The 72,089-nt window shown below is 33.4% G+C and overlaps 1 protein-coding gene across 1 annotated transcript; it reads right to left on the bottom strand.

Moving 5' to 3' along the window:
• Window positions 1-37,722: 37,722 nt before the first annotated feature.
• LOC149241051 (pathogenesis-related protein 1A-like) lies at window positions 37,723-38,205 on the bottom strand. The gene has a single exon (XM_089367436.1). The coding sequence runs from the start codon at window positions 38,203-38,205 to the stop codon at window positions 37,723-37,725; it is 483 nt and encodes a 160-aa protein (XP_089223562.1).
• Window positions 38,206-72,089: the final 33,884 nt, after the last annotated feature.

Here is a 72,089-nt window from a genome sequence, read left to right as displayed (position 1 = left end):
TGAAGATCAAGGCACAACCATATGTGATTGTGGAAGGTAGATTGTATTGAAAGGACCCTACTGGAATTTTATTGCTATGTTTAACAGAGATGAATCTACAGAAAAAATCAAAGATTATCATGAGGGGTTTTGTGGAGGACATTACATTTGGAAAGTAACTGCACATAAGACCCTCTAGGCGGGATTTTATTGGCCTAATTTATTTGGTGATACATATAAGTTTGTTAGGAGTTGTCAGAAGTGTCAGCTTTTTACTGAGGAAAAGAGATTAGATCCTTTACCTTTGATTCCAGTTTTAATAGAGGAGCCATTTAGGCAATGGGGATTGGACTTTTTTGGAGAGATCAATCCACCTTCAAGTAGACAAAATTGGTGGGTTCTCACAGCAACTGATTACTTCACCAAATGGGTAGAGGCAATTCCTACTAAGAGAGCAAATGATCAGATAGTAATGAAGTTCCTAGAAGAAAATATTTTCAGCAGATTTGGATGCCCCATTAAAATTATAACAGACAATGCTCAAGTCTTCAAATAAAGTAAGGTCATTGCTTTTTGTCATAGGTATAATGTTATTTTGTCCCATTCAAAAACTTACCATCCTTGGGGAGATGGAGTAGCTAAGTCTACTAACAAAACTTTGATGAAGATCCTTAAGAAAACCATTGCAGAAAATCAAAGAGATTGGGATTCTAAGTTAAAGTTTTCTTTCTGAGCTACTAGAGTAACTATAAGAATATCTATAGGGAAATCACCTTTTGAATTAGTATATGGAACTCAGGCTCTTTTTCCAAGTCAACTTGTAAAGCCAGTGATTGCAATGATTCAAGAGGCGAAAGAAGAACTAAATTCTTTGGTAAGAAGAATGAACAAAGTGATAGAGCTTAGTGAGAATAGGGACAAGGTAAGAGACAACTTGATTATCTATCAATCCAAGATGAAAAATATTTTTGACAGAAAAGCCAAGGAAATTGATTTTAAAGTTGCAGACTTAGTATTGAGATGGGATACCAGAAGAGAAGAAAAGGGTAAACATGAAAGGTTTGATCCTCTTTGGTATGGTCCTTTTAGAATTTCTAAAGTGAGATCCAATAATACCTTCATTCTTGATAATCTTGAAGGTGAAACTCTACAATTTCCTGTAAATGGGCAATACTTAAAGCACTACTTCCAGTTCTAAAGAATAAGCATCATTTCATTGTGAATATTGAAGTGAAATCATTGTACAAATTCCATAGTATTTCAGTTTATTCAAAGCAATATATGACTCCATGCCTGAAGTGGAGGCACTAATCTGTGGTTCTTAGCACTTCTATGGCAAAAGAAGTATCCCTAGGTGGAGCTAGATGTTGTAACATGTATTTTTTTGTTTGTTTCATTCATTGTTTCATTCAAAAATCACTTGAAAAGTATTTTGAAAAAAGATAAGGCAAGTATATCGGAAATCAAAATATTAAGGAAATGAAGAAATATATCGGATTTACAAATGAAACAAGGGTTAAAGCATTAGTACTAGACCCGAAATACAATAAGTCATGTTTCATAAAGTTCGGTGGGTCTGCTGTATCGAAAGCCCTTTATATACATGCATATGGGTTCCGCCGATCACGATTTACAATGGTGAACCTGAAAAAATATATATTATGTTTTATAATTGGGTTCCGGACCCAATAGTTTATATGTCATATTTTATATAGCTCAGTGCATCTGTCTTATTGCTGGTTATAAATGTTTAATTAATATATTAAAAGCCACACAGTTTTATATGCATTTCTATTATAAAGGATTATAATAGAAAGGGCGGACTTTAAGAATATATATATTATAATTAAAAGCGTCGACAGGCCTGCAAGGGGTATTAAAAGGTAGGGTTTCGGGCGGAATGAAATGATAAGTGGTTTTTAGTGGAAATCACCTGATCCCACTTATCATTCAACACGTAGCAGCTGGGTGGAGAGAGGAAACCACCCATTTTAGGCAGGTATTCTTTGGACTTATATCTCACCTGAAAACCTTTGTAGATCATCTGATCTGAAAAGCACAGATCTATGGTGGAGATGAATCGGTGGGAAGTATACCTTGAGAATTGTGTTGAGCCCGTATTGGAAGTGGAAAATAATGTTTTATCATATATTTTCATTATAAAAGTTTTACGCATAATTCCAATATTTTCATAATTATTGCAGCTTAAGGGTGCATAATTTAAGTTTTATTGGGATTTTTAGGTCGATTGCGATTTTTGATGGAAGTCAATGGAGCATTGAATAGGCGGATTTGATAGGTTTGTAAAGTAGGATTTATTCTTTTGAGTTCCAGATTAATCAGAAGTTCGTGTTAATTTTGTTGTGTAATGCGGAAAATCAGGGTTAGAGTCGAAGCTTAAGAGGAAGACAATCTGATATATTTCTTGGCATTTTGGCCAATCAGAATGCCCATGTAAGCCTAGGATTACACAAACTAAACGTATTTCATTATGGATTAGACAAATTAAGCGTCATTAGGGTATTAACAGAGGAATTCGGAAGCGGATCAATAGAGCAAGCCAACAGTTATCATCACCTTCTGAATCCAGTTATGTTCTTGTTATTTCATGTTCTTTGAGGTGTCTTTTACCCTCTGTAAAATTCTATAATAGTTTTAACTTCATATAGTTAGAAAAAAAGTTAGATAATTTGGGCAGTTTCAGAAATCAACAACTGTTCCACAATGTATAAAAAGAGGAAATTTTACTAAGAAAGGGTTGGAATTTTGGAGAATCCGGAGACTAAGCTATTGTATTCCTGATATCATCGTTGATTAATGAAAGAATCAAAAGTTTCCATAAGTTGTTGGATATAATTTTGTAAGCCTCCCTATCATGTGTCATGCTACGTTTTCTTCTTTTCAATTATAGTAATGAAGTTGTAGGTCTTTATTTTCTTATGTAGATAAATTTAAAATTTCTTAAAAGAGCGCCCCTATACTTGAATTCCTCACTTCCTTTCTAAATTATAGATAATAGTTTCTGTGAAAAATCATCACATTGTCTATGATTCAGTTCTTATCACCATAATTCCTCTAAGTTATAGATAGTAGTTTCTGTGAAAGATTAGCATAATATCTTTGACTTTCCCCTTCAAAACTTCTTCATTCATCATTTATATCTAGCAACAAATGGCATTCTGAGATGTTCTAGTCATACATGTATTAAGAGTTAAAGACTAAGTTTTCTAGGTCCTTCATTTGAGAACACAACAAAGAATAAGTGACAGTAAGTTATATTTATTAATGTCTTCAGTAAAATTTCCCACAGCTAGGAAATTGGTTTCGTAAGGAATAACATTTACAATGGTCAAACATGGTGCAACCATCTCCACAATGGTCAACCATGCTGAAACCATCTATACAATGGTCATCCATACTCATCCATGGTCAACATGATCAACCATTGTCTACGTGGTCAACCATATATATATGGTTACATGTTTACAACTAAGGTCAAACCATGAAGGCTTCACTAAGGGAGCAATACCATACCACGTGCATTTATATTGGGGGATATGTATTGAGGAAAAGTTGACATAATATATTGAGCATATAATAGGGGGTAAAGGATTTTTATATTGGCAAGTATAAAAAATAGAGCTCAAAGTTAATGAAAACATATAAAGGGGAATACAAAATGTTAATGAAAAAATGGATACCTACAATATTCAGTTAAAGTAGGGTTTTTTAAACTTGGAAGGTGTATTGGGTTCATATTGGTAGGGGGTTACATAATGTGATTTTTAGACATATTGTCCAATATGTATTCAAATTAAAAGTATTGTTTAGTATGCCATGAATGCATGTGATATGTAATAGGTTCATTGAGTGAAGCCCCAGTGGTTCAAACAAGCCCAACGATGTTCAAACCAACTCTACAATGGTAAACCATGGTTAAACCACCTCAATAAACATCAACAATGTTTAACCATGGTAAACTAGCTCAATAGTGGTGAGACATAGTCAACCATAGTCAATATGGTCAACCATATTCATCTATAGTTAAACATTGAAAGCCATGGTCAATCATATTAACTCATTGGTTACCATATATAACCATGGTCAAAACAACTTAATAATGGTTAATCATGGTCATCCATGATTAAAATGGTCAACCATAGTGAACATGGCCAACCATATTCATCTATAGTTAGGTGTTAACAATGATGGTCAACCAAGTTCACCTAACGTCAAACACAGTTGAGCATAGTCATCCATGTTCAAACAAGTTCAACCATGGTGAAGATCAACCACGTTAAAAAAAATCAAAATTGAATGCCATGGATAAAAAATTGGTCACAATGTGACAAAAAAAGCAATGTCACAATCTTGTAAATAAATATTAACATTGTAATGTGATGAACAAAAGTCCACATCATAATGTGATGGACAATGATTTATGTTGTAATTGATGAACAAAAGTTGATAATGAACAAATGTTGATGAAGCAATGTGATAAACAAAAGGCAACATTGCAAAATGACAAACAAATCTAAACATCACAATTTAATGAATATAAATCAACATCTTATTGTGATGAAAAAAAGTCAATGTCACATTGTGACAGACAAAAATTGATGTCCCATGTGTTGAACAAAAATCAATGTCACAATGTGATGAAAAAATGACCTCGCAATGTGACCAACAAAAAATAGTATCATAATGTGATAAACAAATGTTGACATTATATGTGACAAAAAAAATATTTGTCACAATGTGACAAACTAAAATTAACGTTGTAATGTTCAAAACAAAATTGATGTTGCAATGCAATGAACAAAAAATTATGTGACATGTAATGAAGAAAAATTAAAGTCACAATGTGACAAAGAAAATCTGGCATTGATATGTGATGAAAGAAAATCAATGTCGCAATTTGATGAGAAAAAATTGATGTCACATGTGATGAACTAAAATCCCTATTGTAATGTGATGAACAAAAGTTGATATTGTAATGTGAAAAACAAGAAAATGATGTGGAAATCTAATAATAAAAATGATGTTGCATTGTATGAACAATAAAAAAAATGTTGCATGTGATGAACAAAAATTATGATGTCACAATGTGACAAACAAGAAAACGATGTCACAATGTGATGAAAAAATAACAATTTTAGAACATGACTTACAAAATTTGACATCACAAGGTAGTGAAAAAATACCTCTATTACAAAGTGATGAAAATAAACCAACATGACAATGTTATGAATAAAAATTGATGCCACAATGCAACATCCACATCTTAGTCTCACATTGTGACAATGTCATAATGGTCACCCATAGTCAACATTGACCAAACATGGTGAAACATAATCTTTATTTTGAAACATGTTCAAACATGGTCACACTATCTTAGTGCCACTATGGTCAACCACAACCACATGATCACCATAGTCAACATCATCTCATAATTTAGTCAACCATAGTACACACATTCAATAGAGTCAACCATAGGAAACATAGCCATCATAGACAACATGGCCAATAATGGCCAACTATGGTCAAGCACATTGAACATTGTTAAACCTTACATAAGAATAGTCAACATAGTAAACCAAGTTTAAACATGGGAAATGAATTATCAACCATGGTCTACATTGTCACATATAGTCAACCATGGGCAACATGGTTAGCCATCATCAATCATACTAAATTTGGTCAAACATGGTTGACGTAATTTAATATGTTTACTAGGTTGACTTAGGTTTACTAAGTTGACATAGATTTACTAGGTTGACCTAAGTTTATTAGGTTGAAATAGGTTTATTAAGTTTACTGTGTTGAACGGGTTCTATTAGGTTAACCTAGGGTTATTAGATTTACTTAGGTCACTAGGTTAACCTAGGTTTACTAGTTTAACCTAGGTTGACTAGATTTATTAGGTTGAAAGCCACATTAATAAAGTGGTTTACTATGTTTACTAGCTTGACAACCAAATTAACTTCATCTATATTTAAATGTTGACAACCATGGTCAACCATGTTCACCCATAGTCAAGCATGGTTGTCCATAGTTAATCATGGTCAACCATGGTTAACATATATGTAAAGTGAATGTAACAATGTAAAAATCATTGAAATTCTTGTAACATTGTTAGCTTCATGTAACAATGTAACCATGGTCAAGCTCGGTTGACATAGACGATCCCTTTAGCCTGATGAGTGGGTCTAGCAACCAAAGCAACAATCTACTAGACACTTTCCTAAGTTTCAATTGAAAAGAGAGACGAAGAAGATGGCCTACCTCGTTCTGATGCTATCTTGATCTCCTTTGTTGAAGACCTTGAATCACTTGCATCATGAGCTCGTTCCTGCTACTCTCAGTGTTTATGCACATGGGCAAGAGATCAAGACACAATAAGGCATGCAAATACAAATGGCATATTCGAAAGACACCTACTTAATTTATCAAGGAATGTTAAGCTAAATGATACATGAGCATATACATTTAGGGAAAATGAACCAACAGTTGTATATTAATAGAAAATAAGGGGAAACATACAACAAAGCCTTGATATTGATAGGCTCTCCTTGAATGAATATCCAATTCCAAGCTAATCTCTCCAATCACTCCTTCTCCAAGCCAAATGAATAGCATATAGGCACAATCTTAGCATAAGGGTGCAAATAGACATAGACCAACCATTTAGGAATGGGAGAGGATGAATATATAGGCTGGGAAAGTGAGTTAGGACCTCTTCAAAGATATGATTAGGCCCTCATCTCAAGGAGGTAGCTCATAGGGATAAGACCAAGAGGCAGAGTTGGGAGAATTCAACCTCATCTATGCCAAACAACCTCCAACTCACCGCTCTGGAAGCTTCTAGATCATGAAGCTTCTCATCCTCTTTGGGAAAATTACCTTTTTGGGATAATCACGTGTATACGAGTGAATGGAGTAATGAAATCACGAGTCAAGTGCAGTGCAATAGGCGATCATCACTGTTTTTAGCCTCATAAGCATGATGATTCTCAAATTAGGGTTTTAGAGCTATTTCTTTTAGGGAACACTCAAGGAAGTTTCCAATAAATATCTTAGGAATGATCTGAGCTGCATATATGAATGAGTACAATGTATAATGGTCATGTTTCAGGAACTTCGAGGTATGTCATAGGGAAGTGCAGGAGGTGTGACAAAATTCTATGTAATAGATGCCCCTTAAATCATGAAGGCAAATGAGGAGTGATGTATGAGATGCTTTACAAGCTTTCACAAGGACAAGGACAAACACTATCAGGAGACCTACAAATCAAGGACACACATACATATACATATATGAGATCAAGACATGAATGTACGATATGGACATATCGATCCAGATGATAAGGAATATATGAAAGGATCCATGGTATAGGCACATCCATCCAAATGAGAAGGGCCATCTGTGAATCTAATATCCAAGGTATGGTCATAGGAATCTGATATAGAAGGACCATTATAAATGTGAATTCCCACGGTATAGTCACAACCATCTGTGTAGCAGAAACATGTGTACAATCATGACTAACATATAACTCTATGTGGCCTGAGTCATACCAGACAAGACTCAACATCTTGCGCTCTTTCCCGACCTGATCAAAGTACAAATTCTAACATGTGAATATATGTGTTGAAGTCAAACATGCTAGAAAACCACCTGATTACCGACCAATGATGTGGACAGTTAACAGGCATGAGAGAAACCACAAATAATGACAATGGCACTCAAGTTACAACAGTATAATCCATGAATGTGATAATGAAGCTGAAATCCAACACTCGTGGAATCACCCAATCGAAGGCCAATGATGAAAACCTGTCGTCAGATGTGAAGAACTTGCCATTAAGGCATGCAAGCTCTAAGGTACTGAAAGGGAGTTTCTAAGTTGTCTTCCTCGATAATGAGCTAAATTCGAGAGGAAGTGACTCATCAAAGGAGGTCCATAATGAATCCCCTATCATCGACATGAAAAAAGAATAAAGTGGAATGAACGAGTATGATCCAGGACTGTGACAAAAGGTCAGATAACGTATAGGTAATAGACTATAGATATGACTTATCTTGAACATATTGGTGACATGACTCCAGAGTGTGGCATCATTTGACTCAACATAGGACCAAGGGTCATAATGATGAATTGAAATAGTTAGATTAGAGGAAAAATGGATAACCCAAACCTGGAAGGACAAGTGACTGAGTGAGGATATCCCAAACCCGACATTAGAAAGAAATGAGTGTCATTTCAAGAGTGACATGCTACCTATACAAGAGATGTTTCAGTTTCACTTTTTCCCCACTATTTCAAGTGGGTACCTCTTTATTTTTACACAAGCTTGAAGAGGATACCATATGCTTGTCGTATAAGTTCACCCTTCACATGAATCCATCCTAGTAAGTTTTATGAGTCCTAGGAAGTAGAAACTCGGGATCGTCATAGTGACAAGTCTTTCGTCATAAAAAAAATTAGCGAGTTTGGTGGAAGAGTAACTTAGTATCTTTTTCATATTTAGAGAGTTTGAATAAGAGACAAAAAATAAAACTCCATCAAGTCCCTTTTCATAATTTTTCTCTCGAATCAGAAAAGGTAGAAAACAATATTTGAGAGAACCTCTTGACCATGTCGACCAAGGTGTACCTTTTTTGTAAATAGTTAATCTCAGCCTAAAAAAGGGGTAAAATTATACTGAGATGACATCAATTCATTTAATTTAATGATTTCAGAATGAAAAGTACTTGGCAATATTTTCATTTTTCAAGAGTCAGAAAAGAGCTGAAAGGTGACTCTACCTGGAGGAACGAGTGGTATAAAAGGATAGCAGCTGGTTCCGGTAATGATGGAATTGCTCAAAACATGTAATGGTCAAGAGGATGGCTAATAAGACTGATCATCGCATATGTTCCTCAGGCAAGGGTAAAACAACCAAGTGAAAGAAAATGATTGGCCAAAGAGATGGTGGTGATGGAATGGAACAACCAAGGCTCATCTAGAAAAAATCGGTTGAAAAAAATGACAGTCACGAGATGTAAAGTGGGAATTGTTTCATTTTTACACAATATTGAGACATGGGAAACTATTCTTGAGTATGCTTTGAGGATTGGTTTCAATTTTTTTCACAAGCTTGAAACATGGGAAAAAACTATGCTTGGTTTCTTTTTACACAAGCTTGAAATGGAAACAAACTATGCTTGGATTTGGTTTCATTTTTACACAAGCTTGAAACAAAGATAAACTATACTTGAGATAAGTTTACATGACCCTTGAATAATGAATCATTGTGAGGTACATGCCCCCAAAACTTCTTTTCGTTCACCTAAGTAGACTACATGTTACTAACAAGTGGATGGAAGGAAGGTTTATTTACGAGATCAAGTGAAAGACTCGACTAGGATTTTACGAGATCTAATCAAAGGCTCGAATAGGAAGGGAATTTGTTTCATTTTTTAATGAGCTTGACATAGGAAAAGAACCATGCTCATGAAGAAATATTTCATTTTTTAATGAGGTTGACATAGTAAAAGAACTATCCTCATATCCCTTGTTTCATTTTGTAAGGAGCTTGACAAAAGATAGGAAACTTTACTCCACATCCCTTTATGACAGGCCAAAAGAGGCCATGGCTTCCAAGAGGTCCTCATCAGATGGGAGAATAAAACTCTAGAAGGGATACATGTCCAGGGCTCCAAATGAAAAATCGAGCTCTAATGACCCAAGTACATAATGTACTACATCAACTACTAGATCATCAGTAGATGTGGGCATGGAACAGATGGCCACATAGTTAACCTGTGGTAGGGTGATATCGCTTGTACATAAGAACCATTTAGGGATGATGGCTGAGTGGGAGTTGATTCAAGACCAATGAATGTAAGCTGATTAATGATATTAGTGCTTCCTTGATGCGAGAAACACATCACTCAAAAGAGAGAAGTGACAAGAGCTCCCATGAGGTAAACATAGTCACGACCAAGGAGTAGGTTAAAATCTAATTTGCATTGGACAACGATCACATCTATATAGACAATCTTGCCTCCCAAAGTAGTAGGAAACTTAGGAAGGATCCCTAATGGTTGACTGATTCCTTTGCTAAAAGCTAACAGATTATGGGTGACGGGGACAAGTTGAGGAGAACCTAAAGCTTTTTAAGAAGGTGATGACAAGATGCTAATAGATGCACCCTTGTCTATGATTGTGCTAGGTATGGCCATATGGAATTCCTGCACTATAATCTAGAAAGGCACATAAGACAAAAGACGATATCCTACTAGTTTACTTTAATCAAAAGTAGTGACTAAACTACTCGGAGGGGATGTCGTAGGAATGTGAGAGCTACTCGAAACCATAGATTTCAGGTTCGATCCCCTGTGGGGTCACCATTTTTTTGTCTAGGTAAATCCTCTCTACAGACAAAGAGGATCCCTCTAGCCTAGTGAGTGTGTCTAGCAACCGAAGTGACAATCTACTAGACACTTTCCTAAGCTGCAGTTGAAAAGTGAGATGAAGAAGGTGGCCTACCTCATTCTGATGCTATCTCGATCTCCTTTGTTGAAGAAATTGAATCACTTGCATCATGGGCTCGTTCCTACTGCTCTCATTGTTTATGTACCTACATAAGAGATCAAGACAAAACAAGGCATTCAAATACAAATAGCACATTCAAAAGCAACCTACTTAATTGATCAAGGAATGTTAAGCTAAATGATACATGAGCATACACATTTATGGAAAATGAACTATCAGTTATATATTAATAGAAAATAAGGGGAATCATGCAACCAAGCCTTGATGTTGATAGGATCTCCTTGAATGAATATTCAAGTCCAAGCTAAGCTCTCCAGGCACTCCTTCTCCAAGCCAAATGAATAGCATACAGGCACAATCTTAGCATAAGGGTGCAAATAGACATAAACCTGGGAATGGGAGAGGATGAATATATAGGTTGGGAAAGGGAGTTAGGAGCTCTCCAAAGATAGGATTAGGCCCTCACCTTAAGGAGGTAGCACATAGGGATAAGACCAAGAGGCCAAGCTTGGATAATTCGACCTCATCTATGCCAAACAACCTCTAGCTCACTGCTCTGGAAGCTTCTCAATCACGAAGCTTCTCATCCTCTTTGGGAAAACTGCCTTTTTGGGATCATCATGGGTAGACAAGTGAATAGAGCGATGACATCGTGGGTCAAGTGCAGTGGAACATGGGATAATCATTGTTTTTAGCCTCATAAGCGCAATGATTCTCAAATTAGAGTTTTAGAGCTATTTATTTCAGGGAAAGCTCAAGGCATTTTCCAATCGATGTCTTAGGAAGGATCTAAGTTGCATATATGAATGAGTACAACGCATAATAGTCATGTTTCAGCAACTTCGAGGTATGTCACAAAGAAGTGCAGGAGCTATGACAAAATACTGTGTAACAATATATATATATATATATATATATATATATATATATATATATATATATATATATATATATATATATGTTATGAAAATAACGTAGGTGAAGATTTTAATTATAAAAATAAAATGATAATAAATATCACATATAATGAAAATAAGACAAATTAATATGTTATTAATATATTTATTGGATTAAATTATTACATAAATTTAAATAATTAATATTAACTCAAAATACATATAATAAATAATCCTTTAATTTAATAATCATTTTTTGTTGTAATAATATTCTTTTATATATAAACATTTTTTTGAGCATGTATAGATGTTAAATATCCACAATGTGCAATATGGTCATCTTTTATTGTGCATAAGTGATTTTTCCCAAGAAACCTTCACACAGTTGTTTTTTAGTAAAGGCTAATGGTCTTCCATTTTACATGAGTATTTTTTTGATGTATTTATTGGAGGCATAAGAAAATATTGGGGTTGTACACATAGATGATAACATTCTTTGAACACTAGAAGGCTTGCTCTATGGCTTTATTTCAATTGATTTTTTTTTTTAAGAAAGATTGTGAGGGAACATGTAATCTTACCATAGTACATGATGAATTTTTTTGTAGAAAATAGTGAGAGAAAGAAAACCTCTTAAAATTTTAAGAGTTTTGGGACATGGTCAAATGTTCACTAACTTAATTTTCTTCAACTATACATGCACACCATCATGGTTAATATTATGGCTCAAGTATTTCATTTCAAAGACACCAAAGGAACATTTGGATCCCTTGAGAAGGATTTGATGATTAACAAGCAAGTATAAGGCCTAATACACATTGGTGACATGGGCATGGCAAGACTTATTATATATAAATATTTCATCATGAAACAAAAGGAAAAAATGATGGAGAAATGGATGAAAGATGTTGTTTATGATATTTTGGAAGGTGGAAGGTGCATTGTAAAGGAAATGGCATCACCAAGAACCTATAATGGCTTCCATGAGTGCAAACAGTGTTTTGGGAATAACTACCTCCTACATGCTAATTTGGTGATAGACTAAATGAAGGTAAATTTTTGTGAATAACTGAGTGCATTTGAGTTAATCTAAAATGTCCTCAAATATGGTAAAAGGGAAACTTTCCCTTGGTTATTATTTTTTTGAGAGCTCTAAAGATGGGACACATGTGCCAAGTGGCTTATTCCTTGAGGACCATGATAATTGGTGGTGAACAAGGATTGGTACTAGGCGATATGACGTTAGTCACTAGAAACTCTTGAACTATATTGTTTATTTAATTTTCTTGGGAAAATACATGTTGATAGGAACATGTAATAACTGGGAGGATACCTAGGATGATATTAATAATATGATCATGCTAACATTACGAGGGTGCTAGGCCTTAGGAAGTTCTAAATATGGATTGGTTCTTGGATAATACTAATTGCATGTCTAGAGGGATGGGTTATGTAACATCTATTTTTCTAATCCCCAAATTTTCTAATGTAATTAAATGATGATAATGCTAGAGATATAAAATGACTATATTTCAAAGAGTATTTGATGTAAATATATATTTTTCTTTAATTATAAAATTACTAAAACCAAAGAATAAGTACATGCTTATACAAATCCTGATGCGTGGAATGGTAGCTTACTTTGGAAGCTCGTGAGGTAGATTGGGAAGTATCCTATCCTCCATAAATTTAACCCATGATTTTGTTGTTGAACTACTAATTGCCATAATCATTTATGAGGAATGGGTAAGGTTGTACGAGAGAAATAAAGCATGAGATATGTAGCTCATAGCAGCTCAGGATGACTTCACAACCCATGAAGGGGACCCTAGACCTCTCCTACATAAATAAACTCTAGTGGGGAGATTTAATAAAGTGGATGAGTATGTTTCGGAAGTCAAAGGAGGAGTATTGTAGTGATTAAAGATAGAGATCCAAACATTGTGTATGTGAACCCTGTTAGTGTCAGTCTTTCCAGCCTTCCTACAGTGATCAAATATGCTCTTACAAAGTGGTATCAGAGTGTCAAGGTCAAATTTTGTTATTTCAGTGAGTCTTCAAGCAAAATTTGGTCACTAGGCATTAGGTCTAGGGTTTGCCCAAATGTCAGTCCATGTCATCATTCAGCTGAGCCTATCATCATTCAGAGGGTTTTCATTATCATGTCAGTGTCTAATGAGTCATTTTACACCTTATTCATGCTTCAGTTGTGCCTAGGCAAGCTCATTTCCCTCTCCTAGGGTTTTGAAGGCAATTTCTCTTGGATGGTTAAATCACTGGCAAAACTTGTTTCCTGATGTTCATACACCTTCCCCTATCCTTAAAATACCTTATCAAACACTTCCCATCCCTTAGATCCACCAAATTCCTCATTTTTGCGCAAACCCTAGTTTCTAGCTACAACCTCGCAATTTTCTAGGTTTGGCCTGTGTTTTGCCCTTTTGGACCCCTTCCCCTTGCTCAATCTCTGAGATTCCACTTTCCTCTGCTCCCTAACATCCCTCCCTACTCCCAAAAATTTCCCCAAGAATTTAGAAGCCCCCTATCCCCTTCATTTCGCTCCATTTCGACAAAATTCCTTGTTTCACACATCGGGACAAGTTTCACTCAAATGATGTTTCAGAGCAATCAAAGATGAATTTTGGAAAACTGAGAGAGGTTTTTGTCCCAAACACGCCAAAGAAGAAAAACCTCCTTCACTTTTTTCACAGGTGTCATATTTTTAGAGAAATGTCAAAATTACAATCGCCGGATCCAAGGCGGTTGGCCAAGGCACAAAAAAGGAGAAAGAGGCCCAACCCGCTCTGTATCTTGGCTGAGGCCTCTCTCGCTCACCATGATACTCATTATCATCCTCATAGCAGCAAACCCAAGAAATTTTGAGAGTTTTGAAGCATTTTTGGCATTTTTGGGAATTTTACAGGTTTTGACCATTTGACGGGTCTCACCCCGCGCGCGACCCTACATGGGGGCAACTCAGAACGGGGAAAACTTTGCATTTTTGGAATTTTCATGCAAAAATACACTTGCCTATGGATGGGTTTTAGATTTTATGGAGATTTGGGCTTCCAAAAGCTCAAAATACATGCAAATTTTGACTTTCTGCCCCTATTTTGAGTTGCAGAAAGCTGTCTTAGGAGAAATGACGTTTGAGGGGTCAAATCAACTCCAAATTAAAAAATTATGGTGGGGTTGGAAAGTAGACTCGCAGACCTTTCCAACGAGCTATCTTGTACCTGATTTGGACACAGGGAAGGCCCTCAAACAGAGCTGTGAATGTGCGCGACCTATCAGAGTGATGTGCGCGACCTGTCAGGGAAATTTGCCTGTTTTGACCAGTTCGGCCAGCAAAACACTGTTTTCATCTTGGTTGACTTTTGAGGCATGTAAATGATGGATTTTTGTGTAATTTTCATGGCACTTAGATACTTTTACTCTCCTTCATCACTTCTAGAAGATTCTTTGATGTAAATGGTAAATATTTAATGCATGGATAGGTTTCCTAAGTTTTAGAGGCAAGTTGTTTTGACTGCCTATTATCTAGTTCTCAGTTTAGAATTAGTTGAAACAGCTCCTAGGAAGCTGAGCTCGACCCCTAGAGGTGGGGAAATGAGTTAGATCATCTATATTATGCCTTCTCTTGCTCATTTTCATGGTTGGACTCTTGAGGGAGAAGCTCCTATTGTATATTTTACTTGTATCTCTGCAATTTGAGGAAAAGGAAGACCAGGGTTTTGCAGACATCATTGGGATTCTTGTGGACTCTTGTGTTGATGGTGTGTTCTCTTATTGTACTTGTAAGTGTGTTTATGTGTTCCATCCCTTTCTTTACTGCTGCTAATTAAACAAATGAAGTGATAAAGTTTGAATTCATGCATGTCATGCTCAACTTTCAAATTTGTTTAATGTTTATGTTTTCCTCTGTCTAAAGAGGATTCAAAGTCATTGTTTGCCCTCTTTAGCTTCTCTTCTTTCCTCCTTGATCATCCATCTCAGCTAAAGGCATCAGTACAAACTCCTACCTTGCCCCAAAGACCCACCTGCAAAAACTGAGCTCAATCCCCACACCCTGAATTGCACTCCCTCCAATTGCCACCAAAAACCCCAAAAAACTTTAAATCAACCCTCCTTATCAGTTTACTAGCCTAATATCAGTGTTCCTAATTGGGTCAGCTCATCCTATTGAAAGATCTACCGAGTTTGACCGGAGAGAGCCTTCTCCTGCCTCGTAGGGCTAGCTACGAGGCTGAATGGTTTGATGTAGCCTTGAGATTTGTCTATCTCAGCCTAGGTGAAATTTCAATTGCTAACATATTGGCGACCATACTGGGGAGAAAAAATTAATCGTTTGCTCTTTGATGTGTTTGTTTCATAAGTCTTAAACGGAGCCTGAAGTTATGCCAGGTAGCCTTCGAAAACGCTCTTGTTTTACATCAGCGTTAGTAGATAAACACTGCTTCAGTCAATCTCCGTGAGCTTGTGAATATAGCACTTCATTTGCATTTTACCCCAGTACATATATCAAGTTCAGATCTGATTGTTGATAGTGGACAACGATCAGACACTGACAAGGCTGAAATCATTCACTTGGCGACTCCTTTCACTGAAGAATCCAACAACCTATACTTCATGGTGACTTCACTGCAGAGAGATCAGTAACTTTGAGATTTTCAAGATGGATCGGATTGCAAGAAGATACGCTCCCTTGAGCCGAGATCACATCCCTGGTTTTCCAAATAAAATTCCAAAGGTAGATTGGTCAAGGAATTTGCCTACATTTAATGATGATGGTAAGAAGGATGCTGCTCTACATCTGGTGAGATTTCACATGCATATTTGCAAGTTGAAGGTTGATTTTCCTGAAGATTGCTTGATGAAGATATTCTTGGCCACTCTGGAAGGTGCAGCTCAATCCTGGTATGAAAATTTGCCGCCGGCCTGTATTTACTGTTTAAAGGATTTTCATGCTATGTTCATTGAAAGATATCAAGCATCTTATCCATCATTAAATTTGGTTCATGACTGTTGCAAGCATGCTTATAGTTTTATTGAAGGCCTTGAGAAGTTTTATGAAGATGATAATTTTATGGACGTTGAGATTATGGAGGCTCTGTACGAGAATCCATTTCAGCAACATGAAGAGAACCTAGAAGATTCCCATAGAGATGATCATAAGAATTTGCAGCAGGACCAAGATCTTAGTACGATGGGAAATGAAACAATTTCGCATCTTGACAGTCAATGGGAATTGCATGAAATGGATCAGCAGTATGAGGAAAATCTGTATACTCCTTCACTTGAAATCAATGAAGACAATCACTGTTTGAACAAAAGAAAACAAAAGGTATTATCTCCTCTATCTGAAGATGAGATAGATCTACTTTTGAGAGGTCTTGTTCCGGCTCAAGTTAACGCAGATCAGCAGGTTGAAGATGGCCATATGGCTGAAATTGATGAAAGAGAAAATCTGCCCACAGAAGAAGACAACATGCAGATTGAAGAAGACACGACAGCTACTTCAGTTCTAGATTCATATTGTGGTGACCAAGAATACCTTGTGCTGAATCCGGAAAAGGAGGGTTTTGTTGTTGAGGCCATAGACAAAGTTTTTGATCCAAATGTTCTCATGCCATCAGAACAGAGCCTGCATGAGGAGGTAATTCAGTCAGTTCATGAAAAGCAAGATGACATCTTCATTCAAGTAAGTGAAACAGTTCCTTTGGATGAATTTATGGTAGATGATAGAAATGTCATTTTTGCACTTCAAGGACCATATGAAGTTTCTTCTCTTATGATTGATGAATGTAATGAGAATCTGGCTATCATATCATATGAGGAAGACTTACCATGTATTCAATCTACAAAAGATCAGATCATTCAGGATTCCATTTCAGATTCTTCCTCATATGTCTCATGTTTTGAAATGTTATTTCAAGAGGAGATCTTCTCATCTACTTGTTCAGAATTTTTTGAGGACCAAGAACATACTCTTTCCGAAGCACATGATGAAGGCATATCAGAATTTGAAGCAAAGGATACCTTGTTCTTTCAGCAGGAGGTGGCAATGTCAAGTCTTCATGTTTTCCAGGATCCAATAGCAAATTTTTTGCAGCCAGCAGTGATAGTGTTTATTGCAGTATTTAGTGATGAAGGAGAATATGGTCAACTATGTTTTTGGATGCCTAGTGATAGGTTTGTATTGTTGACCAGAAGATCTAATCAGGAGAATCAATCAAGAAGGCATCTGCTTGATTGGTTGCATTGGCATTTTGATATAGTTTGATGTATATAGTCTTGTAAGAAACACCGGTGGTTGTCATCATGATTTCACATCTTGATGGATTACTGCCCTTCTCTTGTTTTAGTTAAGTTAGTCATGATTCATTTGTGTTTGGTCTATTGAGTGAGTTTTTTCAAGTTATTTCAGTTTGCCATCGAGTCGGTTAAGTTTCAGTCAAGTTTTCATTCAATAAATTGTGTCAAAGTTTTGTGTCAAAGGTGTAAATAATGACTCCATCACCCAATGGTTGCAAGCACTGGTCTGCTCTCCCAGAGGTCTGAGGTTCTTGGCACCTCCAAGGAGCTACCATCCCCATTGGAGCCAATGTTAGTGTCAGTCTTCCCAGCCTTCTTACAGTGATCAAATATGCTCTTACAAAGTGGTCTCAGAGTGTCAAGGTCAAATTTTTTATTTCAGTGAGTCTTCAAGCAAAATTTGGTCACTAGGCATTAGGTCTAGGGTTTGCCAAAATGTCAGTCCATGTCATCATTCAGCTGAGCCTATCATCATTCAGAGGGTTTTCATTATCATGTCAGTGTCTAATGAGTCATTTTACACCTTATTCATGCTTCAGTTGTGCCTAGGCAAGCTCATTTCCCTCTCCTAGGGTTTTGAAGGCAATTTCTCTTGGATGGTTAAATCACCGGCAAAACTTGTTTCCTGATGTTCATACACCTTCCCCTATCCTTAAAATACCTTATCAAACACTTCCCATCCCTTAGATCCGCCAAATTCCTCATTTTTGCGCAAACCCTAGTTTCTAGCTACAACCTGGCAATTTTCTAGGTTTGGCCTGTGTTTTTCCCTTTTGGACCTCTTCCCCTTGCTCAATCTCTGAGATTCCACTTTCCTCTGCTCCCTAACATCCCTCCCTACTCCCAAAAATTTCCCCAAGAATTTATAAGCCCCCTATCCCCTTCATTTCGCTCCATTTCGACAAAATTCCTTGTTTCACACATCGGGACAAGTTTCACTCAAATGATGTTTCAGAGCAATCAAAGATGAATTTTGGAAAACTGAGAGAGGTGTTTGTCAAAAACATTCCAAAGAAGAAAAACCCCTTCACTTTTTTCACAGGTGTAATAGTTTTAGAGAAATGTCAAAATTACAATCGCCGGATCCAAGGCGGTTGGCCAAGGCACAAAAAAGGAGAAAGAGGCCCAACCCGCTCTGTATCTTGGCTGAGGCCTCTCTCACTCACCATGATACTCATTAGCATCCTCCTAGCAGCAAACCCAAGAAATTTTGAGAGTTTTGAAGCATTTTTGGCATTTTTGGGAATTTTACAGGTTTTGGCCATTTGACGGGTCTCACCCCGCGCGCGACCCTACATGGGGACAACTCAGAACGGGGAAAGCTTTGCATTTTTGGAATTTTCATGCAAAAATACACTTGCCTATGGATTAGTTTTAGATTTTATGGAGATTTGGGCTTCCAAAAGCTCAAAATACATGCAAATTTTGACTTTCTGCCCCTATTTTGAGTTGCAGAAAGCTGTCTTGGGAGAAATGACTTTTGAGGGGTCAAAGCAACTCCAAATTAAAAATTCTGGTGGGGTTGGAAATTAGACTCGCAGAACTTTCCAACGAGCTATCTTGCACCTGATTTGGACACCAGGAAGGCCCTCAAACAGAGCTGTGAATGTGCGCGACCTATCAGAGTGATGTGCGCGACCTGTGAGGGAAATTTGCCTGTTTTGACCAGTTCGGCCAGCAAAACACTGTTTTCATCTTGGTTGACTTTTGAGGCATGTAAATGATGGATTTTTGTGTAATTTTCATGGAACTTAGATACTTTTACTCTCCTTCATCACTTCTAGAAGATTCTTTGATGTAAATGGTAAATATTTAATGCATGGATAGGTTTCCTAAGTTTTAGAGGCAAGTTGTTTTGACTGCCTATTATCTAGTGCTCAGTTTAGAATTAGTTGAAACAGCTCCTAGGAAGCTGAGCTCGACCCCTAGAGGTGGGGAAAGGAGTTAGATCATCTATATTATGCCTTCTCTTGCTCATTTTCATGGTTGGACTCTTGAGGGAGAAGCTCCTATTGTATATTTTACTTGTATCTCTGCAATTTGAGGAAAAGGAAGACCAGGGTTTTGCAGACATCATTGGGATTCTTGTGGACTCTTGTGTTGAATCTTATTGTAATTGTAAGTGTGTTTATGTGTTCCATCCCTTTCTTTACTGCTGCTAATTAAACAAATGAAGTGATAAAGTTTGAATTCATGCATGTCATGCTCAGCTTTCAAATTTGCTTAATGTTTATGTTTTCCACTGTCTAAAGAGGATTCAAAGTCATTGTTTGCCCTCTTTAGCTTCTCTTCTTTCCTCCTTGATCATCCATCTCAGCTAAAGGCATCAGCACAAACTCCTACCTTCCCCAAAGACCCATCTGCAAAAACTGAGCTCAATCCCCGCACCCTGAATTGCACTCCCTCCAATTGCCACCAAAAACCCCAAAAAACTTTAAATCAACCCTCCTTATCAGTTTAATAGCCTAATATCAGTGTTCCTAATTGGGTCAGCTCATCCTATTGAAAGATCTACCGAGTTTGACCAGAGAGAGCCTTCTCCTGCCTCGTAGGGCTAGCTACGAGGCTGAATGGTTTGATGTAGCCTTGAGATTTGTCTATCTCAGCCTAGGTGAAATTTCAAGCGCTAACAAACCCTAGAACCCTTTTGAACTAATGAACCATATATTTTTAAGCCTATAAACCTATAAATTTGTGATTAGAAACTAGATAGCAGGCTCCAAACTTGAGTTGTGATAGTTAAGGAAACTAATGAAAGAACCTCCACCTAATTGTGATAGACCAAGAAGAACAAAACCCCTTTGACTTTGTTTATGCACATGAAGCACTAGAGAGAGAGAGAGAGAGAGAGATGATCTGTAAGGGAATCATAGGGAGTGGCAAAGGGGTTTCCCTGTGTGTTGTACAAACACTTAGTGGCCATATATTTCTAAATATTTAGTCCATACTCAATGATTTAGAAGTGAAATCCTTGTTTCCTAGCCATTGCAGGATATTGGATTTCATTCTCTATCCTTTAATTGACCTTTGGTGCATTACCTTGAGTGAAGCGTCCATTAAACATTGTATTTAGATTGGGGGTGGGAAACTGCAAGAAATTTGTAGTTTAGTTATGCCTATAATTGGGTGGAAAGTGGTATACCCATATTCAATTTCTAGTAGAATTAAATGGAATGGATAAATGTATTTTACTTCTTTGGATATGAAATTTTAATGTTGTTCAAGGCTTTATGTTTAAATACTATGTTGGATTTATCATGTATGTATGCATTTGTGGGTCGAAAGATGTTATTTATATTCATGTTGATTTAGCATAACTTTCTTAACTAATGATTTTAATTCATTTTATGAGTTAGAATGTTGTATGCAAATGGAATCCACTAACTTTGTTCTCTATGATTATGGTGTGGTATGTATTCTTGAATTAAGACTTTATCCCTGGGTTATACTGGTTTTATATTAATAAATATTTATTTAATTTTTATGAATGTTACCATGATGAAACACTATGCATATTAAAGCAGTGAAGTAAGTCTTGCATGAGGGATGGGAGCTTTAGTCTTTGACTTTCGTGGATATGTGTAATTTGAATTCAATGTGGTTAAAGGTAAAAAAAAATGTTCCATAACCAGATGAAAATGAGAGATCATAAAGGAACTAGGCAAGGTTTCCATGCTTCTTTAGAAATATGGATTTTGGAGACCCTAGACTTAGCCCCTAGCCACATCGATTAAGAGGATCTATGACCAAGAGATGGATGTAAAAAGGGTCTTATTGGGATATTGGGTCCTAGAGGTTTACTAAAGAATATTTTGTGGAAATTCCTTGATATGGGGTGGCCTAGGTGACAAAACATCAAATGACGCCCCTGTTCTCTTTTAACAAGGTCGTCAATTGATGCCCATGGATTTTAGATTAATTATTAATACAATAGGTAACAAACATGCCCATATATTTTTTCAGATGCAAGACAACGTTAATTTGTTTCCACATGTTTGTTAATGTTTCATGTAACATGTTTCTAGGCATGTTTATTAATGTTTGTTTCTGAACATACTTATTAATGCTTGTTAATAATATGCATTCTTATAATGTGTCAACAATTATAAAATCGTGGCATCAATTTTATAGATGAATAATAATAATCTTACTTATGCGTGATCCTTTGACATTGCTATTGGCAAAAAAATTATAATTTCATTGGTGAAATCATCGCATATACTCATTATGGGGTAGTTTAATTAATAAATATTTTGGTTTTTTAAGTTGGAACTGGACTATACAATACAATATTGACTGAGATTGTGTCATTTGATAAAATTAAAACAGAAGAAATCTAAAGACCTACGTTGATGCAGAGTGTGGAGCTTTGCACCATGGAAACATTCTACCATGTAGACGAAGAAATCTCTTTGAATAACATATTAGGTTATGCAGACGATGTGTGTGTTGAGTATGCAGGAGAAGATGTGCGTAGGGGGTGGAACGCAGAGGTTTGGAGGAGGAAACAAGGAGGTGGGGCCTGGATGTGCAGAGGTGCGGAGTGCAAAGGCATAAATGATAGGGTGGCACCTCTACACTCATTTTACATTGTGTGGGGTGCAAATATTGAGTTGTGTGGAAGTGCAGAGAATGGTGATTTCTCCACACTCCCACATAGATATTGGGAAAATAATTTACAAGTAAATGGACAAAATATTGAATGATGAAGTTCAATGCAACTTGGCTTCCTCATGGAGTGTAGTTCATGAGGCCACCAAGAATTCATTGGAAAAATGGAAAATATTTCAAAATATTTTCCATTCCCAAATACTCTATTTTCTATGTATTTTGATTTTTGGTTGCAATGTCATACATTAAATACTTGTTGCATATCACTCTCTAGTTCACATAAAGTGAGTATGTGTGGACGCACATAACACATTCCCTAGGTTGGAGGATGGATTGATCCTCGAATTGCATCATTTTAATGAGAGAATCCACATGATACCAATAATTCTCATCAAAAGAAGTGTGGTGACCTTCCATCACCAATCGATGAATGATTGCCAAAGTCTTCACAATGATCCTATAGTTATTGGCCTCAGTTAGCTGCATTTCAAAACTATTCATTACTAGGATGTACACTGCATCCTCTTCCACTGCAAAGGACAACACTACCACATGTTCTTCCTATGGAGGACTATTGTCATTAGAAGTCACTCTACTAATTTGTATGGAGATGGAAACAATGCATTGAACCTCCACTGAAGCCAATCTCTTTAGTATATCAACTAATTTACTTACCCAAGATTTAGTCTCTATTTTTTTCTGATTTCGATATCTAAGAACATAAGGCACAAAACAAAGATTAAAAGCATATGAGTGCAAAATCGTTGTTGAAATGATTCTTTGCACTTCCACACATGTGAAGTCAGAACCACAACTAACCAATTTGATTTCCAAGCAAAAGAAATTAAACAATTAAAAACCAATTAGCTTTTACTATTTACAAGGAGAAATGATTGTAATTTTTATCCTATCAATTGCACAAGAATGGGATTCACTATGTTTATGCTACTGCATATTGTCTATTAAGGGTAAGTGTTCAGATAATTGTGTTGGATAGATCATGGGAGCTTTTGGTTACTAGTGGAGGTGGTTTTGTTATGCATATTACCACTACATATCAAAATATAGTGGTAATATTTGATCAAATAGACTATAGGGCTTTGCATCTACCCTCACCAAGTGGTCATTGTAGAAATGAGCCAAATGATAAAGCACTCACCCATGACTGTTGGAATCACTCCATCAAATAAAATATCATTACTAACATGGTGAGGTTGTTGATGGTATGGACCAATTATTGGTGTTCCTCGAGTGCTTTTCTTGCCAACTCCATCTTCCTTTCATTTAAAATAAAATACTTTTCAAAGTATAATTCAATTATTTCATAAGCTATTTACTTAGAAAAATTATATTATTTTAAAACATTTAGACAAAAATTTATTTCAATGAACCTCAATGATCAACAATCTTGAAGATTTAAATCTCTTCAATAAATTAAAAGAATGAAGGTTGTATTTTCAAGCATAATATAATAAGATAATGCTCTCCGTAGAGATAAGTAATTAATTACTTTATATTAATTAGGTAATTTATTCAAATTTTAAATTAATTAGGAAATGAATTAATTACTCTTTTCTGAGAAACTCTAATCGTGCAGAATGCGGAGGAAGTTCATTGTGCAGAATGAGGAGGTCCCTTTGCACTCCACATAATGAACTTCCTCTACTCTCAACACAAAAGTAATATTTATCATACTATTTTACAGATATTCAATAAATTAATCACAAAATAAAACATTCAAATAAAATAACTTTAAATCAACCTTAAAAATTAGAGTCACGATATTTAAAAAAATAGAAACCAATTTTAAAAACACTATCAAAACACATGCCTCCTTATCTTAACAGTCTATTCCTCCTAGACTTGATATTCGTACTACTAGTCACAAAGTACTATGAATTGCTTCACACGACTTATTTACGTTAAACACTATAAAATTCATACCCAAAACAGTTACATGAATATAATGTATGACTACCACTAATTAATGTTTTAAAGTTGTTGAGCGATCATGCCTCATTGAAGTACGGAGATGTGGGAGTGTAGAGGTTTATGTTCCTTGTTTCAAACAATGTACCGAGTCAAAACAATTGCATTAAATAACATTGCACAAAAACCGAAATGCTTGCATCGCGAAATTAATTCCTTTCTTTTCTAGTTATTGTGACTAGTTATTTGCTTTCATTGTGTGAAGAGTTTTGTTTGGAAAAATTTCATTGTGCAGAGAGATTTATGCAGAGAGGTTTTGTGCAGAGACTTTTGTGTGGAGAGCTTTCATTATGTGGAGAGATTTCATTGTACGGAGATTTCCCCACACTCCGCACAATCCCTAATCAATTAATTAGTGGTAGAGGTAAGAACTATGTTGTATTGCAGCAATATGAGTAAATGCATATTATTATATCATTTATTTTTTATTTCTTAAAATAAAAAATAGTACATTGTACTATTAAAACTACAAGGAGAAGCAACCTTGTACATTCATATTTAGAAAACATTCTTTACATTTTCATCTTAACCTTATTTGAACCCTTTCTCATCTTTTTAAACGATATTTTTAATTCAAATGTTATATGAGGAAATCTAATTTCATATTTAAAACATGGAACAATAACTTTGTTTACACATCAATCTTTGAATCATGCACCAAACCAAAACGTTGAAATATAATTTTCATATTTGTTAAAAATTTCTGATAACCTTTACATTTCTAAATTTAGGGTTCTATGATCCACATTGAATAATTAAGAAAATATTTTTGGTAGTTTTGTCAAAAAAAAATTGTCGATGTGTTTCGAACCATTTAGTGTGGTTCATCGTTAGGACAAGATGAAGAGGTAGATCATGGCACTAGTTTAAATAAAGTGCAATGTAGAGACCCTCAGTCAAGCTAACAACTATGATAAATGTCTAGTAATTATTGAGATCAAATTATATTAAACAAAACCTTTACATTTTTCCAAAAGGTTTGAGGTTTAAAATGAAAAAAAAATCTAAGAGATTGTAAATTTGTTTATTTAGGTTAATCAATTCTCTTAAAATAAAACTCATTTGAAATCAATTTAAAAATATTTTTTTATCCTCTAATAAAAAATAGAATAAATAAAACTTCACAAAAATAAATATTACTTTAGATTATTTATTTAATCAAAGTATTTTTTTTTTTTTTTTAATTTAGTATTTATAAATTAAAATAGTAATAATATTATATATATAATAAATCATATATAAATGAAACATGATAATTATTAATATATAATATAGATATTATTAAGCTTCAAAGGTTAGCTCAATTAGTTGAGTCCCTGTCGTTAAAGAACCTTTCCTATTGAGAGGTCACATGTTCAATTTTTCCAACACGTCAACGGTTAGACTCTGTGCTTGAGTTGGTAGAAAGTGATCCCTTCTGTTGGATCTCCTTGGTAAAAATATTCCATAGATGATCACCGATCTTTAGATTCCGTGAACCACATAGAAAAATAATATATAGGTATTATTAAATAAAAAAATATATACAATTTCAGTAGATTTAATAGTTAAAAATAGGTTTTTTTGTTAAAATTAAAATAAATAGAAGATTATATAAATGAAAATTTTTACTTGAGTAATTCTCGGTTTCACTGATGAGGTGATTGTGTAATGATAGGAAATTTGTAATAGTCCCTATTGGTTAAATTGTTGTAGCTCGAGAGACAAAATGTATTAGAGAGTCATTGATTGACCTTGACTAATAATAGTATTCCAATCTGTTGTCTTGTAGAGGTTTCCTTAACACAATAGGGTTTTTCCATGTACACCTTCTGTTTATATTTTGTGAATTCAATTTCCTGTTTGATTGTGTATTTTTCCTTCTTATTAATTTAAAATTACAGGCTCAAAATACTAACATGTGGTATTAGAGCCAAGTAATTATGAGGGTTGTGAGATGAAAATAGAAAAATCCATGAGAAATATAATCTTACAAAGCAAGTTATGAGGTGGGAGCTACAGTAGAGACAACAAGCTGGAAAGTGGGGAATCACTACAAAGAGAAGAAAACTAGTAAGGGAAGTCAATCTTAGTCGTTGGATTATGGATGAGCTACTGCAGGGAGAAATATTTCATGCAGTGCATGAAATAAAATGCAAATTTAAACAAAAACACAGAGTTACAATGAAAACTAAAACTTCAATTCATTAATAACAAATACTAAAAAACTATTTACATGCATAATGAAAATAAACTAGCTCGAGCAATGGTAGCTATCACTGAGAAGAGATATGTCCGCTACGTGTATTCTAAATTGTGTTATAGTGAGGATCGAAGGCCTTTTTATTACTGAGGAACAATGGAAAACCATAAACATCTAAAAACCTAACCCTAGGAGATGAAGTGCCAAAAGTCCATGGGCCCCGTTGGGGTTAGTTGGTACATGAATTTCCGAGGGTCGTAACATTGGCATACGATCTTGGTTTGATTTCTACGATACCTCGTTAGAAATATCTATCTGGGGACTACAACTTTAGACAATAGACCTTTACCCATGGCTATGTGTCTTCCTGTTTTCAAAAAATACATTGTTTAAGGCCTCAAAATGACTCTAAAAGTTTAGGACCTAAAAAACTACCAAAAATAGTAAACTATGCTACAATTAAGGAAACTAATATAAAAAATGGTAGGTTCCAAGTGGAACATGTGGGTGGTCAATAATATCCACTTGGATCACCACAAATGGTCACCACGAGTGTCAACTGAGGAAACTGTAAAGGAGTAGAGTGGGGGTTGACTTATTTATTTATTTTTAAACAAATGGAGTCTCTACATAGACGTAAGAGAGGAAAGGTCATGTCTAGCTAGGGGATGATTTTTTGAAGATTCTGCCACAAAACTCTAGCATCCATTAAAGTGGGAGGCAGCGGTCTGCTTGCGCAAAGAAAAACATAGACTAGCAGAGCTTGCCCAGAAACCGTAGCCACTGTTGTGAAATATGTCGGGCCCAAGAAAAATAATTTAATGTTTTTTAAACAGTTTAAAATTTCGATGGGAAAGAAAACAAGAAAAATAAGTAAATACTTAAGAAATTACAATGGTGATGAACTTGCTTCCTTAGAATTTGAACAATATTACAAGGATAAATGGATTGTTAGACACAAAACCATTATCTATACTCAGGAAAAATGACATTTCTAAAATTATGAATATGACTCTTATTGAAAGATTCATAAGCATGATAAAAAATGATAATTTTCAAAAGGAGTTGTCGGCAGACAAAGTGTCCACTACTTGTTTTTTGGTAAACATATCACCTTTAGTTTGTATTAATTGTAAAATTCCCGAAGAATGTTGGTCACCTCAGTCTTGTGACTATTCATACTTATTTTTTTTTTCATTGTGATGCCTATGCTCTTGTTCTAAAGGATAAATTTTCTAAATTAGACCCAAAACAAAAGGTTATTTCTTTGTTTGGTATGATGATTCTGTTAAAGGATACATGTTGTGGGATCCTTTTGTGCATATTATCATCATCAATAGAGATGTAACATTTGATAAATCTTCTCTTCTAAAAGCAGATGTTGAAAAATTTACACACGAATAGTTATTACATAATCAACAAATTCAGTTGGAGACTCAACCATTTTCAGAAAATAGGAAGCAAGAAGGAGCTTCTGAATAAAAAGGTAAAGAAGAGATAAAGGAAAGTGTATAAGCTCGTTAAATAGTCACTCTTAGGAGGTCTACAAGGGAAAGAAAACCTCCCAAGAGGTATGAATATTCTATTTCATCTATTTCCTTAATTAGGAGGACGGGGAACCTTCTTATTATTTGGAAGTAATGAATGATGTGGATAGTGAAAAATGGAAGAAGGCTCGAGGAAATAGATTCCTTAACTAGGAAAAAGAATTGGGATCTTGTAGAGCTTCCTAAAATGAGAAATGTTATTGTATGTATATGGGTATTCAAATTGAAGAGAAATGTTGATGGAAATATTGAAATGGCTAGTAGCAAAAGGGTATTCTCAAACAGAAGGTTTCAACTTTCGAGAGATGTTTTCACCAATTGTAAAACTTGTTTCTATTCATACAATGTTGTCACTAACCGCATTACTTGACCTTGATTTAGAGAAGTTAGATGTTATAACAACTTTTATTCATGGAGATTTGGATGTGGAGATATATGTGGAACAACCAGAAGGTTTTTTATATGATCAAAGGCGGAGATTTTTTTTGAAATCTCAGGAAATGATCGTATTGTATGAGACGATTACCTAGAAAATGGTACAATAATTTTGATTCCTTCATGATGAGCCAAAAATTCACTAAAAGTGAATATGACAATTGTGTGTACTTAAAAAGTTTCAATGGTATATTCATTAACTTGGGTTTTGTACATTGACGATATACTTTTTGCAAGAAAAATCATGGAAGAGATTAAGATGTTAAAGACTCTGCTGGGTAGGACATTCGATATGAAGGATCTTGGAGTTGTAAAATAGATATTATGCATGGAGATACATAGAGACATGAAAAATGGAAAGATCTAGAGTTATCACAACAAAAGTATGTAAAGAAAATACTTGTAAAGTTTGGGGTGAACAATATGAAACCTATTAATGTTCCTTTGGCTTCCCATATTTTTATTTGGGTTTAAGTCCTAGTATTGGTGAATAAAAGGAATATATGTTGTGTTAGTAGTAGGTTCATGGAAAATCCAAGAAAAGAACCTTGATGAGTAATGTAATGGGTGATTTGGTATTTGAGAGGCACAAGTGACCATTTGTTACCAACTCACAAAATAGAAGAAAAGATAGATCAATGACTTGAGAAATAGCCTATTCGAGGGGGAAAGCTCCTTTAAATCACATAAATTAACAATTATTGGATGATACAAAAGAGAAGACCTCCTTTCCATATATAGGAGTCTAAGGGCATACAACATAATTATAGCCTACATAGCAATAATAATGTAAGGGCACAACAATAACAATAGTTGGCTTCTATGGGGAACAAAAATAAAAATATGGGGGATATATTAATAGTAACATTAAGGGGACTACACTATTATCATAGGAACCTAACATGCCTCTCTCTAAAAAAAGTGTTGTCATCAACGATTGAGTAGTTCTAGATGCTTTTGTATAAAATTATCATCCTCCCATGTGGAATATTCAATAGGTAAGTTCTTCCACTTAATGAGATACATTGAAAATTATTGATTCCATAGCTTTCAGGTTCTTGTTTTCGTGACTGCTCAGGCTCAAATATGATTTTTCCTTCTTTGTCAAGTTCCAGCAATATTGCTTGAACTAGGAGCTTGTCACTGATATCCTTCTTTAAGCATGAAACATGGAAAGCTGGGTGTACTCGAGAAGATGCATGAAACTCCAATTTGTATGCCATAGTACAAATATTTTGCAACACCTTGTAAGGACCATAGTACTTGGGTGATAATTTATTACCCTTCTTAGATTCCTTCATGGAAATTTGTTTTATGGTTGTATCCAGTTGCCTACATCAAAATTATTTCATTGGGATGTTGATTCATTTGTTGTTTCATTCGATTCTACACCAGAGTGAGGTTATCCTTTAAGATTTGGAGAACTTGTTGTTGATGCTTGATGTGATCTTCCACTACATGAACCTTAGAAATTTATCTTGAAGATAATGTGATGGACGATGGATGATATCCATAAAGTGCCATAAATGGGGTCATTTTTGATACAGTATGGAAGGAAGTGTTATACCACCATATAGCTAGAGGTAAGCACTTAACCCATTGTGGTTTTTTATTAAATACAAAGTAACGAAGACATCCTTCCAATCATTTGTTCACTATCTCAATTTTCCCGTTAGATTGGGGATGATAATATGAGCTATGAGCTAACTGAGTACCAAGACAAGAAAATAATTCCACCCAAAAATCTCCAGTGAAAATGGGATCTATGTCACTTACAATAATCTTTAGGTTTCCATGTAGCATTTGAATTATTTTCATAAATGCAGTAGCAACTATACTATCTTTAAAAGGATGAGATAATGCATAAAATCTGCATACTTTGTAAGTCTATCAATTACCACCATGATGACACTCTTTCTTTTAGACTTGGGTAAACCTCTGATAAAATCCATTAAGACCTCTTCCCAATGATAACTAGGAATGGCTAAAGGTTGTAATAGACTTGGGGTCTTAATTGGAAAACTAAACATTCTGCTACACACTTCTGAATATCATATTTAAGGCCCTCCCAAAAAATTTCTTCTTGATCCTGTAATAAGTTTTTAAACATCCTGAGTGCCCTCTTAAGGGGGAGGTGTGCAATTCTGAAAGAATATTTTGTTTGAGTTGGGAATTCTTACAAATATATACGTGATTTTTAAACCATAACGAATCATTTTTCCAGCTAAATGTATCAAATGTACTGGGGTCTTGCTGCAACTTTTGAATGAGTGTCCAAACCTCTTTGTCATTCTTCTATTCATTCCTTGCTTCGGTTATCCAATTAGGCTGGAAAATGGAAATGGCATAATGAAATGCTTCCAAATCCTCATCCTTTCTTGAGAGTGCATATGCAATAACATTTTGCTTCTTTTTTTTGTATATGATTTCAAAGTCATAATCCAACATCTTTGTGACCCATTTTTTCTGCTCTTCGGAAGATGATATTTGTTCTAAAAGGTATTTAAGACTATCATGAACTATTTTTACCTTGAAGTGTCTTCCATTTAGGTAAAGTCACTAATGCTTTAGTGCATGTAGTATTTCCAACATTTCCTTATCATAAATAGTTTTTTGTAAATACTTTCCTTTGATTGGACAACTTGTCTCCCTTCTTGGATTAAAACAACTCCAATTCCATTTCCTAAGGCATCACATTCCACAATAAAGGTTTTTGTGAAGTTTGGCATAGCTAAGACCGATGCTTGGCACATTGCCTCTTTAAGATGTTCAAAGGCGTTAGTTGCTTTTAGAGTCCAAGAAAAAGCATCTTTATTCAATAATGTTATTAGAGGTGATGCTATTCTCCCATAATTCTTAACAAAATTGCGATAATATCCTATCAACCTGAGAAATCTTTGAAGATACTTTATGGTTGTGGGGATTTTCTATTCCTTAATGGATTTAATTTTGTTAGGGTCTACCTTAACACCTTAATGAGATACAATATGACCCAAATATCCCACCTCCTATACTCCAATGGAACATTTGGAGTTTTCTTCATATAATTGTTTCTCCTCCAATAGTTTGAGCACCCTGTCAACATGTTGAACATGATCCTTCCAAGACTCACTATAGATTAGTATATCATCAAAAATTACTAACTCAAATTTTCTTAGGAAGGGTTTGAAAAGGGAATTCACCAAACCTTGAAATGTGGAAGGTGCATTAGTAAGTCCAAAGGGCATGACCAAAAATTCATAATGATCCTCATGAGTTTTGAATGTTGTTTTCAGAACATCTTTAGTGTTCATCCTAATTTGATGATATCTTGAACAAAGATCCATCATGGTGAATTAAATTGCACCATGTAATTCATCCAAAAATTCTTCAATGACAGGAATGGGAAATATATCTTTAATAATGAGCTTATTGAGCTCCCTATTATGCAAACACATATGCCACGATCCATCCATCTTTTGCACCAATGCTACTGGAGAAAAGAAAGAACTTTGACTAGATTGAATTATACTGATCTCTAGCATTTCTGCAATCATACATTCAATTTCACTCTTTTGGGCATAGGGATATATGTAAGGCCATGGAGGAACACTTCCTGGAATCAAATGAATAACATGATCATGATCATGGATAGGTGGGAGGCCTTTGGGAGTCTCAAATACCTTGGAATGATCGTCCAAGTCTTTTTGGAGATTTGGAGAAATAAATGATTTCGATGTTTGAATCTCTAGTGAGAATAATTATGAAATTACACCCCGTTGTTATTTATTTAGAATATTTGTCATGCCATTAGAGCTAATTATACATGATTTCCTTGCAATACCCATTAATTGAACTTCCTTTCCTTCCCAAAAAAATTTCAAGAAAAGTTCTTGAAAATTAAAAACTATCATCCCCAAAGATTGTAACCATTAGACTCCTAGTACAAAATCAACACCACCCATTGGAATGAGAAGCATCAGGCTATTCAATACATATTCTCCCATGGTTAGCTTGATATTGTGTTGCTTTCCAGAGAAATTTATAGTTCCTCGATTTTCAACCATCACTTGACACTCTGGTGCTGGATATAGGAATCAATTCAATTCCTTGGCTATTTTACGATGAATAAAATTATGGGTAATACCAGAATGAATCAACACTATTACCCTTTTCTTCTTGATATTTCCTTTTATATTAAGAGTTTGAGGAGTGGTAATTCATGCCAATGCATTACAAGCTATGGTCAAATTCATTTCTTCTCTCCTTGGGGTTGGTTCCTAGTGTATAACCTCCTCTTTTGATGTTTCTTGTTCCTCTTCTTCCTCCTCTTCACAATCTATGTAAAATAATTTCTTCTTAGTAGACTTATGACCATTAGTGAATTTTCTATCACAATTGTAACAAAGTTGTTTTGCTATTTTTTCCCCAATTGTTGTGGTGTCAACCTTAGGTTGTGGAGCACTAGGAGTAGAAACACTTCAATCTTTATAGCTATGAGTGGTAGAATTCTTTATTGCCATAATTTTTCTTTCAACTAAATTCATTCTCTAATGAATCAGGTTCCCAAAGGTAAACCTCATTTTGGAAGTTATCCTTTAAAGTCCATATGAATACATCAACCTTATGCTCCTCTGGAATATCAATTACCTTGATATTGAATTTTTGGAAGCACTCAATGTGCTTTTCGATTAAACCTTTTTGTTTGAGATTTATCAATTGGCTAAAGAAGGCATTGCTCATTGTATCCTCATAATGTGGTATTATTTCCTCTGTAAAAATTGACCAAGTGAAAAGTGGTTCACGAGAAAAAATACATCGATACCATACAAATTAATTGGATTCTAAATATAAAGATGCAATGAGAACATTTTTTGTGTGTTGCACATCATAGAGATCAAAATATTACTCCATCTATAGTATCCATGTTATTGGATCATTGTCATCAAAATTGCTCATATCAATCTTTGTAATGTGGTGGGTCTTAATCCCAACATTGGAGTCTCTAAAATCATAATTAATATTCCTTTTGTCCTCATCATGATTTTCATAGATTACCTTGTAACCGCTGAGAATATTTTCTTGCAACAAATTTGTCAAACCTTCATTCAAACCTTTCCTCTCTAATTTTAAAGCTTCCATACCCCCTTTTAAACTATCCATGTCTCCCTCTATTTTTTTCTCTAAACCATCCATGTATCCTTTTATTTTTTTCTCTAAAACATCCATCTTAACATTCATCACTCCCAATTCATTTTTGGTTGCTCTTCGGGAGAGTGAAATTTTTTGCACTTGATCCTATAACTTTGATATATCATGTTGCATTTCTTCCTCTTCTTCATGCATCATATTAGAGATTTATGGTTTCTTACTGGGTGTGTTCATTATTTATTATTTCAGGGCATATTGGAATAAAATAATTATATATAGGCTTCTCTATTCCCTTTGAATCACTTAAAACTTATTCTTTAAATAAAATTTATGTAAATTAAAAATATATATACACACCTTTTTCCTTATTTTTGGAGCTAGATATTGAAACTACTATATCTCTATAGTTTTAGTTCTCCAAGATCTGAAATCCAGTCTTGTGGTATCCCTTTGAGTCTTCTTTCCAACGCCACAAGTTATAACACAATTGGATTCTTCAATATAAAGTTACACCCAATTTCCCATGATGACCTAATTATGGATTGGTTCAATAGAGCGAACTTGTATGGAGTTCCACCTACCACTTGTTTGACCTTCGGCCCTAAAAATGATACAAAGAAAACTAAATTCTGTTTAATTTCAATCACTTTTTACGAAATTCAAATCGGATGCTCCGAGAGAAAGTTATGATGAATTTCCCTAGGACTCTTGTTTGAGATTGAGTTTTGAAGCTTGAAAAAACCATAACTTCTTTGGACCATATCTAAGAAAATATAGCAAAACAAGGTCTAAAATTCAGAAAAAAAAAAAAAAAAAAACAATATATATATTTCATCTCTATGTAGTCGGAATTTTAGTTTCTAAAGCCTCGTAAAAAAACGCTATAGAGAAAATACTAAGATGACCTGTTTGAAGTAGTGAAACCCTAGAATCCAAAGCTCTGATACCAAATGTTATGCAACCAGCTCACAAAATAAAAGAAAAGATAGATCAGCGACTTGAGAAATAGCCTCTTTGAGGGGGAAACCTACTTTATGTCACATTAATAAATAATTCTTGGATGTTACAAATGACAAAACCTTCTTTCTATATATAGGAGTCTAAGGGGTCATAATATAATTAGAGCCTACATAATAATAATAATGTAAGGCCACAACAATAACAATAGCCAACTTCTATGGGTGACAATAACAATATGGGGGCTACATTAACAATAACACTAAGGGGACTACACTATTATTATAGGGACCTAACACCATTGTATCATATTTAGTGGTTGTGATGATTCTGTTTATGGATATGATGATTCAAATTATGCTAGTTACTTGGACAAGAGGAGATCTACTTCAAGTTATGTATTTACTCTTGCATGTGGAGAGATGAGTTGGATTTCAAAGATTTAGGAAACAATTGCTTTGTATACTGCTAATGAAAAATATGTAGCTGCATCACATGCCTATAAAGAGGCAATCTGGTTAAAGGGTCTACTGGGTGAGCTTGGAAGGATACAAGAGAAAGTGAATATATTCTGTGATAATCAAAATGTTATTCATTTGGATAATAATCCATCATATCACAACAAGAATAAACATACTGATATGGAATACCATTTTGTAAGATAGGTAATTGATGGCAACAAGGTGGCTCTCAGAAAGGTCCACACCAAGGAGAATTGTGTAGACATGTTCATTAAATCAATTTTGATAGAGAAGCTACGATGATGTTTGGCTTCTCTTGGCTTGTAGGAAAGATGATGAATAGGCATGGACAAGGGATTAGGATTTTTTTTCAAGGTGGAGATTGTGAAAATGAAAACAATTAAAAGATTATGTAAATGTAATTTCTTACTTGAGTAAATCTTGGTTTAACGATTAGATAGTTGTATGATGATAGGCAGTTTGTAATGGTGCCTACTGATTAAAATGTTGTATCCTGAGAGAAAAAATATATCGGAAAGTCATTGATTAACCTTGATTAATAAAATAATTTCAATCCTTTGCTTCATAGAGGCTTTCTTGACACACTGTTAATGTTTTACAAAATACATTTTATGTTTCTATTTTGTGAATTCAGAATCCTATTCAACTTTGCATTTTTCCTTCTTATTTTAAGAACTCAAAATACTAATACTTTTATAAAAAAAAAAAAAAATATTGGAAAAAAGATAAAATAAGTAAACTTTAATAATCAAATAATTACATAAAACTCTCATACAGCAATTTAATATCTAACACTTATATATATAAAAGATAATTGACATAAATTAAATTAAATAAACTATTTTTATTATAATTTAGATTAAAAGATATATAAATATTAAAATATATATTTTTAAAAATTATAATTTTAAATAATTATTAATTAATATATTTACGTAATTTTTCCTATGTGAATAAGCGTTTTTATAAACATTAAAGTGAATCAAAATACTAATACTTTTATATAAAAAATCACAAAAAGAGTATTGGAAAAAAGATAAAATAGTTAAACTTTAATAATCAAATAATTACATAAAAATCTCAAAACATTACTAATTAACATAAATTAAATTAAATAAACTATTTTTATTATAATTTAGATTAAAAGATATCTAAATATTAAAATATATAATTTTAAAAATTATAATTTTAAAGAATTATTAATTAATATATTTACGTGATGTAATAAGTTTTTTTTTTAACATTAAAGTGAATTAAAAAAATAAGTAAAATTGTTTTTTCCGTGTTATTTTATGTATATAGAAATATAAAATTTTAATTTTAATTTTATATTTATATATGGAAAATATTTTTAAAATTATATATATTTGTGTGTTATGTGCTTGTTTCTACATAAAATTATGAAGAGTGGTTGTATTTAAAGGGTTTTTAAGTCAAGTATGGAAGAGATGAAGAGATGTTAGATCTAAGGTATCGTTAGGATTTGGTCCACCTTTCGAACCAACTAATGTGGTTCATCGAACTTTGCCCTCAACTAATGTGGTTCATCGAACCTTGTCCTCAACATGAACCACATTAGTTGGTTCGACACATCACCAAATCCTAATAATGTGATTAATACATTAGTTGGTTCGACACATCACCAAATCCTAATAATGTGATTAATACGAAAGATGATATCTAGATGAAGAGATATTGTAATGTCCTATCTTGTTATGTAAGTCAAACTACATAAAATAAAATTGAAAAAAATAACTCCACTTTTTGAAAATTTATGGTTATCTATATATATATATATATACTTGAGAAGTGGGATCAAATCTTCTGAAGTGCAAACCTTTTTTTAGCGTGAAAAGAGATTTGATCCCTTTTAACTCTTGGTCACTCTGGACAATATAAGCTTTAATTTTTTTATCTAATATATTAATGTGTTGTATAATTATATTTTAGGTTTTGTAGTTTTTATTGCTAAATTCAATAGAAGATAGTTTAAAATATATTTTCAAATATATAAATGAATTTAGCATCCTGATGTATGGAGCACTAAAAAAATTGTGTAGAGTTCATAGTTCAAATTTAAGATTCCTATAAATCCATATTAAATTTACAAAAAAATTGATTGGAAAAAAAAAAAAAAAAAAAAAAATAAATAAATAATAATTAGAATAAATATTGTAACTAAATATTTTCCAAATGATTTTATTCAAAATACATTTTTTAGAAATAAAAAATATTTAAATTATATAAAGATTACTATTCAAACTTGTGAGGTTAACAAATACTTATCCAATTTCAACCAAATTTAACCATACTTACCTTAATTTTAATAAAAGGAATTCCTAAACCATTTTCGCTCACAGTAACTCCATCTTGAACTTCACCAAAATACAAATACAAGAGATTGTTTATATATATATAGAGGTGGTATTCTCAAATATAAAAGATAAACGATATATGCCTTTTCAAACTACAACCTGTGGAGCATTGAGCGTATAATACAATGCAAAGAAGGCAGTCGAGAGGGCTTTATTATGATAGGCAAATTCACATAATCCACATACATAGTCGACGTACAGCTAAAATGAAGAGCGATAGTAATACGAAATATCGAACGTAAGGAAATAAAGCTATTAGGATATGATAGGACAGGAGAAGGATTCAGTATGGTGCCTGGCCGACTACATTTCCCGGCGGGTCGTAGTTGCAAATAACGAATATGCCGCCGTTATTACATTGAGCTTGAGCGCAGCCGAACCTGTTGGAATCTCTCCACACCCCCTGAGTATAGTGGCCGCACACTTGACCTTCAGCGCAGGAATTAGAAGAGTAATCATAGTATTGCTTCTCATTAACCCAAGCCGTCACCGCGGCCCCCACGGGATCTGTTATTCCAAACCCCTCGAAAATATTTTCTCCATATTGACCACCAGAGTGCTGCAGAGCGCAGTCTCCCGCGCGTTGGTTTGCATAATTCTGTGCGTAAGCCGCAATGGTGTCGTCCCACACGAGAGCGTCGACACTCACTTGGGCTCTCGCGTCATTGTGAGGAGATAAGAATTGCTGCTGCATATCTTGCTCTTGCCCGACTAGGCAGTACTTCGCCAATTGCAGGACGAAAACGTACTTCAATAGCAACTTCATGGTGACAGCCCTAACCCTAATCCTAACGCTCAATACGGAAGGGAAAAGAGAACACTCTCTGCCTATTCAATTCACTCTGTGAAAGAAATGTAAGTTATCGCTCATATTTATAGAACAACATGGGCTGCTTCCTTCTTGCAATGTCTACAATATGGTGGGACGCAGAAAGCGTAAGGAGTATGTTTCAGAGCGCATTTACCGTGCTAATTTCTGGGTACTGATTACGACTGGCCTTGACTGACTTGGAATTATAAAATGATTTCTGGGTACTGATTACGACTGGCCTTGACTGACTTGGAATTATAAAATGCGACGCTGCATTTTGTGAACCATAGTTATCAAATTTGGCCGAATATTCGGCCGAATCAGGCTGAAAAATTCGAATATTCGGCAATTCGATTCGGTTCGGTGAAAAATACGATTAAATTCGATTCGATGAATGCAGAAAGTAATTAGTTTCTATTTCTGACCAAACTGACGTGGATGGAGTCAGAATTATGGATGAGGGAGAGTAAGAAATGCGGACTCGACACGCCCACAATGAGTAGAGGGAACAGATGGAATCTGCCGAATAGTTCACTCCAAATCCTGAATAATTCATAAAGCAAGCTAATTCGCTCCTTTCGATGAGCCCACGTAGTATCAGGTAGTTGTTTAGGTAAAGGTTGACCAAGCCAATGATGCTTAGCTGGTCTTTTCGGATGATCAGCCACACTCGGACTGAGACACGGCCCAGACTCCCTAGGGGCAGCAGTGAAACATAGGATTTGCAGCCTTTAACTTGAGGAACAGAATTTATAACATAAATCATTCTTTTACAATGTGCTTTTTAACAGGAAAAAGTTAATTAGATATTTAGTTTTTAAGTTATTAATCAATATTCACGTTATTTTTATCTTTGATTTGAGGTTGTCGAAAATGATATTTTTAAGAAAATAATATTTTTGGGTGTATTTATTTTCAAAAAACCAATTTATATAATATTATATACAAGTATAATATTTCTAATTGTTCAAGTTTATAAATAATCGAAGGAAAATAATTTAATCGTAAAAATATAATTTTTTTCTTAAAATTTAAAAATATAACGAATTTATAAGTTCTATATTTTCGAATTTTTTCCGTATTAAATTTTAATCAATCGAATTTTTTCTGTATCGAATAGAATTAATATTGGTATTTAAATTCGAATTTGGTAATTAGGTTGTAAATTACTAATTAGAACAACTGACCTTGACTGACTTAGGAATTATAAAATGCCACACTACATTTTGTGAACTAATGATTACATCCGTCTAATTACCAAATATTCGACAAATCATCAATCGAGATAATGATGCCCGCGAATGAGCTATCGAGATAAGGATGCCCACAAACAACTGACTTGACTTGGAATTATAAAAGCGTGAGCCAAGTTCACAATGCAATCACCTTCGGACGATCATATATTTTCTTATTTTACGAGATATTCCAGAAAGCGCAGATGGCTCCACATGATATGAAAGATGAATTGCCATGACCGTGTGCAAGCCCGCAAATTATAATGCGAAAAGATCGCGGTAACACTGACTTTTTCTTCCGTGACCTTGGCCCTGCAAAAGAAAACTCGGTTATGTTGGTGTATAAAATTCTACTTTCGAATGGCATCGATTAATATCACAATAAACCCTTAACCATACTAAGACACTAAAGATTCCAATGAAATATGTATTTTTAAATATTATATAGAATAAATAACTTGAAATGGTAAGAGGAAAAACTAATATATATATATATATATATATATAAAATAATGATAATATTTTTTTAATTATAATTTTTTATAAAAAAATAATAATACTAATTTTTTTAATTATACTTTTTTTTCAATTTCTTTATAATATATACATAATTTTTTTAAATAATTATACATAATTGACATTAAAATATTTTACATAATATCTACATTGAATTGAATTAAATAAAGTAGGAATTTTTATTCTTTTCAATTATTTCATGTGACATATACATAATATTTTTTAAACAATATATATATATTTGACATTAAAATATTTTACATCACATGTAAAATGAATTAAATGAATTAGGAATTTTATTTTATTTTATTTATTTTCCAATTATTTCAAGTCATATACACATAATTTTTTTAAACAATATATACAAAGTTGACATTAAAATATTTTACATAACATGTACGTTAAATTAAATGAATTACAAATTATTGTTCTTATTTTTTTCAATTGATATACACATAATGTTTTTAAACAATATATACTTAGTTGACATTAAAATATTTAACATAACATGTACATTGAATTAAATGAACTAGAAATTATTACTCTTATTAGGAATTATTATTCTCATGAGGAAATAATTGATATTTTTTTATTTTTATTTTTTGAACTTTCAATTACTTTATTTTCTTTAGACATTGGCCAAAAACATTTTACCAACATTTTATTTATTTTTTAATTAGTTTATTTCTTTTTATTTAAAATTGATATGAAATTATATTATATGGCATTGACATCTAAATATTTTATTTATAACTGAGAATGAGTGACATATTTTTACTGCATTGTATTGTAATATCAATAATAAATTGATAATGAGATTGGGATTATTGATGTTTTATAGTGCTTCTAATTAAAACTAACTAAATATGTATTTTTACTTTTTTATTATAGTCTACATTTCTTTTCTATGTAGAAAATAACTTGTTTTTATTTTAAGAAAAACATATGTTAAATCTATGTTGAGAATGGCTGAAATCACACATCACCATCATATTCGAATATAAAATTCCGTGAAAAACGATGAACTCTTGATATTTGAAATCTTTCTATGTAAACTAGTTATTGTTAGAAGCATTATTCCACTGCTCTCTTGTTATATTAATCTTTCTAATCTATGTTGAGAATGGCTGAAATCACACATCACCATCATATTCGAATATAAAATTCTGTGAAAAACGATGAATTCTCGATATTTGAAATCTTTCTATGTAAACTAGTTATTGTTAGAAGCATTAATCTTTCTAATCTATATTGAGAATGGCTGAAATCACACATCACCATCATATTCGAATATATAAAATTCCGTGAAAAACGATGAACTCTCGATATTTGAAATCTTTCTATGTAAACTAGTTATTGTTAGAAGCATTATTCCACAGCTCTCTTGTTATATTAATCTTTCTATGTAAACTGGTTATTGATCTTTCTAATCTACGTTGAAAAAGGCTGAAATCACACATCACCATCATATTCGAATATAAAATTCCGTGAAAAACGATGAACTCTCCATATTTGAAATCTTTCTATGTAAACTAGTTAATATAAAATTCCGTGAAAAACGATGAACTCTCCATATTTGAAATCTTTCTATGTAAACTAGTTATTGTTATTGTTAGAAGCATTATTCCACAGCTCTCTTGTTATATTAATCTTTCTATGTGAACTTGTTATTGTTAGAAGCATTATTCCACTGCTGTCTTGTTATATTAATTATATTTTTTTGGACTAAGCCATTTGTGACTTTTACCAAATATGATTTAACTTAAAGCTTATGCATGATTTTTGTTTTTTGGTAACTTTGAATTCAAAATTTTAAGGAAAGAAATTAAAAATAGTTTACGCTCATTAAGTTCTCTGAGTTTTTTCACGGGGCATACAAGGTCTTTCATCTTAGATCATCAGAAAAATCCCATAAGCATCCTTGTATTCACATCTGTTTCCAGTTTGTTTCCAGTTTTTATTGACAATATTCCCCCCCTTTCGGGCATAAGTGTTATGCTCCACTGTGGCTGCATTATTGTGTGGCTTTAAAGTGCCGTTAAATGTCTGGGCACATTAATCATAGCAGTTTTTGTCTTTTTACGTACTCACATAGTTAATTTTTGTTTTGTCATTGAAGTTCTTGGCTTTTTACGTACTCACATAGTTAATTTTGTTTGGTCAATGAATACAGATGGGATGTGTATATGCATTATGTAATTTTCAATTATTTTAATAATGAAATTAATTTTTTTTTTTAATAATTGTTATCTATTTAAATTTTATTTAAACAATTTATAAAAGAAATGACTAGATACATGATGTGGGTATATAATGTAACTTTCAATCATTTTAATGATTTTTTTTGGAACATAATATAGTTGTACTCATTTAACTCTATCTAAACAATCTATAGGAAAAAATGATTCCGTGGCCAATAAAAGATATATTAGAGATGTCATATTAGAAAACAATTATTAAGAGAGTGGTATTTTAATTACATTGTTAGTTGTGTCTATTTTAGAATAGGTTCTTAGAATTTTAATTTAACTATTAATAACTATGAGGTGGATGGTAGGGATTTAATTGGTATGGATTATTCTAGAACATTCATAGAGGTATACACAAATCAATGGTTGAGATTTATTTCATAGTAATTATGTTTTTTTATTCTTTTAATCAAATTGATTAATTAAAAAATGTCGTATGAAAAGTGTAGTATGAAGTGAGGACTAAAGTAAGAAGTTTTTAGGCCAAGACATTGAAAACCCATGGTCTTGTAGCATAGCCTATTTACAAATCAGACATCTCCATGGTAAAGTGAGGTAAGTCTCCATAGTTAAAGATCTTGTTGCATGTAGTTTTGATATATATATATATATATATATATATGTTTAATTCAAATGCTAACGTAGTCATACAAATATATAAAAAGCTATGAAAACACTACAATAATAAAAAACACTACAATAATTTTTATTACAGTATTATATATATATATAGATATATATATATATATAATACTATTGAGTATATATATATAAAAATATAATACTATTGAGTGCTTGAAGGAGAGTGAAAATTTTATATTCTATTTTGTGTGAAGAATGATATGTATAGGCTTAATATCCATTGTTTCTTGGGTCATTGTAGTAGCTTTCTCTGAGATGTTGGGAGCCATCAATGATCTCGTGCCCGATAGCAGATCCTTTGTGATTGAGGCTTGAGTTTGTGGCATTCTAGTTTTGTTGGATATTATTCTTGGCATCAGTTCTAGTCTTCTTGATGCCTTTCAATCTCCAGACACATTGATGTAACAATGTTGCATTCATTTTTCCCTTTCTCTGTGTTTGAAGCCACATACCAATGGTCAGGATTGAAGGCCTTCTCATGACACTGTGTATAGTTTTCGTGGTTTCTTTGGCCATTGACTATACTCACTCCCATGGATCCCGCACCATAAGGAAGTTGTCACTGACATTATACATCACTTCCCTCAATAAAACTACATGCTCAAAAATTTTATGGGTGTTTTCGTCGCTCTGACCACGCTAATGTTCACGCTCATAGTAAAGGTACTCTCTTTGGTAGTCGTTAAGATCTTTAGTTACTTCGAATTATGGTGAGTTGTTGTGTTGAAGGCTGCATTTGTTACTACATATCCAAGAGGTTAAGGTATGCAACAGTGCCCCTTTTTGATACATATTTGATGAATATGATTACATAAAGTGGTTAACCTGAAATAATAAAGGAAGTGAACGTATTTTGATAAACCCTAGAGACATAAGTGAATGAAAAGTTAACCATATTACATCTTGAAAAGTGAAATACGTATTTTCATGGCACATGCTTTTATTCTAGCTACTATGGCATGTCATTATAAGCATGTAAATACTATCTATTTTGATTAATTTCCTTGAAAATAATATACTCGTATTTTTCTCATTTTCTTCGAGAAAGGCGTATCATTTTGCTAGTGTATGTACTTATATGCGAACCAATAATAACTATTTTGCTAATTCTTTGGTGTTATGCAACCAAATCACAAAATAAAAGAAGAGATAAATCAATGACTTCAAAATTAGCCTCTTCGAGAGGGAAAACTTCTTTATATTACACAAATGAATAATTATTGGATGATTGAAAATGACGAAACCTCCTTTTTATATATAGGAGTCTAAGGGGTCATTATATAATTAGAGCCTACATAACAATAATAATGTAAGGGTACAACAATAAAAATAGTGGGCCTATATTGTTCACAATAATAACAATATGGGGACTATATAGGCACAACAATAACAATAAGGGGACTACATAGGCACAAAAATAACAATAAGGGGACTACATTGACAATAACAGTGAGGGAATACACTAGTATTATAGGGACTTAACATTCCCCTCTCCTTCAAAAAAGTGTTGTCATCAATGCTTGAGTATTTCTGGATGCTTCTATATAAAATTCTCATCCTCCCATGTGGAATCTTTAGTAGGTATGTTCTTCCACTTGATGAGATACTCTGAAATTGATTGATTTTCTAGCTTTCGAGTTCTTGTTTCCATGACTATTTCAGGTTCCAATATTATTTTTCCTTCCTTGTCAAGTTCTGGCAATATTGTTTGAACTAGGAGCTTGTCACTTATAACCTTCTTTAAGCATGAAACATGGAAAACTGGGTGCACTTGGGAAGATGCAGAAAGCTCCAATTTGTATGCCATAGTATAAATCTTTTGCAACACCTTGTAAGGACCATAATACTTTGGTGATAATTTATTATCCTTCTTAGTTTGCTTGAGGGACATTTGCTTGTATGGTTATATCCATAAAAATACCGAGTCATCTACATCAAAACTTCTTTTGCTGCGATGTTGATCTGCCTGTTGTTTCATTTTATTATGCATCAAAGTGAGGTTATCCTTTAAGAGTTGGAGAACTTGTTGTTTGTCCTCGATGTGATCTTCCACTGCTTGAACCTTAGAATTTTTTCTTAAAGATGATGTGATGGACGATGGATGATATCCTAAACAAAGTTCCAACTTGGTGAAGTAAAATAATCCATGTAATTCATCCAACAATTTGTCAATGCCATGAATGGGAAATTTATCTTTAATAGTGAGCTTCTTGAGCTTCCTATAATCTAAACACATGCACCATGATCCATCCTTCTTATGCACCAATACTACTGCAACAGAGAAATAACTTTGACTAGGTTGAATTATACCTGTCTCTTGCATTTTTGCAACCATACATTCAATTTTCCTCTTTTGGGCATATGGATATATGTAAGGTCTGATGTTTAAAGGAACACCTCCTGGAATCAAATGAATAGCATTATCATGATCACGAATAGGTGGGAGGCCTTTGGGAGTCTCTAATATATTGGAATGGTTGTCCAAGACTTTTTGGAGATCTAGAGAAATAGATGACTTTGATGTTTGAACCTCTAGTGAATATAATTGGGAAATTACACTGTGATGTTCTTTATTTAGAAGATTTTTCATGCCATTAGAGCTAATTTTCTTCCTAGTTTCCTTGCAATACCCCTTAATTTAACTTCTTTTCCTTCCCAAAAAAGGTCAAGAAAATTTCTTGAAGATTAAAAAACTATTGTACCCAAAGGTTATAACCATTGGACTCTTAGAACAACATCAGCACCACCCATTGGAATGGAAAGCATTGGACTATTCAATACATATTTTCCCATGGATAACTTGATATTATGGCACTTTTTAGAGCAATTTATGGTTCCTCCATTTGCAATAATCACTTGACACTATGGTGCTAGATATAGGAAGGAATTTAATTTCTTGGCTATCTTATAATGAATAAAATTATGGGTACTACTTGAATCAATCAACACTCTTACATTTTTCTTCTTCATATGTCCTTCTATCTTGAGAGTTCTAGGTGTGGTAATTCTTGCCAATTCATTAAAAGATATGGTTGGATTCATATCTTCTTTCTCTAGGGTTGGTTCCTGGTGTATATCCTCTTCTTTTGACATTTCTTGTTCCTTTTCTTCCTCTTCTTCACAATCTATGTAAATTAATTTCTTCTCAGCACACTTATGACCTTTAGTGTATTTGCTATCAAAACTGTAACACAGCTCTTTCACTCTTTTTTCTTCCAATTTTTGTGGTGTCAACCTCGTAGATTGTGGAATGCTAGGAGAAACGACACTTTCATATTTATAGTTGTGAGTGGTAGGTTTCCTTGTTGCCATAATTTTGGTTTCAAACTCTCTTTCCAACTTGAATGCCTTCTCCAATGAATCGGGTTCCTACAGGCGAACCTTATGTTGTATGTTATCCTTTAGATTCCATATGAAGACATCAATCCTATGCTCCTCTGGAATATCATTTACCCTTATATCTAATTTTTGAAGTCCACCATTGAACCCTTTTGTTTGAGATCCATGAATTGGTTAAAGAAGGTGTTGCTCTTTGTATCCTCGTAATTTGCTCTTATTTCCTCCTTAAAAAATGACCAAGTGAAAATTTGTTTACAAGGGAAAATCCATTGATACCATACAAACTAATTGGGTTCTAAATATAAAGTTTCAATGCGTACCTTTTGTGTGTTTTGCACATTATGGAGATCAAAATATTGCTCCATCTATAATATCCATGTTATGGGATCCTTTCCTTCAAACTTACTCACATCAATCTCTGGAATATGGTAGGTCTTATATCCACTGTTATATTCTATGAAATCATGATTAAAATTTCTTTTGTTCTCTCATGAGTTTCATATAATACCTTTTTTCCATTAGGAAGCACTTCTTGTAGCAACTTTGTCAAATATTTCTTCAAACTTTCCATGTCTTCTTTTAAACCATTCTTCAAATATTCCATGTTGCCTTTCATTTTTGCTTCTATGTCATCCTGCAAACCTTCCACACTTGATTTTAACTATTCTTGAAACCATCCATCTTTAATTCCATTTCAACTTTTGTTACTCTTTGTGAGAGAGAAATTTTTTGCACTTGGTATTGTAATTTTGATATAGCATGTTTCATGCCTTCCTCTTCTTCATGCATCATAGTAGAGTTTTCTGGTTTCTTACTAGGTGTTTCCATTTTCTTGCTTCAAGGAATTTTCAAATAAAACAATGATATCTATGCTTCACTATGCCCTTTGAATCACTTCAAACTCATTTTTCAAACAAAAGTTATGCAATTTTAAAAACAAATACACACCTTTTTTCTTTCTTTTAGCAGCTCGATCTTGAGATGAATGTAACTCTGTAATTTCATATCTCCAAGTTCTAAAATTTCTTCTTTTCTGATCTCTTTGAGTCGTATTTCCAGCCCCACAAGTCTAATCACGGTTTTATTCTTCAAGAAATAGCTATGTCGAATCTCCCACGATGTCTTGATTATGGACTAGTTCAGTAGAGCGAAGTTGTATGGGATGCCACGTGTCACTGTTTCAACCTTCGGCCATAAAATTTCTACACGAAAAGCTATAGTCCATGAAATTTTAGCCACTTTATACATAATTTAAATCTGATGCCTAAAACAAAAGTTATTACGATTTTTCCTAGGTTGCTTGTTTGAGATAGAATTCTGGAGCCCACAAAAACCCTAACTTCCTTAGAGAATATCTTTAAAAATATAGCGAAGAAATATATGGAATTTTTACAAGAAGTTCTCTGAGACTTCAACTCTACATGGTAAACATTTCAGCTTCTAAAGCCTCGTATAAAAAAAATTATAGCAAAAATTCAAAGATGATCTGTTTGAGGAAGTGAAACCCTAGAATCAAAAGCTCTCATACAAAATGTTATGCAACCAACTCACAAAATAGAAGAAGAGATAGATCATCAACTTCAAAACTAGCCTCTTCGATGGGGAAACCTCCTTTATATTACATAAAAGAACAATTCTTGGATGATTCAAAATGACAAAACTTCTGTTTTATATATAGGAGTTTGAGAGGCCACAATATAATTAGAGACGACATAATAATAACAATGTAAGGGCACAACAATAACAATAGTGGACTTCTATGGGGTACAATAATAACGATATGCAGACTAAATTGGCACACCAATAACAATAAGGGGGCTACACTGACAATAACAATGAGGGAATACACTAGTATTATAGGGACCTAACATTTGGAAAGAATTGTCTAAAGTTATCTTGGAAAAGAACACCTTGTTTGGTACTAAATTCCTTTAAAAGAAATATGTGTTTATATATTTCTTGAAATATTATGTGTTATGATTGATTCTTTCTATAATAAGAGTATGAATTTGCATGCATGAAAGGAATGGATACTAAGTTAAGTTTTCTTCTAGAGAAAGAAATATGTATTATTGAGCTAAGAGGCTCATTATACAACGCAATATGAAGGCGAAGTGTAATTATGTCCATCCTCAAATTGGAGCTGACATATGTTCCTATTAAAATAAAAATAAAATATTCTCTAAATATATCCACTTATGTGAATATCAACTTCATTTATATTATATGTAGAAAAGAAATGGTAAAAGAAAATATTGTAATATTGTATATGATAAAATATCCAATATAGGATATGAATAAAATATTTTAATATGAATTAATATTGATGTATACTTAAAAATATATAGCATTCAAGAATACAATTTAAGCAATGAAAAATTACACATTGTTTTTTTCCACTCTAAAATGAGTTTTCACCTGAAGAAATTTGAACTCGCTTGGCTCAAGTTAGATCTGTGCTTAAGAGAGATCTATGCTCGTATATATGAAAGTAACAATTGATGGTCATGGTTTCTTGAAAAATAACCATGAGCTCCCATGCACGAAAACAAATAGCTACTAACATTTTGAATTCTTGGAGAAGAAATATGTGTTTTTGCATGCAAGAAATAACAAGTAATATGTTAGCTTTCTCTAGAAATAGAGTATATATAACTCTCTTTTGGAAAAAAGAAAATGATTTTGGAAATAGAGCATGCAATTGCATGCAAAAAGATAACATCTATTATGTTAGAACATGCATTTACATGCATAATAATATAATTTGTGTGTTAGTTCTTTTGGAAAAGAATACATAATTGTGTGCACAAAGGAAATAACTGAGGGGATAGATTCCTTTGAATAATGTTTATACACCGAAACATACAAAGATCATAGATAATGTGCTAGTATCCTTTAAAAAAATATGGACAATTGTAGTGCTTTTCCTTTGGAAAAGAATGTGTGCTTGTGTGAGGGGAAATAATGATTAATGTGGTGATTATCTGTAGACATGCTTTGATATTTATATGCTTTTGATTAATGCATATGCAGTGTTGTTAAAGGAGGCATGTTGGGATATTTTGTTTACATTTTCTGTATTAACACGAATAGATGTTGAATCATATCTAGTGAATTCTTAATATTGGATGATTTACTTTTTGATCTAATCAAGATATTAAAGTTTGCAAACAACAACAATCACAGAAAATACTGCGACGTATGAAAAACATGGATTGTGTTTAACATTATGGGATAAAATAAACTAGTGGTTTATGTAGATTAAATGAATGTCAGCTGCAGGATAATCCACTGATTGGAAGAACTAGGCTACAAAGTCGCAATGCTCAAGAATTTGTGGGTAAATGATATCATGATCGTTGTAATAAATTATAGCTAGTTATTTTTCATTTAAGATGACAATTCTTTGTAATATTTTATGACAATGGTCAAGGGATGGACTTCCTTAGAAGACATTGAGTGAGGGGTGAACACCCTTGTGAGAGTTCAATAAAATTAAATGTTCGTTGGTTTTCACCCTACGAGATTTCCGGGGTATATCAATGTTCAATGATGTGATTGCCTATTGTTTCATTCTTATTATGTTGATTCCTTGCATGATGTGACGTTTATGTTATCAAGTATGTGATTAACTAGCTGAGTTAAAATAATCACGGAATTAATGCAAGGTTACAACAAGAAGTTTATATTAATGTGTTAACAGCGGAAGTTATGCTATGTAACTTACTATTTATTTAATAAAGTTAATTTGTGTAGTAATGAATATTTTATCTAATGGTCAATGAAGGAATATGGTTAGTAATTGAGAAGTTAAATGCAAGTGAATTCTGTAGAAAAAAAACTTCTAACTCTATGTATTTTTACACAAGGCTACTTGGGGATGTTACAAGTGATAAAATATCCTAGTTGCAACACCAACGCCTTTTGGGAATCGGTAAGAGGAAAATAAGTAGAAGTATGATACTAATGGGAATTAGTTGACATATGATCCTAATAAAACTATATAATGGTATATGTAGAAGATTAAATTTGACATAAAATATCCGATGCATGTTAATAATCTTATTAAATAATAGTAAGGGATAATGACTACTTTAAAAATGTGATCATGAGATTTGAATATTTATGAAGACAAATGATAATATAACTTATGATGCATTTATGAAAAATCTCGAGCACTCACTAGTGATGATGAGGATTGACTACCAACCTATTCATATATGACATTGTTAATGGTACATTTAAAGAACATGACTAAAGCTACAATGCACTACTTATAAAGAATGAATGCATGAATGTAAAAGGTGGGAGGATTGATCTTGAAGAAGAAAATATAGTATTTTAAAAGAAATTGAAAGAACCCATTTAGATGTTAAAGATAAACAATGACTATAATGCCTAGTAGCTCGTTGAGTCATGTCATGGTTGAATTAACACGGTTGGTAGCATTGATTAGCTAGTATTGCATGACTCACTATTAAACGTATATGCATGAATCAATTTTAATTGAAGCCTATTACAAGTTGTAAACAAGCATTTGTGGTAGTTTACTTTGTGTTGTTGGTATGTTGGTAATGATACATACTGGAAATTGGGAATGTTTGGATTGTTACCCTAATTCTTATTGATCTAAAATTAAAAGTGAAGTTTTTTATTGATCACTTTGCAAGTTAGTTTATGTATATTCCCCGCCAAATGAAAGTTATTCAAAGAGAAGGATCTTCCGAGCTATAAAGAGGAAACGTAGTTGTTGAAAATGTTGGGTGTTGAGTACATATCATATCATGCATGTCTAAATGGTTGTATTCTATATAGAGGAGAATATGCAGACAAGGAGATATGTCTAAAATGTGGGTATGATAGGTATCGTAGTTTAAAAAAAGGGTAAATTGCATGGCCCTCCTCATAAGATATTGAGGCACATGCCTATAATCCCAAGGATTCAAAGGTTCTTTCATTGAAATAAATTAGCTATGTTACAGGGATGGCATGCCTCATACACAACTGAGTGAGGAGTTATGCGAATCCTAATAGATTCAATAGCCATGAAGCATATAGAGGATACATTGCCTGAAAAATTCAAGGATGAAGTACAGATTCTACAAATCAGCATAGTCTCGGATGATGTCAACCCATATTCCCTGCAAAACTTAAAATATTTTGTTTGGCCTATAGTAGTGATCAATAACAATATCCCTCCATGCTTTTTCATGAAGAATGAAAATCTTATGTTGGCTCTCATAGCCCCCAATAGAAGACAAGTGAAGAATACAGATGTCTACTTACAACCATTGGTAGACGAATTAAAGGAATTATGGGAAGGGCTACATGTGTATGATGTATCAAAACCCATCACAACAGAAAGGAGTTTTATGTTATATGGAATATGTGCTTACACCATACGTGATTATCTAGGATTAGGAGTTTTATTTAGTAAATTACATTTTTATCTATTTTTTTTATATACCTAACCATATTGTTTCACATAATATTCTTATTCGCAATAATTGTTCTAATATTCATGGTCACTAACATGTTGGATTATATACAATAATTTTGCATGTCTTGTAACAAGAGGGTATCATGGATGTAAATGTTGTGGAGCTGCATGAATGCTAGGTGGTCTCACCATCTACAAAAGAAAGCGTATGAGTGCTCTAGGGTATTCCTCCTAGAAGAACATCCTTACAAAAGAGAAACATCCAATTTCCATGGTAAACTAGAGAAAACCCAAAGGCCTGTAATAATGTCACCAGCTATATGACTTAGAGCATATGAGAGATAAAAAATGAAGGAGTTTTTAGGAATGTTTGATTCAAATGGGGAGCCTATGCTCAATGATCCAGAATTCTTCGACACCTAGGTTGAGAAATTTTCCATTGGGATGAAAAGGAAATCTGTCTTTTATGAGTTACGACATTGGAAGCATCTTAAGATTTCCCACTTACTAGATCCCATGCATATATTTAAAATTGTTTCATCTTATTTATGGAGGCACATATCATCGAAATAAAGTGACACATTGGCTATGAGAAGAGATATTATATCTTCAAAAACTAAAAAGAAACAATGGCAATGATAAGAAACTAGAGGAGAGGATTGTCCCTCTTGGTCTTTCAAAGAAGGTGATGTCCCATGGATTTTAAAGAAAGATGATATTTTTTTGGCAAAGGAAGTTATAATGAGCATGAGGGTGCTTTATTTATATGGGTCTTCATAATGATGTTGCTTCACTGTGGAAGGCCATTTTTTGGGGTTGAAATCGCATGACCATTTAAACCTTCTATGAGTACGTATGTCAAAAACAAGATTTTATTATAATTATTTATTTATTTATTTTATGTAATGGGATATTTTATAATTATTTTTTTTATAATGCACTATTTAGTAGGTAGTGCCATTATCCTCTGCTCGTGTGTGGGTGTGTGAACCATGACTTCCCCCAAGACCTACAATGCTCCATGTCTAAATTATCTACATTTGTATGTTGGATTACATCAAAGGAGATTCATATGTCTAGGTTTCCTTGGTGGTGTCAAGAGATGGTTGATACTGTTTGCATGTTTGAGACGTAACTTCCAATGAGTTTCATGGAGTTGTAGGTTCATCTTCTAATTCACCTAGTAGACAAGATTGAATTATTTGTGGTGGTTTCTTGTCGTTGGATGTTCTTCTTAGAGAGGTACATGAAGAAATTGAAAGGCTTTGTTAGACAAAGGGAAAAAACTGAGGGGTCTATGGTAGAGGGGTATATATCGTATGAGACTTTCTGTTATGCCAGTGAGTACATCAAGTAGATCAACAACACACTAGGGGAAATGATTTGGTATGATGAAAGGGATGAAGAAAAAAGAGAAGAGGAGCTTCTTGAAACGAATGAAAAGTGGCGCATGATAAAGAGTAAGTGCAGGCTTATCATTTTTCAAATTACTACAAAATAATTATTCACACCAAAATTCATATTAATTCATATTTTGATCTCATAAGTACTGTATATATATATATATATATATATATATATATATATATCTATATCTATATATATATATATATATATATATATATATATATATATATATACATATATATATATATATACATATATATATATATATATATATATATATATATATATATATATATATATATATATATATATATATATATATATATATATATATATATATATATATATATATATATATATATAGGTTTGATTTCATTAGTGAATTTAGAAATTAAAACCATCAACAAATTCATTCTTTATAACATGGAAGCGATTGAATCGTGGGTCACGTTGTATCAACACAAGAGGAGGAAATGAGACAGTGACATGAAATAATTCAAATGGTTGAATGGTAGAAGTGTGCCTTATCCTGATCATTCAAAAGAAAATATTCCAATGACATGCCCTAACAGTTGGTTTGTTGATCAAGTCATAGAGAAATATGACACATATGGTCATTACCCGCATGCTGCAAAGGAGGCAATAAACATAGGGATAGGGTGCAACAACTTAGTAATTAGAATATATTTCTGTAAAATTTTAATTTCATACTGCACCTTTTAATTGTAACATTGATATATATTTTATATTTTTAATTATGTTTGGGTTATTAGACACATGATACTGTGATTTTTTCACCTTGTTATAGGTGCATTTGTTCCCACCTATGTGGGAATATGGACATAATTTTCACATGGAGGATGTTGATGATGGATGCATGACACAAGATTGTGGAGTGGAAGTCAAATTCGAACAATCAAGTCATGCTATCCAGCGCGGTCAAAACCTAATGTAGGCGATGTTAGGTTACATTGGAAAGATATAAGAGACATTCAAGTGGAATTCTCTTTGTTCCAATGTGTTATTTTTACATGAAAGTGGTGGGACACCTTTGATCAGAATAATGTAAAGGAATATATGATAGTGGGATAATATATATCAACTCTAGAAATATGTGGCATGAATCTAGGCAGCATTATGTTTTCCCAAAACACTGTAACCAGGTGTTTTTTTTACCCAGATGTGTTGGATAGGGATTAGTTGTTCATATTGAGACATGATCCTAGATCAAAACATATTTTTGAGAACAACATTGTTATCATGCCAAGTGAGGAAGATAATCAAGGTGATGAAAATGGAGAGTGATATGTACTTGTGTTATTTCATCATTTATACTATTATTATGTGTTTTTGTTTTCTTTATTTTACTAATTATATTATTTTTTTATTCATCTTGTTACAATTTTATAATATAATTTGTAATATTCGCAAACATTTTTACATGTTTTTTTTGTAGTGAAAACATTTTTACACTTAAAAATAAGTATTTCTAATTGTGTTCAATATCTATGACAATACGGATTCAAGGTCACAATCCTTCTCAAATATTAAAATGAGAAGAAAATAGTGAATTTAGAAATAATATTGAATATTTAGTCTCGATTTGAATACTTATTGGTTTATTAATAATTTCATATGTTTTTTCTTATCATTTAATTCAAAATCAATATAAATCATCATTTAGTTTGTTACCACCCAAAGAAAACCCTAGTTGTTGGAAAAACTCTAAGATAACTTCTAACCTCTTTGGGATTGAAGTTGACCCTTCAATCTAGAAGGAGATATCTTCTCAAACCCAAATACCCTAGGTCATAGTGGTAGAATATCTATTAAACTATGGCCATATTAATGTAAAAAATGTCTATGTTGGTGGGAATTAGGAGAAAAAGACATACCATTGGGCAATGGAGTCTAATTTGACTTAACATAAGATCACACTAAAACATTCAGCAAGGCCAAGGTAGATGATAAAATATGAATCATTGATTTGTTGTAATGAAAGGAAGAATGTGAGAGAAACAATCCATTGAGAAGGAGGATAAAACAAATTAATTCCAACACTAGCTTTAGAAAGAAGAAAAAAAATAAATCTATGAATAGAGCATCACAATGAATGAATTCTGCTTATATTCTTTCATTTAATCATTAGAAGATGATACACCATGGTAAGAAAAGACACATAATATAGGAGAAAACACATTCAAAACAATCAACACATGAATCTTTGTTGCAGCTTCAGGCTTTCTTCATTAAAAATATCCCAAAAAATATAGAGCACAATAGTTTTTCAAGAAAAACCGAACCCTTCTTCATTCTAAAGAATTTGTCTTTATAAATAATTACAAACTAAAAGCAGGTTTCTAGTATGTACTTAATTACAAATTTCTAAATATAAAGGGTGAATATCTAATACACGAATACAATACATAATCTCATAAATATCTGTATCTAAAAATATAACAATGTACTAAAATCTCGACTAGAAACTGGGGTCAAAATCGTTGGCTGATATTTTTCCTAGCTTCCTGGAACTTGTGCCTCATCCTCATGCTAAAAATGGTATCTGTCTATGGAGCTTCTCCTTTCAATACTTCTTGATCTTCCAGTGCTGACCAATCAACTGATACTATTTCAATTGAGGATAAGGACTAGGATCTCCGACGGGCTAGTTGTCAATGATTTTATAAAAATCGATACAAAATTTCACTGACACTGAAACTATTAGTGCTCATGAAAGTTTAAAAGTACAAATCACTGACATGCTAGCTATCAAACTTCATTCAAAACTCCATATGAACAATTGGTAATCAAAATTATGCTATGAAGATAACTAGCCGAGTGTGCTAGATGCTTCCATTAGAATGTGAACATTAGTTTTTCTTTTTTTTCTTAGTCCTATGGGCCTCTGTGTTAACCCTTTTCCTTCAGTCTTCAATCTTCTTGGGTTTCTTTGAGCTTTTTGACTCGTCCCTGTTTATAATGAAGTCTTTCTGAGGGGTTCTGTCCACATCAATGAGTTCCTTTTCCAACTCAGGGTTTTTCTTTAGGTTAATGTTCAATAGTAGTTTATTCCACAATCTTGTATGTGGCCTTTTTCCACCTCTGAACATTTCAACTAAGGTGGTTTATTTATCAATTTGCATCTTCTCTCTCTCGGGCTCAATCATTTTTCCCTTAACCTTCTCTTTTTGTTTATTGACTTCTATTTCTGCAGGTAGAGGTACACTGGGAGACAGGGCATAGTTTGTTTTTCTCGGGCTCTCACTCTTCATTGTATAAACATTTGGTAACTCAGGACCTAAATGAGGAATTCATTCTACCTTTTTCTTACTCATGGTTTGCATGGATGGGGTCCCCTATTCTAGTTGGGGTTGTTTAGTTTTCTTTTTTCACCCTTTCTATCTACCTCTTTTTGGTTTTACAGTTTCTTAAAACCCTCCGAAAAAAAAAATGCTCCAAAGTCCTACCTACCTTTCTCATGTGGCTTTCAATCAATTACTTAATTAAACCTTCATGATATATGAAATGAGAAGAAATATTGGGTCTTTCCCTGACCCTTGAAGACATGTGCTTAAGATTCATAAAAAAAAAGGAGTGTTCATCCTCACCTGACCTCTGACGTGGGCAAGAAAATGCAAATGGTACAAATTCACCTGGTTGAAGCATCCCTTAAATGTGAAGTAAGATTGTTTGATACATAGGAGACAACGCCACTCATCCTTCAACCAGTACATTTGGATTTATGAATTCCAACACCTATCCTTATTCTCATCCTTCAGAAAGAATGACACATCAAGTCAGGCCAAAACATGACTCTTGGAACTTCTTTCTCCATCTACAGTGAGGCTCATAACTTCTGCTATTATCTCCTCAGTAAGATGAAAAGAGATCCCCCAACATTGACCTGTTAACCATCAAAACCCTCTGCAAAAGGCCTCGAAACTCCATTGTGATAACCTGTATACTGGAAGAATAATTTTTCACATCTTTCCTCTCTAAAATGTTGATGAATCTCTAGGTAGACTTCAAGCAGGTGGGGTCCTTTGGGTTCGTCTCTATGTCATTTTCCGCTCCTTCCCATAACTTTCACTGTCAACACTAGCATCAGAAGCGGGAGTGGGATTCAATCTAGGGTTTTTGGGATAACTAACACCATGTCCTCTCTTGGTGTAAAACATTAACAGGTTAACCATGCATTATCTGGGTTTTACCATTTGAAACAAATGATTTCACAGTGTGGTATATGGTAAAGCGTACAATAAACTTGATTGCTTGATAAAATAAAACCTTTTCGTGCAATCATGACTTTTAAACTGAATTTAACTCTTGGCAGTGGAACCCAGAAACTGATCATGTACTATCACCATCTAATTGATTATTTCTCACTTTATATATAAGAATTAATTTCTTGACATGTGCTCCATTAGCACATTCCTTTGGACTTTGAATTTTTCATTTGACGATGATACTCCAATTGTCACAAATTTCCATTGCCACTTTGGTTGTCAGTGCATTTTTATTTTGAAATCTTCTAATAGCGCTGATACTCTATCTGTTAGTGCTTTCACATTATTTTTACACATTAGTGCTAACATTAAAACTTTCAGTGCATTTTTGAAGCTATTAATTGAAATTGTGACCCACATTGATGTTGTCGATCATATATGGAAGCAAGAACCCCAATAGACCAGAGGCCTATTTATTACAATGGATTTTATGAAAGAAACAATTTAACAAACTCTCTCTTGATAAGAAAATTGTTTCTCAAACTTATTTATTTACTGTTACTCTTGGAAATAGAAAATAAAGTAAAACAACTTTTACTCTCTAATAACCATTTGTCAGGACCTTAGGGACTTCTCCTTGGGCTTCAAGTCCTTAGAAATGTTTATCCACACCTATAAATTTTCAAATTACATGGATATATACAATGAAACATTGGAATATTGTATTCTTAAGAAATGTAATGTTTTAGAAACTACCCATTGGTTGGACCTCCAAGCAATAATTTTTCTTTTGAACCTTGTAGAACAAAGGTATTGTTTTCTTGATAAGATGGAATTTGACATGGCCTTTTCCAAATATGGTCGAATTTATCGTGTTTACCTTTATCTTCAATGTGAGCATCCCATTTTAAAATTGTGTCCTAGACTTTGAAATTATCTTCCTTTGTCTTTTTATCAAAAACCCTTTTGATCTTTTCTTGGAAACTTTGAGATTGTTCATATACTTTTTCTCTAATTTCCTTCACCTCTGCTAGTTGATTCATTATTCTTTACAAAATCATTTGGTTCCTCTCCTATTATCTACAAGTACTTCATAAATGGTATTCCAAGTGAAACTAGGAAAGTGGTATCTACACCATAGACTAGTTGAAAAGGAGTGGTACCAATTGATTTCGTTGCACTAATTCTATCAACCCAGAAAGAAAATTTGATCTTTGTGTGCCAAGATTTTTATTTTCGTCCAACAAATTTTTGATGATTCTGACTAAACTCTTGTTTGATGACTCAACCAGTCCATTACCTCGAGGTTAATAAGCTATAGAGTGGCTAATAATTATATGATATTCATCACATAACCTAATCAATCTTTTAGATTTAGATCATTGAGCATTGTCAATTATAATTATTTTTGGACTACCAAATCTGGAAAGAATATTTTCTAATTACTATATGACAACAAGTTCAATTGCTCACTTGGTTGGTATAGCTTCAATCCATTTACTGAAATTGTATGTTTCTATCAAGATCCACTTATGTCGTGTTGATGATGTTGGATGGATCTCGCCTATAAAGTCAAGGCCCCATTTCTGAAATGGTGCTTCTATAGAAATAGGATTTAAGGGTAAACACATCAACCTAGATTTTCCTTCAGATAATTCAGATTTGTGACATGCTGCAACTTCCTTACCAACATCAACTAAGGCTACGGGCCAATAAAATAATGATCTTAAAATTTATCAACAGTGGATTTCCAATAATGGTGACTGCCACGTGCTCCTTGGTGGAATTATTTTGGAAATTGGTTAGCTTCATCTTCAAGTAAACAATTTAGTAATATACCTTGGGGATATTTGCAAAATAAATAACCACTTAGGGTACAATATTTAACATACATAAGCTTCAAGAATCTGACCTGATTTTTTTTGTTCCTGGTGGAGTCTATAAATTTTACAATATATAAACAATATCATGATACCATGAAGAATTTTTAAAACGATCATCCACTTCTATGAATGGTTCATCATCTTTTATGTGTGATAATTCCATAGTCATATTAATCCCAAGAGTTGTAATATTAGCCTTAATAATTAATTTGGCCAAGACTTGTCCTTTGATTATCTTAGTGGGTTTGATTTCTAAGTCAAATTCCAACATTTTGGAAATCCATTTTCCCCTCCTACCATCGTTGTCAGGTTGGCTTAAAATACTTTTTACCACAACATTTGGTACATAAGAAATTATATGTGAATGAAGTACAAAAACTATGAAATCCTTGAGTGATTTTACCAATGCATAGGCTTGTTTATTAATGATATAATATTTCAACATAGAGTCTCTCAAAGCTATGATAAAGAACGAAATAGGTTGTTCATGACCTTTTGTGTTTTTCTGAAGCAAAACACCCGAAATGGTATGTTCGGAGGCAAAAGAGAAAATCACAAATTCTTTGGAAAAATCAGGACTGATGAGTAGAGGAGCCTGACCTAGAGCTCTTTTAATGTCATCAAAAGATTCTTTAGCCTAATCAATCCATTTAATTTCATTACCTTTCTTCAACATATTTGTGATAAATTTTAGTATCTCAACAAAATTAGGAATGAATCTACATACAAAATTTACCTTACCTAGGAAGGACTAAACCTCTCTGTGACTCGTTGGTCGTTCAATTTTGTGTATGGATATTACTCTGATAGGATCAATATGAATACCTTCTCTTTTAACACTATATGGACCAATATCTTCCCTTCCTTCATGGAAAAATGATATTTCTTTGGATTTAATGAAACACCAAACTTAAAAGCACTTTATGAAAAATGTCCTTAGATGTTTTAGATGATTAGATTCAGACTTAAAAAGAAATTTAATATCATCTAAATGTATAACAACAAATTTTTCCCTCTCCTCAGCAAATGGTATGTCCATTTCTCTCTAGAAAGTGACCGTGACATTCATGAATCCAAAGGGAACCTTTGAGTACATGAATGTACCCCATAGTGTAGTAAAGGCAGTTTTATCTTGATATTTCAGATTTACCAGTATCTGGTTATATCCAAAGAATTCATCAAGCACATCAAGCGTAGAAATTCTTTCAGACTCAACTAATTTCTACAAAATGTGTTCCATATTGGTTAAATTATAGTTATCTTTCAAAGAAAAGTTGTTTAGATTCTTGAAGTATACGCAGAGTCTGATTTCTCCACTCTTTTTCCTTACTGAGACCAGATTGGCTATCCAGTTTGAAAATATCAAAGGGATGATTATTTAGCAACAAAAAACCTTTTAAATTCGTTTTTAATTAATTGAAACATCTTGGGGTTGATTCTTCTCAATTTATTCTTGAAGCACTTCTCATTTCTTTAAGTGGAATGGTGTGCTGAATAACAGTCTTGTTATAAACCTTCATATCTTCATACCTCCAGGAAGACACATCTGAAAATTATTTCAACAACTTTGCATACTATTGCTTTTATTCTTCTTTTAAACAATTAGAGACCTTGAGTACTTTAGTAATATTTTTTGTCCCTAAATTACATTCCTCCACTTCTCCCTCACATGGTAGAATTCTAGGTTTCATAGCTACATCATTTGAGTAAAAAATTGTCTCTAAAGGGACTAGACCTCTAGGAATTATATTAATGCTTAGATGTATGATATCCTATCTAACTATAACATTTAAGAAAACTATTATTTCAGGATTTTCCTTTGTTTCATCATCATTACCTCTATCAATTGGGGTATTAATAAAATCATCAGTCCTCTCCAGGAATCTCCAAATTTGCTAATCATGCTCAAAGACTTGCCAATGTTTGATATTTTAAGGGATAGAGGATCTAGGTCTCACATTAATTTCATATTTTTTGTTGGGTACATGGGAATTTTGAAATAAATGGTAGCAGTAGCTAAGGAATCTGCTATTCCATTTTCTCCTGTAGAAGCAAGAGAAATTTCATGCTTTGAAATGAAATTAGCAAATATGTCCCATGCCTCATTATGATAAGACGTAATCCTTGGATGTCTAGTATGATATATTCCTTTGACCTGTTTCACAACCAGTTTTGAATCTCCAAAAACACAAACTCTCTTTTATTCTGTTCTCTCAACAAATTCAACCCAATGATCAAAGCTTCATATTCTAGAATATTGTTAGTTCACTCAAAATATAACTTGTAAGAGTGTAGTTTACTAGTGATTTCTGGTGGAATGATCCAAATTCATACTCTGAAACCTTCTCTATGCATAAAACCATCAAAATGTAAATATTGGATACCTTCATCTGTAGTTGCCTGAAATTCTTCATTTTGAAAAATTCCTTCAATCTATTCTGGTATTTCTACATCAGTACAATATTCATTAAAGAAAACTTGGGAGCCGATGTCTATATCTACTGCATCAAAAGGATGGTTGTCTAACTGATTTTGATTTCTAACAATATAATCCATCTTGAATTGTCTGTATAACCTCTTTGATTCACCAAATAGTTAAATGGATGCATAGTTCATAGTCATTTGTAGTGTTACTCCAAGCTTCATTGCCCGAGACTGAGACAATAACATACCAAATATAACATCCCCCAGTAACCTCACACGACAATGCATGGAGTTACGAAATTTTTTCAGTGTTTACCAATGTGTAAATATTTAAATTACTTTCTATATTCCCTCGATGGCCACTAGAATAAACATCAACATTACCTAGAGAAATATTTAGTAAAAGCATAGTGAGTTACACAACCATTAACTATCATTATTGTAGCATATCAACTTAAATTTCCTACTATAACTATGCATCAATTCCATGTGTTTTTAAATTCAATTAGTAAATCACATACTTTATAATATAAACATCACATCATGAAATAAATTAACATCATAAAAATCACATAATAAATAATCACATAAATAGACACAGATATACCCAGGAAACCTCGTAGGGTGAAAAACAACAAACATTTAATTTTATTATTAAACGCTCATGAGGGTTTTCACCTGTCAGTCAATGGTTATAAGGGAATCCATCCCTTGACCATTGTCATAAAATATTACATAGAAAAAGAATCATAAATACAACATAACTAGCTATAAGATATTACAATCATCATGATATCATTAATCCACGAATCCTCAAACTCTATGTCTTTATGGTATGACGGTTTCCATCAATGGATCATCTTGTAGTTAGAATTCCTCAATATACACAATTCATTATCTGGCACAATGTTAAACATCAACTATACTTTGCACAAGTCACCATTCTTTTTTGTCATTGTTGTCATGAGCACACTTCATATCATGATTAGATAAAATATTAATAACCCAATAATCAATATTTCTTAGTGAAACTTCAACATCTATTTGTGTGCATGCATAAAATATAAACATAATATAATGAAATATCTTCTTTAACATCATTGCACATGCATTAGTAATAAAAAAATCACTATCAAGCATCATATTTAGAACAAAACACTAACATAATCTTGCACACACTTTCATATTATTTCCAAAGGAAAGTTAACATACTAGATATTGTTCTTGTGCCTGCAAATGCATAGCAAGCTTTCAGGATAACTAGCCCAACAAAAAAATTTCTTTGTGCCTACTATTATGTTTAATTTTCCAAAGGGTTCAATGCAATATATTCTATACTTATGCATGTGAATGGATGTTACTTTCCAAAAACATCTTTTCCATAGGAGAGCTATTCACAATGGTTAGTATGTATAAAAATGCAAGCTCTATTTGAAATGAAGTTAACATAATAGTTATAATTTTGTGCATGCAACTACTTGTCCTCTCCAACATAAAATGGCATGATAGATTTTTATTCTTGCATGTGAAACATATATTTTTTCCAAAGGAAACTAACTAAATCTTGCATGGAAAAACACATTTATTTTCCAAGGTATCAAATGTATAATATTTACTCTTTCATGCATGCAAACAGACATTTTCTTGTTACCAAAAGATCTATCCCACTAACTATACATAAGCTTCTCTGAAATAAATCTAATACCATAGATAATCCCTTTAGGTGTGCAAATGCATATTATATTTCCAAAAAGAAGGCTAACACAATCAATATTATGTGATTGCACCTTCCTTTTCTCTAGAAATATAATACCAAAATTATATTTTACCATGCATGCAAGTGTATATGTTTCTCTAAAGAATCTTCCAAAGGAATCTTAGCACAATAAAGAATGTGATTACTAGTTTTCCTCTCCAAGAACCTAATTCAATAATGCATAAAATGACATGTTTTTATCTTCTTCTATTTTAAGAGTTCTATCAAAACAAATACTCCCTTGCATACAAATATATATATATATATATATATATATATATATCTAATTTCCAAATAATTTAACACACTGAGGGATTCCAAGGGATCAAACACATAACATTTATTCTTTCATGCATGCAAAAATGCATTTTCTTCTTTCTTACCAAAAGATATATCCCACTAACTATACATAATCTTCTCCGAAAAGAAATCTATTACCATAGCTAACCCCTTTAGGTGTGCAAATGCATATTATTTTTCCCAAAAGAAGGCTAACACAATCAATATTATGTCATTGAACCTTCCTTTTCTCCAAAAATATAATACTAAAATTATATTTTCCCATGCATGCAAGTGTAGATGTTTCTCTAAAGAATCTTCCAAAGGAATCTTAGCACAATAAAGCATGTGATTACTAGTTTTTCTCTCCAAGAACCTAATTCAATAATGCATAAAAGGACATGTTTTTCTCTTATATTTTTTTTAAGAGTTCTAACGATACAAATACTCCCTTGCATACAAATATATATATTTACTTTCCAAATAATTTAACACACTAATTATTCTCTTTATAAAAGTTAGCTAACTCACTAGCTTTTATGCATGCAATACAAAATATTCTGTCATCGTTTTACAAATTAGAAATAAAATTAATACTTCATCAAGAAATAGCATGAATAACAAATATTTCTCAAATAACACAACCAATAGTATTTTATGCAATTTTTTTGAGTGAACTCTTTATCAAAAATGTTACTCACATATTCATTTTCAATAGATCAAATATACTAGATATTATTCCTATGCACCTAAGCACATATTATCTTTAAGAGTCCAATATTACTCTTTAAAAATTTAATGCACATGTATCATGAGAACATCATTGGTAATCTTTTAAATGAAATAACTTAATTCCATTTCAAGAATTATCAACATAATTGTTCTATTTATGTGGATGTGAATAACTAATCTCTTTTCAAGAAATATAAAACTTAATAGTTATTTGTTTGTACATGGAATTAACTTACTTATTTTCAAGAACATTAACACAATTTTTATTCTATATGCACATAACAACTATTCTTATTATCAGATGACAACACTTTGTTTTACTTTTTTTTTCTTGCTTTAACCATCAAATTTGGGTGTGGTTTTCAAATGGATGGGAATGAATTTTTGAAATCCAAAAGATTTTTTCATTGGGAAAAATTTCATTAAGAAAAACCTCTCCTGGGTTTTACACATGTGTCATGGTTTGGAATATTTGAATGAATATTTGCAGCCCATTTTTCCATATTTAATTATTAAATAATTTTATGTTTTTTGTCATCAACTTTGGACACGGTTTTCTAGAAGTTGAAAAGGATTTTTTCACATATGAAAGATGTTTTGGATGGGAACAGTCTCATTTACAAAAATCCCTGTCAATTTTTACACATCTATCACATTTTGGGAGATACAAAGACATATTTGGACCCTATTTTCCAATAAATCATGCAATTCACACAATTATTTAGCCATGAAAATCTTTTAAGAATTCAATGCATGTGAATTCTTAAGAATTCAATGAACAAAATAATTATTCCTCTATGCGTGAAAGTTAATAAAGGTTTTCCCAAGAAAATAATCTCGATTATTTATCATATGAAAATTTTCAAGCAAATAAATTTGATTCTAATCCTTTCATGCCCCATATGAAAGCACAATAATTTTCAAAGAGCATAGTTACTTATCTTTTAAGGCATGCTTGGAATCCTTCCTTTGTCTCTCTTTGATCCATTCTACCTGTGTTTTCTCATTCCTTCTCATATTTTATCGTAGGCTTACAATAAGTAGAATTAAGAAAATGAAATAGTTTTTCTAAATCCTAAAAACATTCCTTAAATCACCCATAAATCACTCCATAAATAAGATTCTTCCTAAATCCTATAATCGTTCCATAAATCGCTCCTTAAATCATATTTTTCTAAATTCTACAATCACTCAATAAATCACCCATAAATCACTCCTGCTTTTCTTTTGAAGGTAAACTTTATTTTTCCTTATGAACAAAATATCACTTATCCATAGTTTTTCTAAAACTATTACTCATTATTTATAAAACTCATAAAATATACCAACTAGGAAATATAATTTATTTAGATAGAAGAATACAAATTATTGTAAATAAAAGAATTAAGAATTGACTCTTGTAATATACTTGTAATTAAGAATTACAAGAATATTCTTCATGTATTATCAATATAAGAATTAATAATATTTAATTATTCAGCAACCCTCATTTTACAAGAGTTTTTATGAGAGATTACGCAAGGGATATTACATACTCATTCCTTCAAAGAGAACGTTGTCCTCGGTGTTATTCTCTTGTTGGAACATTAAATTCTACTCATAATATAAAAATCTAATTAAAAAAAAATGGAATCATTTCCCTTCAGAATGAAGGATTTTTATGTTTAATAAGTAGAATCAATAATGTTTATCGAATGAAATACCTTTCATTATCAGTTATTTATGCAATGTCAAATAATACTTTAATCATAACACTTCCACAAGTACTCACAGAGCACTAGCCCTCTAATCGTCAAAATGATATAAAAAACTGTAGCAAGTGGATTTTGTCTTTTATTTATGGGTAACACCAGTCTTTATTTCCCACTATTGTTGTTTGAAAATTACTGTCTATCTCTCCCATAATAATTTCAATCAAATTAAAACTCATGGCATTTATCTTTGGTCATTTTCCTCTAGTCTCACTACTTCTATCATAAGTTAAGTCATAAGTACATACATTAACAATTTATTTAGTTTATGCATGCATATAGATAATTCATTTCTCGCATGTTCCTTTGCTCATACAAACCTACAAACACAACCTATTTCATCAAAATTGTCACTTAGATAAATTAATAGATCATGTATGCAGAACTGTAACACATATAAAAACTTAGAGATATGCAACTTACACTCTATTCTAACATCCAACATCTTCATACGATTTCGAAATCAATAGACAAAATATAGACAAAATTTCATCTAATAGTAGTTAATGTTTGGGAATTATTCAGGAATGTGGCATATTCTAGCCAACCATGAACTATCTCCAATAGTTACCCACCTACCAAAGATCAAATTGCCACTAGAATCAACAACCTCATTGATTCCTTAGTGGTTTCTTCCCAACAAATTTTTAGCAGCATCTTGCTTTAAGGTTTTCCAACCTTTTGCCTAGGCCTTTTTCTTTTAGTTTTTCCTAAAAAGATTATTTTCTTTCTAGTTAAAGCATGTCTTTCTCTCATTTTGTTCTTTATTCCACCCCACTTAATATTTATCTCTAACTAAGTGATTAACGTAATATTTCTCTCCCATTATGTTAATATTCTCTTTCTTTTCTTATTTTCTCCTAGGGTTTTTTAGTAGACTTTTAGGGAATTTTCATCTTGGAATTAACCACCAATAAATTTTCATAAGCTCACAATAAGTCTTCTAAAACTCTAGAATTGTTTCTTGAATAACCCAAATAATGTATTCATGAACGCAATAATAAAATATTACATCATCACATCAGTCCCATCATGGATTCCATACCCATTCAATCCAATAATAATTCAATCTCTAAATTTAGTCAATCTCTTAAAATCCATTATAATTTACATAACTGTCCATTTGCATATTATCATTAAAGTAAAGGAAAATTTATGTAAGCCATGAATCTATACGTGAACCCCAACATGGTTCCCACAATTTGTAAAAGTACATTGACAACAATTCATCACATTTCATATAGATGGTCTACATTCCAAATTTCCCCATAACAACAATCATGCAACTAAGAAAAAAGAATTAACATATCTTTCATACCATAGAATTAGACTTTTTGTAAGGCCCCACCTTACGAACCATCAATATTATAGAGAAATAAGAGTCCCATTAAACACTAAGACACAAAATGTGTTTCTTTTCTTTACAATTAGTTTGCAACCATCTAAGCTAAAAACATTAGGTAATTTTGGGAAAACAACTTAAAATCATGCAATATACAACCACTGAGGCATTTTATCAAATAGTTTGCAAGCATGAAATCTACAACCATTGAGGCATTTTAACAAACAATTTGCAAGCATGCAATCTACAACCATTGAAGCATTTTATCAAGTAGTTAGCAGAAAAGAAATATATTTCCATAAATATGTTTAAACTATCAGAGAGACAGTAAAACTATAATTTACAAAATAGCATGAATCATATTAATATCATCAATGGTAAAATTTCTACAAAAAAACACAATCAACAATCCCTACAAGGCAGTGAAAAATTGGAAAAATTGACCAGATTACATAATCCATGTCTGAAGAGCAAATTTTTAGAATCAAAGTGGGGGTACATGGTCTATTAGTACGAATACTCCTTGATGTTGAGCTGAATCGCATCCCAAACTCTAAGAGATCCAATTCTTTAAAACAACAAAACTTTGGATCTCATTTACCACTTTTCTCAAACACATGGAATGAAAACTTTCATCTACACCTCTACATGAAGAAAGACAACCCAATATTATGCTACTATGAGTTGTTCACTGTGTTAGAGTCGGTCTTGTCAGTCCTCCGTCAGAGATCAAAACTCTTTCTGCATTTCCTTTTTAGGTGTCTCGCTCCATTCACTCAGCTACTTTCTGCTAGGGGCATGCCATAACCTGACGGAAGGGCCTTACCATTCATTCTCCTCATGTCTTGTACCTGCTGGCTCAGGTCTTTTCATCAATGTGTATTAAAATCCATGACAGTCAATGTTTGATCTTTTAGTGGACGAGAGTCGTTTCGGTCATTAAGTCTAGGGATCAGTCATTAGGTCTCCAAACAATGTCCAATAAAGCCAGCAAGGTCAGACGGAGGTTCTTATGAAGTTGTGATTCAAATATTTTCATCGTCATGTCAATAGAATACGACTGTTCTTCAAAACTCTGTTTTGAAGAAAAGTAAACAGTTTGTCATTTGTAAAAAATTTCAAAAGTTTCTCAGTGGATTTCTCCAAGCGCAGTCTTCGTCTCCTTAGCCAAATTCCATGTCGGCTACCCCTACAAAAAATCACCAAAAAATTTCATCATTTTAGTCAAAGAAATCACAAGGAAGTGTGAAAAGAAGAGTTGTATTAATTGTGAAAAAGTATCAAAGTGAAAACATTACAAAATGGGTTTTGGAGGAAGAAAAAATCAAATCCAACTCTTGCAACATATTTCTCCAAGTTATATAAATCATTTGTGTCAAGTTACATTCGTAAATCTTATAGAAAAATCGAATTTGGAGGTTGAAGAGCAAACAACAGTTCGAAAAGGTCGTGACTGTGTTAACAATTGGAGCATGGAGCACAGGTGGAGGAGCACGGTGCACATAGAGCACGTGGCGCACTGGGGATATCCGCCCAGTGTTAATTTGAATGGGCACGATGCACACAGAGAGCGCGGCGCACTGGGTTCTTGGCGTGGCGCATATACACAGAAGCCCAATTTTTCTCAGAACTTGCAACCAATCGCCTTCAATCCCTTGAATTTGCCAAGTGGGGTCAATCTCTCAGCATTTCATCCATTTTTATGTTAGCATGATGATAGTAAATGGCAGCTTATGGTTGCACAAATACTCTTAAACCCTACCACTTAAAATCGTCAAAGCAAATGTTGTTAGGGTTACAAAGTCATTGTGTTGGTGCTAAGGTTCTTCCCCCATTTCATTTTTCCTTCTTTCCCTCATTCTTGTCTTCCCTATTCCACTTTTTCCATTTCTCCCTATCCTAAAATGCTACTAAAATCCTATTCCCTATTCCCTCCGCACATTTGTCAAAGGTAGAACCCCAAACCCTACCCTATATAAAATCTCCTAAACTCCCTACTCCCTAAATAAAATTCCTCCTCATAGTCCCTAATCCCTTCATATTATTCCCCTTCCTAACAATCCCTTGTTGCATTTTCCCCTTGGTGGCAGATTTCAACACATCAAAAAGATCAGTTCAAGCATAGTTCATACACAGCAGTCATGGCATCTGAGCATTCATCGGACTATGAGGTGGAAACCCAAAGCGACTCTCCCTTGGAAGAAGAGGCACCCTGGAGGCCTCATAAAAGCGGCAAACATGTGAGATAGGAACCGACCACCCTAACAGAATTGCAGGCCTGTCCTCTTGCTATGTCATGTTTTTAACATCAGTCATGTTATGAGTTTTTTCAAAAGGTAGTTAGTGTCCAATTTCATCATGAGTTGGCTTGTCTTTTTGTGCTGCACTTGCATGGAGATCAAGCCATCTTGGCTGGTGTCACCTTCACACTTACACCAGAATCTGTCTCATTAGCAACCGGTATACCGAACATTGGCGAACCATGGCACAAGAAACAAAAGATTGACTGGCAGCATAGTGAGCCATACATCAAAACCAGTTTCTTAAGGCATCTCAAGAGAGTGTTCCCATTCCAATATCTAAAGGATGAATATGATCCCCTAATGAGATTGATCATGAAATATTTCAGCTATGAGGGACAGTTCTCTCGTCTTTATACTTACCAAATCAGGTTGCTCATGCATTTCACCAGGGTACGGATGATGAACATTCCGTATTTCATTTGTCGGAACATAGAGAGGATGACCACCTTTATACAGTGCAAAACACCTCAGCAGCAACTTAACAATGTCTATCATTTTTCTCTTATCAAGATTTTGATGGTTCATCAGCTTGGATTGCAGAGCATCACTTGGGATGATTTCATTTCACGTGATTTATTCAGAGCTTCATGGGGAGTATCAGAGGTTAAGCATGAGGGTGAACCTTCTCATCGTTATGAGCACCATGAGATTGCTAGTGTGCCAATTTTCATCACATATCAAAAGGGCACCAGACGTTTGTTTGCAGCGGCAAATCGAGTGTTATCTCCACCTGGGGTGGAAGGGGCCTCGCTTCCTCCATCAGCATCACAGGAACAGGACAAAGGCAAGGAGCCAATCCAGGATGAGGGGCCTTCAGGTGAGCCATCAGGTGAACAAGAGACCAAATTCATTCTCCTTCATGATGATGATACAGATACGGATCCACCAAGTGCACAGCTTAAAGAGATCATCTAGTAGCAACAAGCAGAGATTCAAGCCTTGTCCCTTGATTTGGAAAGAGCCAAATGGAACATGAAATATATAGAGTAGAGGAACAAATAGCTTGAGGATCAACAAGTGATCATGGAGCTACAAAACATTCGCGAGAATCGCCAAGCTGCGCAAAGGAGAAGCATTGAGCTCACGTCATTGGAGCAAGAGATTAATGAGGATCGGGAGGCCAATCTCGAGAGAGTTAACATGAACTTAGAGAGGCCGCTGGACAAGGCCTACAAGGGCCATGCATTGCTGAGACACATGGCTTTCCACTACATGGCGCGAAACAAAGTGTGCAAGGCCCGAGTCAGGAATTTGAAGGCGAAATTGAGGAAGGCAATCAAGAAGCAAAAGAGGTAAATGGAGCTCGATCGACTTTAGATATTGGCCAAAGCCTCTTTGGCCTAGCATAACACTTGATAAGGAAGCTCTAGCCCAAATTTCAAGAAATTTGGGGCATTTTTGGTGTTTTTGGAAATTTTTGTGCAAAAAACAGGGCTTTTCTCCCTGTGCGCCACGCCACCTAGCGCGCGCTTATGCTAGGGAGATCCAAATGACAAAAGGTTTGTATTTTTGGATTTTCCATGGAAAATCATGACTGTTGGTGCATGGCCAAGGAGTTTGGGCCAGTTTTGAGTCCTCAGGAGGTCAAAAACACCCAAAACGTGACCTCTCTTCCCCTATTTTGACACACAGGAAGCCGTCTTGGGGGATTGCATTCTTGGAGAGGAAAATGGGCACCAAATTCAGAAATTCCACTTGTTTTGGATAGTAGACAGGCAGGGCTTTCAAACAAGCACACTTGGGCTCAATTTTGACTTCAGGAAGTGCCTCAAAAATAGCTCCAAAGTAGCACGACACATACAGTTTTTGGCGCGGCGCACAGAGGCCCAAAGGCCAAAATTGCTCCCGCTTCGCGAAATTTCGATTCGCAATTTTCTCCAAGTGGTCCCGCTCATTTACAATAAATTTTTCCCGGCATTAAAGGAAAATTTTAAAAAGCATTTTTGGCTTCTATCCAAGTGGCCAAATGAAGGCGAATAACCACCCACAAAATCTATGGTCATATTTGATTTTTTCTAATTGGTCTTCACAGAAAATTGAATGTAACTGCTGATGGTTGGCTCTTCACTTCCTGGGTTGATCGACCTTCTCATGGTGAAGCTTATTTATTGTACTGAGAGTCAGTTTGTAAAGGGTTGGAACTTCTGGGAAACTGTGGGAGATAAACCCAGTCACTTACTATATATTTTCACAGAGAATTAATGAAAGATTGCAACTCTGGTTCATGAGATTCCTGTGGCATGAGTTTAGCAAATGTATCTTCTTTATGTTTCATATGTATTTCGTTATGTTTCATATTTTCATTCATATTCGTT

This window comes from Pinus tabuliformis, chromosome 8, assembly GCF_031772625.1.
Source record: "Pinus tabuliformis cultivar Carrire ecotype Pingquan chromosome 8, CPIR1, whole genome shotgun sequence".
Taxonomy (NCBI): Eukaryota; Viridiplantae; Streptophyta; class Pinopsida; order Pinales; family Pinaceae; genus Pinus; species Pinus tabuliformis.
The sequence above is the reverse complement of the archived record's forward strand: the minus strand, read 5'-3'. Positions and strand labels throughout refer to the sequence as shown.

Excerpts from the sequence above, each read along its gene's own strand:
- LOC149241051 (XM_089367436.1), bottom strand. The coding sequence starts at position 38,205 with ATGAAGTTGCTATTGAAGTACGTTTTCGTCCTGCAATTGGCGAAGTAC.